We start from the raw sequence: 69949 nt of genomic DNA, 5'->3' as shown, positions 1-69949 counted from the left end.
TAAGGATATAAATGAGACTGCCATTCAGTGGACTGCTTGACAACTTTCCAAGCTTTTCTGCATTTAACTCAGTTGGATCTACTTGTTTTGTAAGTCATTGGTTCCTGTATTTCTTTCTGTATACCTCAATTAAGCAGGTATATCATGCTTAATTGAGGAGCTTCCCCTTTACAAGCCCTTCTTACAAGGCTTGTTTTGCGGCAAACAAAAGCCTGTTGGTGTTCATGAATACCGTGAGCCATTCATAACTGAATTTGGTAGCTCTCTCTGCAAGTAGTTTCATGTTTTGCTGGTCACCGTTACCAACTGAGAGTCTCCACCGTACTCTGTGATCCACCTCCATGTTAATTTTGGAAATGCGGAAAGGGTCATTCTGGTTCTTCTGGCTGTGAGAAGCGTACACAAAATGGCGTCAATATTTGTGAACAAATAATGAAGAGGAGGATGGAGATGAACACACAGGTCATGTGTAAGTGTTTCTATTCATATTGCTACATTATTTGAATATTAGCTTTGATAAATTTGATTAAAGTAGTGACTACTTTTGTTGTATGTCATGTCAGATGACTACTTAAAGGCGAGACAGAGATATCGCTTGACTGAAGCAGAAGCTCAGCAGCGTAGGGGTGAAAGAAAGTACATTTCTGTATGGCAGTAATTATCCGTTGCAGGAAAAGTATTCAAAAGATTTATTAGTGTGACTTCACTCATGCACCTTTAGGCCTAATAACAGGATTGTTGGCTACAAAGAAAAGGAGTGATTCACGGTTTCCTAGAATTTTAATTTCTTTGTGTTCCTTCAAAAACACTTGACATCAAGAAACTTGCCTCATTTAAATAAATCACGCTGAAGTTTGTGCAGATTTTTTTTAACGGAGCGCTTGTTTGTTGCAGGCGAACTCGGATCTACTTGATTCTGAGAGTGAAGGCAAGGAAAGCCACAGATTTAAATTAAAAATCTCCCAAGACCAGCACTGCTACCAACTCCTCCACCACTTTCTCCAACTACACCTGTGTGTCCAGTAGCTCCAGGCACTGACTCTCCTCCCTCACTTCCCAAATAAAAAACAACAACTTTTGTCTGTTTTTCAGAGGCCGTGCAAAAAAACCAAGGATCAGACACTGACTGATACAGAAATCCAGGCTGTGGTGGGAGGTTGGCTGAAATATTCCAAGAGTCGCGAAGACAAGTTAGCCAATACATCAGCTTAGAACATGAAAGCGCCAGTGAGGAGCAGAAGTTTTGGAATATTTTTTTTGGACCATAAACTGAGCAGGTTAGGAAGATTAAATGCTGTAGGAGGTTTTCTCTTTGTTTCCTTTTAGGTTTGGTACTTTGTGACTCCTACCCCGGATAAAAGAACAAAGAAATGAGGGGAAGAATATTGGGAGCAAACACAATGGAACCAACGAGTCGCATACACTAAACATCTCAGCAGAATTGGAGAAGGATGGGCAAAAACAAGGGGACCTGGAGCCCTGCTTGCACACACCACATTCAGATTACACACCAGTGTTTTATCGGTCTGGAGCACTAGCAGAACAAGTCAGCGTTGGGCCGGGGGGCGGGGCCAATGACCGGGGGCCCCTCACGTGTATCACCTGCGCTGCTGGAAACTGTTGAGCGGGTGCGGTTTGGGCCGCGTTTCTCGTCTCATTTTTACCCAGGAAGCACATTGGCTAAACCGTGAGTCAAACAGTCACTGGGACTGACTGCTATATATTCCATTGAGGGACAGTAACTTTAACATTACATACACCTTTCTGAACAGGCGAGGGCGCACTTCCTCCGTCTATAATCAGACATTAAAGCCACTTGAAACCATTCCTCCCTCCCTGGCACCCCCAGGCCCGGGCCCCCATGGGCACCCATCCGGGCCGGGGGGGCAGCCGCCCCCCTGCCTCCCTCATAGCTCCGCACCTGGTCTGGAGTTTATTTAACCACGAGCACTTTCAATTTCTTTAAGACAAATTACACTAGATGTCAAAGATCCAAGGGTCATATCCTCTGATCGGTTAGTTGCAAAGACAAAACCAACAAATCTTTTTTTGGTTGCAATTTATTTTTTTTATAGTTTCTGTGTCTATGTTCACTTTTATACTCCAGTTCTGTAGATCTTGAGGTGTTTTTCAATGATGTCTGAAAATGCTGTTTATTTTTTTTGTGAATGTCTTACTCCGACACCAATTGTATTAAAATTTAAGCCTGTTACCTTTTTTATTTGTTGTTGTAATGGAAGTTTTACTAATGTCTCCTATGTGCATACATGTACAGCAGGATAAAATGTTTTTGTTTCTTTCTCCCATTCTTTTTGCATTGGTTGTCTTTAATATTAATACAGGTCATTCTTGTAAAAATTAATTTGTCATTTGCCAAGGGTTAATTTTAAGTGGGTATAATCAATTTTCAAATTGAAGTCTGGATAAATCTGAAATGTCCTGGCAAAGTTCAAGCATCAGTCAAACTCAAAATCTGACGGACGCTGTTCTTTCAGCCTGACTGAGCTGGAGTTACTCGGCAAAGAATGAGCAAAAATGTATTTATCTAGATTGTCTAGATCTAGATCACGATATGTCGGTATTGGCTGACAGTTGTTTTTTTTTTATCAGTCTGACAAAATTGAGCCGATTAACAGTCAATATTTATTTCCAGCTTGTTGCCATTTGCTTCGTGGGGAGGCGATTGGTCATGTGACAGTGATGCACTGCAGGATTGTTGGGAGTTTAACTGAAGCAACGTTGAAAGCTCAAATTTTCATATTGGTGCTTTCCTTATCGAGATGTCTAAAGCTGAAGACTTGCTACAAAAGACGGCTGTAATCAATAAAAAGTAGTTTTACAGAGTTTGCATACTTCTTTGTTTTCCTTTTTTATATACTATCATTGAATTGTTTCAAAATGTGAAACAATTCAATGATAGTAAATACTTTTGCAGGACATGTTTGTAATATAAAAATACGTCATTGACGGGATTGAAAAGTACACAAAAAAACATTTAATTATTTTCAGCAGACATGAACAATGATGTCCATTGTTTTGCTAAACATTAAAATGTTGTTTTTCTGCATCAGATTGAAGCTGTAGAGGATTATTCCATATGTTGTGGTCATTAGAGGTGAAATTTGTACATCCTTTATAGTAACATAAACTGATATGTTGAAGAAAACACACTTGCATTCATTATTTTCTGTGCACTTCAGCCATGCAGGTTCCTTCAACATTATGCAAATAACTAACGAACTGCAAGAAACGACTTCCTCCCCACAGCTGTAAAATCCCAAAAAGCTCATTTATCTGTAAGAGAAACCCTTTGGTCAGCGATTCTTTCTGGCACAGTTTAAAATCTACAGCTTAAAGCCTGTTAATGTGGTTCATTTTTTAGTCCGTTGAGTTAATCTAGGTTTTTATGTACTTCATTTCTCTTTGAACGCGCTTTTCAAGAACCATCCCAGCTGCTGCCAAGCTGGAAGAAATTCCTGAACGCTGAGTTGAGGCAGAGCTCAGCTACACTGGGAATACATTTTACATTTATGGCATGAAAAGCTGGAACTGATTCCTTATGTATGGATTTGATTAAGAAAGGGTCTCACATTGCAGCTGTTTATAAAACGTCCTCATTTCTTTTCCTCAGGTGGTTCAGACAGCATGAGTTTATTGAAAAGCTAAACATGCAGGCCATCCTGAATGCTTCGGCCATGCATGATGAGTTTGTCAAGGAGCTCCTGGTGTCCTTTGGAAAGGTGACCTCCACATCTTAAGGTGCAAACATGTGAATGCAGAGCGATGTTACTGCATGATAAATCCCTCTCTGCAGATACCAGTTCTGGTCCATGAGATGATCCTTGTGGAGGTGTGGAAGCAGAAAGTGTTTCCCATCTTATGCCAGCTGCAGGACTTCAACCCTAAGAACACGTTTCATCTTTACATGGTGGTAAGTTAAAGATGTGCAACATCTACAATCAGCTTCTCATGCTAGTTTGTTTATTTCTCTTTTTGTCTTTCTTAGATCCACCATGAAGCCACAATTATTAACCTGCTTGAAACAATATTGTTTCATAAGGTGCGTAAGTTCTCAAATATTTATAATCCCTGCATTCTCTGAACTAAAACTGTATTTTATTGAGATTGTGTATGACAAACCAACACAAAAAATTGCGTAATGGTCAAAGTGGAAGAAAATGCATCTGTTTGGTTTTCATCTTTTTATTGCTAATGAAAATCTGAAAAGTTGGTCTTTGTATTCAGTCTCTCTGAATCACCTATTGTTGAAATTAATCTATTTTTTTTACTCTTAATTTACGTTCCAATAGCTGTTTTACATGAACATAAACAGAGACCCATCTTTGTCATCTTATTAGCATCTTGTTCATGCAGACCTTCATTTTAGGAAACTACATTCTTAAAATGAATGTTTCAACCAGCTTTGAACATCTGGAGGCAATAATCCGTCTCCATTGTTCTTCACGAAACAGCTCAAGATGAATATTGTTATCAGTTGTTAACATACATTTTCAGCTGTTCTCCTCCGATTCTTAATTGGATTTACGTCCTGACTTTGACTGGGCCATTCTACCTTCTGAATATATTCTAAAGCATTTCCACTGTGGCTCTTTTTAGAGCCTCCAACAGGTTTCCTTCCAGTATTGACCTATATTGTAGTCTGACCAGAGCGGCTTCTTCCCCCGTGTTTTGGTGCAGGGTGAATCCTGTAGGAAGTCAGTGTTTTGTGTGTCTGGTTGTTCAGGATTCCTGTGAGGCAGCTGATGATTCTCTCCTTGACTTGGTGGATTACTGTCATCGTAAACTGACCCTGCTGGCCAGTGAAGCAACCAAGTCCCATGCTGCTGCTGCTCATGATCATCAGAACCAGATATCCTCTCTAGAGGTAAAATTAGATGCTTCTCCCTGCATTCTGCAGCTTTTCCTCACTGCAGCACTTTTTGAAACAGGGGTAGAAGTTGCATGACTTTTATTTTGACCTAACCAAGGAGCTGCAGATGCAGAGTGCTGCACTGGAGTTTGACATCTCCCTGAAAGCGATATCTGTGCTGAGCTACATCGCAGATCATACCGACAGGTAGGAAACGATTTAAAGCTACGTGCTTGGCCTCCATTTTTAAAAGTAAAATGAAAACTTTAAACATGTGACAGATGACAAGCGGGGTGCAGAATACAAATGTCATCTTTTCCCTCCCAGCATCAGCGTCATCAACCGTATGCTTTGCACACACAACATGCCCTGTGTGCTGGTTCGGCTGGTCGAGTCCTGCCCCTGGAGTCGGAGCAACAAAGGTGGATCACAACATCTGCAACTCGGATGAGCAGAGAGATATTATCCTCTGTTGTACGAAAGATATAAAATCCTACAGCTCACCTTCAGACCTCTAAACACTTTACAGACTGATTGAACCATTTATCTATCTAATAATGAAAATTATTGAGCTCATATTCATTTACCATTCGATTTATTGCCACATTGTGAATACTTTTGAAAGCCTCTTTGTTCTCTCTGCTGCCCCCTGCAGGCCAAGTAGAAAAGTACAAGAATGGCAAATGGCAGAGGATTCCTGCAGAGGACCATGTGAAGATGACTAAAGTTGACGGCCAGGTCTGGCTGGCGCTTTACAGTTTGATCCTGAAGGAGGAGTGCCAAAGAAAATACGACTTCAACAATTTCAACAAGAACCAACTCCTAAAGGTCTGCACTCAAACAAACACTGTGGCTTTTTACCTGTTTCTTCACTCTCAGGGAGTTGTGTGTCTAATTTCACAGGTTTGGTCAAAGTTAATGGTTTGGAAGTATCACTGCTCCAGGTTGTTGTTCATTACCTCCTATCTGATCTCCTTCTCTTGTAGAGCACAGATTCGTTCTCTAAAGGTTGTTTATTACTCAGTTTCCTCCTATTATTAGCTTCTCTTCCTGCAGCAGTAATTATATAACCAGAGAGCCTTAAGCATCCTCTCGTAAGCATGTTTTTTCCTCCTGACTCCTGCTGCTGCTGTGCTGTTCACAGCTCAGGCGTTTCCTGACAGACGTGCTGATCGATCAGTTACCGAACCTGGTTGAGCTCCAGCGCTTCCTGGCCCATTTGGCTGTGACAGATCCAGCCCCACCAAAGAGAGACCTGGTTCTGGAGCAGGTAGTCACTGGCTCAGACATGCACTCGTCGTCCCTGCTGCTGCACGCTCACCCTCTGGGTTTTATTTACGTTTAGATCCCAGAGATGTGGAACCAGATTATCAGAGAGAATTCTGGGAAGTGGAAAGGAATAGCTAAATATCAGGTTAAAGAATCATTCAGCCCGTCTGACAGCGACTTGCAGCGACAGGCCCAGAGGTAACGCTGAAGACACTGTGAGGTCAAGGTGCGCACAGGAACAGCTCATGAGCCACTGCTTTCAAAATGTTTCACCAAGGTTGGCGCAGACTTACAGCCTGGATGTGATGGAGCGTTTGCTCCCGGAGAAACCAAAGTGTGGATGCTGCGGGAAGGAGGCTCCAAAAAGATGCTCTGGATGCCAGGGAGAGTGGTACTGCAGCAGGTGAGACACAGCCCACACGCAGACTGCCTGGCAAGAATATTCACACACATTTTGTGTAAAAACATCACAGAATGTTGTATTTTACTGAGCTTTTAATTTCTGCAATTAGTCATGACACAATAACAAATGTTGCTGGATGATAAATTGTTCCAGAAGTTTTTACGATAAATGATAATATTGTTGTTTTGAGACCATTTTAAAGTTGTATAATGGTAATGCCATAGTAATAATAATAATAATAATTAATTTCTAATGAACATTTAACACTAGAACTGGGAGACATTTTAAATATCCAAACTAAATTAAAACAGAAACAGCTATAAAGTCTCTGTAAACTAGATTGTCCTTCAAAATAAAGGCTAGTTGAGACCAAAGCACCAGACTGAAGACTTTTGTCATCCAATTTTTGGTAGAAAGACAGAAAATAGAAAAATGACAAATCATACCAATGGAAATTATTGAGCTTGTTTTAATTTATCATTAACTGATTTATTGCGACAGGCTTTGCAGTAATTCATAATAATTACATGTTAGGCAAATTATATGTTTCAAATGTCTTTCAGAAATAAAATCCTGAAAAATGTCAAATGTTAGGGTTAGGGTTACCCCTAATTAAAACCCAGTTGTTCAAATGGGTCCCCAATTGTGTTTCATTTAGTTTATCTCAGGGGAGTTGAATACAAATGTATGTCACTCTTTTTGTTTTTATTTGTAATTAAAAGCTTGTGTGATTTTCTGGCTGGTAAGTTTTACCCTGTGTTGTGTTTGTTTCCTACAGACAGTGTCAGGTGAAGCACTGGCCTAAACACAAGCAGGCCTGTCAGCTCATGACTGAGACCATGCAGAAGATCCAGGAAGACAAACAGCTCGGATAATTTAACCGACTAACGTTTAAAGCTAGGAAACAAACCCGCTTTTATTTGTGTGACACTGAATCCCAACATTTTAGGTAAACTCATATTTTTCTAACAGGAATCCCTCACATATCTGTAGAGATTATTATTATAGAATTTAGTATTTTGGTTTCAAACGCGATGCAATAAAGTTTTAACTTGTTCGTTTCGTTCAGTTTTTATTTCTTAACTCTCTTGCTCAAACGAGGGTGAAAGTGATGCTTTTGTGAAATATTTCAGAAAACTTTCTAAACTTCCTTGCTGGCTCACCTTAACGGCCGTTTCCAATCTGATCATCAGCAGCAGCACATCGCTGGAGGTCAGGAAAAGACAGGATGGACGGATGTTTGAAACAGTTTTTTAAGGCTCCAGGATTTTCAGACTTGAAATCAAATTCATCATTCGAGCGAAAATAAAGTTGTCCCCAATGTTTAACTTTATCTTCAAGGTTTAACATCCAGAGCTGTGCAGATCATTACCAACTTCAGCTGTGATCTCCACAGAAACAGAGACGCTCAGCCTTCAGCGAAACCACCAGTCAGATCCACTTTTCTGTCTGCATCCCGGGACGATTACAGCCAATTTATATCCGAGGAACTGAGCCCAACATTGTCTCAGTTCCTCTTTTTTGGAGAAAAAGAGAATAAAATGAGCCAGCAGGGATTAGGACGAGATGAAGCAGTAAAAGTACTTCACTAGATTTTCTGTGCTTTGCTTATTTATCTTTCTGAGAACTTTTTACCTTTACTCCCTGTATTTTAAGAGAAATATACACTTTCTACTCCTTATTGTCATGTCACATATGCCTTGTTACTTCCATGGTGAAAAGAATATCTGTGGCTTGCACAAGTGCATTATATTGTCTGAGGAAAACAGCATGCATGGAGACTTTCACCTGAGTAACATCACAAACAACAGAGGAGCACATTCAGAGACGTAACACTTTCCCCATCAGTAACCTTATTTTAAAAAATCCTTCCATTGGTTGGTTGGAAGAAAAAACGTATCGGTATCTTTTTAGATTTCTCGACCAACACAATGCCTGTCAGCAAGAAAAAAAAAGTTTTTTGTATGACTAAAACTTTTTAAGTATTTCAGACTGATCAAAAGTCATTTTATATTTTTGAAGGTAAAAATTACTTTTAGGTAAGGTAAGTTTACTTATAGATTATAGACCGACATGGCAGAAACGTAAACATGACATAACACCTGTTATGAATATGAAGGAGTCTTTATGAACGACTGTTGTCATGAAGTGTCATTCAGCAAATAATGACACTTTAATGCAAAGTTGGCACTTTTAATGAACTTTCAATGCAATTTTTTGAGCAACTTTGCATAAGAATTTCATTCACCTACATGACAACAGTCATAGACATTCATAAAGACTCCATGTTATGTCATGTTTATGTTACTGTCATGTCAGTCTTATGCAAACACAGTGTTACCAATTTTTCATACAAGTATCTGTTAGAGAACGTGAGTACTTCTGACTCCTCTCTACTCATACTAGAATAATACTCTACTCATTAGCCTTTACCCTCTTTGGTTGCTGAAATGTTTCTCTTTTCGCAGGGGGTTTCATATCTAAAAGTAGGCAAATGTGTAAGACTGTGGAACTGATCGCAGATAAACATCATTTGCATTTTTTTTTTTTGCTTGTGGTTTTCAAGCTTTTTCTGCTGCCGGTGCAAGCGAAACCTCGATCCGTCCCTCCAGAGACCGTGGGTTTGAGGGGTCGGGGGACTTTGTCCGCCCACTCAGCTGCTGTTCTCCAGACGCAGCAGCCAGCAACCCCCCCCCCTCCTACATGAAGACATTCCGGATGTCATCGCAGCTCAGTCTCATCTTTCACTCTCCGTTTTTTCACCCGCTTCCTCCTTCGGCGGCTCACACCGACTCTCAGTGATGTTCTGCCGAGGCTGAGCCCCGCTGTCCCCGTCCCTCCTCCGAGCCTCGCGGTCCCGTTAGCCGGCGATGGTCGGCTGATTTCCAGAGATGTAGCCGGGGCAGCAACACCTCCGCCACTTGGAAACAGTCCGACATTTTTCTGCGGAAAGTTTTTTTCTCTCCTCGGATGGAAGGAGTTTTGAGACAAAGCGGCAAACACGGCGTGGTTTTCTCCTCTGTTCTGGTAAGTTACCTCCTACAGTTTTAACAAGTCACATATTTAAACCTGAATAGTTACAGATTTGTTCTTGAAGAACTGCTCTTACTAAAGTCTCTCATCACAGCAGCATTCTTGTATTTTAATTTATGGAAAGCGTGTTGTTTACAGTAATGTTTAGCAGGTTATAGAAGTGACACGTAACTGTATCTGTTTTTCCTTAAGAACTTTTTTAATAGGCTACGTGAGAAATATGGATTGAAGAAACGATAACAGCGTATCCACCACACTTTTTAGAAACAGCATATAAAACCGGTATAATTTATTCATTGTTTCTTGAAGCAACTTGTTTTTCCCGTAAAAAAGAAAAAGAAAGAAAAGAAAACCCCCTTAAACTGAGTAAGTTGCATTTATTTGGGGAACTAAGATTTAAATATTTGTTTATAAGAAAATACGTCGCTTTTGTTATTGCTACCCGTACATTTAATAAATGTAACCAAACTATTTTCTTGCATTATTTTCACAATGAGTAAAATCTGACCTATGCACGACAAGACGCATCCCTCTTCAAAACTGGCAAAACGGGAGAACAGCTTGGTGTGTTGATTTTCCTTAGCTGGAAAGTTTGTAGGAACTGGGACAAGCAAGCCTCACTGAGGACGGGTTCAGTTATTTTGCCCCAATGATTTTGTAATTAGTCGATTATTCGATCAATACTACCTATTTCTGGCTCTCAACAATTAAAATGAGATAATTTATGTTAAACAAACCTTTGTTAAAGGCATTAAAACATTTTGAGTGTCTTTGTTTCTTTGAAATGTGAGTCAGTGTATTTTGTGGATTTGTAATAAATAAATATGAGTTAAACATATTTCTTTCTTTCTTCCTTTTTTCTTCCTTTCTTTTTCTTTCTTTCTCACATCTGTTTGTGTGCCAAACATTATGCAAACACTTCACTTCCTCCACATGTGCTACAGTCATGTTGTTGTGCCTTTATCAAATAAAGAACCAAAAATAAATGTAATAATTTCTTCCCTTTATGATTTGACAAAATTTCAGCAGTATTATTCAGTTAAAATGAACGTGTTATTCAGGTCCTTTGTAGAACAGCTGATCAGTTTTTCCATTAACATAATAAATAGGAAACGATTTTGGTTTGTGTTTCACGTCATCTTATTTTTGAAAGTTTCAGAACGTGAACATCACCTTTAAGAATATCATCACAGTTTCCACAGGGAGTGTTCACACTCTGGTTTTCTGTCGTGGCTTTTCTAATCTCACTGGCTGTTTAATATCAGACTGGGTGGATATTTATCATTTACTGTAAAAATTTCTGATTATGATAAGAACTTTGCTTTGTCTTGATAAATTTCTATTAATAGTGTTAAATAAGGAACAAAGCTAATAGTATAATTGTGTTATTTGTATTATTTTCTGTCTGTTGCACAGCAAAAAGTACATTTGAAATCACAATCCTGAAGAAGCCTGTTTCAAATGGGAATGTTTTTCAAGAACATTATTTATGTTGTTGATCCCATGAATGCTGTCTTAAATAGTTTTTTAATCATAAGTTTTATCGTTATCACAATATTATCCCAAAATATTGCGATATAATCCTAAATCCATGTCGCCCATCCATCCCTATATAAAACAATTGGATGTCTGATAAAAGACAGAGGTTCATTCACTGATTGTACAGGTTTAGTCATATGTATTTTTATTTTTAGTGGCTTTTAGTTTGTCATAAAATGAAAAAGTGCCACGTTAGTCAGGAATATCCATATTGTCACCTTTAGGGCTGCACCGATTGCAGCTTTCTGGCCGATTACTGATTACCGATGATCGATCTTTAACAACTTGACCTGCTGATTCTGTTTTTGGTCAGTACTATTTTTTAAATTTATTGGTGCTGTTTATTTATTTATTGGAAATTGGTGCACCTCTGGTCACCATCCTAAAATGACGGCCTTAGTCAATTTTTACCAAAAGTATTCAAATTCAAAATTACTTTATGAATCCCAAAGGGAAATAAAATGTTGTTGTTACTCAATAATTTAGATTTTTCAAAGAGTTATTGAAGATCGTGTCACTACCTCTTTATTTCTAAAATATGTCTTAGGCAAAACAAAAAAAATCACCTTTGGCAAAAAAATGACTTAATCCGTTTAAGTCATGGCTTAAATGGCCATGACTTAAAGGTGACTTCATATCGTCACCTTCCTAAAAGGTCATATCGTCATCTTTTAGGAAGGTGACAATATGACCCTTTTTTTTCATGTTTCCTCTTTTTATTTTTATTTGTATTGTGCACTTCACCAACAAATCAGATCAAAGTTGGCATTGTTTCAAAAGCAACTCTCAACAGGTGGGCTTTTACTCTAGATTTAAAGATGTTTCAGCTGTTTTGTGGTTTTCTGGAAGATTATTCCAGATTTGTGGTGGTGCGTAGAAGTTGAATGGTGCTTCTCCTTGTTTGGTTCTGGTTCTGATGTAGAGCAGACCAGAACCAGGAGGTTGTCTGGAAGGTTGATACAGTTTGCTTCATGTTCCTCGTCCCTTTTCACAGTGATGACGTTGGAAGCTCACCTCTGACAGCCACCATGTCTTGGGGGGAGTTCATCGAGCTGCGGGACCTGAACTCCAGCAGAGAGCAGATAGAACTGGCAGGCCCGCGTTCGCCGTGCTCACCCCCACGCCTGGAGCGAACCAACGCCTTGAGGATCAGCCCGGGGAAGGTGCCGGACCTGCTGAGCCGCGTGGGCATCATCCGGGTCCTGAGCAGCTCTCAGGATCCCCAGTTTGTGGAGGAGAAAGGAGAGGGACACAACTTTCAGCCCTGCAGCCACGCTCAGCCAACATGGTGCGACCTGTGCGGCGACTTCATCTGGGGCCTTTACAAGCAGAGCCTGCGGTGTGTCAGTGAGTCCGTTTAAAGTTTTGGTGCATCTGCATGGTCGGGGAGAGCAACGAGAGATTTTCAGACAGCTTGTATGAAATATGTTTTTCTGTTATGACTTTTTAGGTCTGCTAAAAATGTTGTGCTACATGTAGGGCTGGACAACATGTCTGAAAAACCTATCACGATAAAAGCATTTCATATTGATCTATTGATCATTTTTGATTCGTTTTTTGGTTTTAAATATCTGGAATACTTCCAAACTGGTGGTGTGGATTTTCCTGTTTTGTTCACAGTTTTCACTCCACACTGTTTTTTATGTTTAAGCAGTTATGAGACCTAGTAGTGAAACCTTAAACTGCTGCTACGCAACTTACTCATTAGGTTGTTGCTAGGTAACCAAAGAGTGAGTTACTAGGTAACCAAAGAATGAGCGAGTTAGTTAATGCCACCAACTCTGCTTAGCTCACAGTGAGAGGTTGAGTGGTCAAAGCCTTTTCTCTGCATACATCTCCCAGAAAGCTGTTCTGGATCAGAGTTCAGTGAAATTATTGAAAACTCTACCAAACGTATCACATGTTTATCACAATGTATATTGTTACTGATTTATTGTCCAGCCCTCGGTACACAAAACAAAAAACTCAGAACAAGAATAAAAACCTTACTCTATACTATCAGTACAATGAGGCAACTTAAACTGAGGAAAATGCCATTAATTCTGCAGATTTAGCTTTAAATGGCCCCAGACTCTCAACACTTGTTATCTTTGTTGTTTTATGTCATGTCAACAAGGCGGCATGCTTTTACATCTGTACAAAACACAATGTGTGACGGGAATACTAGCACATTCCCCTAAACCAGGGGTGCTCAAGTCCAGTCCTCGAGAGCTACCATCCCGCAACTTTTAGATGCATCCTTACTCCAACAGACCAGGATCAAATGGCTGAATTCCCTCACCAGCAGCCATTCATTTGATACAGCTGTGCAGGAGCAGAGATGCATCTGAAAGTTGCAGGATGGTGGCTCTCGAGGACTGGACTTGAGTACCCCAGCCCTAAATATACCACCCCTACTGTGAAACATGGTGGTGGCAGGATTATGCTGTGTTGCAAGGTCAGGGAGGGTTGTCAGAGTTGACAGGAAGACAGATTTAGTTTTAAGTTGTGATGCATATATTACTACCTCGTGTGTTCAATAGGGCTGATTGCATTAATCGTAATGAATCAATTATTGAAATAATTCTCAACCAATCTCTAAAGTACTAGAGTATACCAACTCTAAAAAGGCCATATGCTGAAAGGAAAACATATTCACAGCAGTATTTAACTAAGCCAAACATTTAAGGTAAAGAAAACTTTCTGTTCTATGGTGAAGTATGGTGAAGAGAGAGCTGAGTCAAAAAGCGAAGCTCTCAATTTACCGGTCGATCTACGTTCCCATCCTCATCTATGGTCATGAGCTTTGGGTCATGACCGAAAGAACGAGATCACGGGTACAAGCGGCCGAAATGRGTTTCCTCCGYAGGGTGGCTGGGYTCTCCCTTAGRGATAGGGTGAGAAGCTCGGTCATCCGGGAGGGACTCAGAGTAGAGMCGCTGCTCCTCCACGTCGAGAGGAGCCAGTTGAGGTGGCTCGGGCATCTGGTCAGGATGCCTCCTGGACGCCTTCCTAGTGAGGTGTTCCGGGCACATCCCACCCGGAGGAGGCCTTGGGGAAGACCCAGGACACGCTGGAGGGGCTATGTCTCTCGGCAGGAATGGGAACATCTGGGGGTTCCCCCAGAGGAGCTGGAAGAAGTGGCTGGGGAGAGGGAAGTCTGGGCCTCCCTTCTGAAGCTGCTGCCCCCACGACCCGACCCCGGATAAGCGGCAGAAAATGGATGGATGGATGGATGGATATGTTCTATTTCCTTAAGTGGCATAGTTTGTACTTCACCAGGGTCAAATTATGTACATAAAAAAAAATCCTATTACTTACCTTTTGCTATCCAAATATTAATCTGTTAATAAAAAAAAAAATAATCACCAGATTAGCCTTACACTGTGCTGATGTTAAGTTAAGCAGAAAGGTTGAGTTTCTTACCTGCAGATGCTTCTTTGCTGAGCTAAAGGATGCTATGTTACTGCATTTCAGTCAATAAAATATGTATTTTTTTATTTTTTTAAAAAATTATTTGTAATTTTTTTAGGTTTTATCATATCTCATAAAATTCACTTATGTGGATGAAAGAGAAATCTGTAGAATGTGACCGTTTTTATACGCTTAATTGGTTAATCATCAGAATGATTGATTAATCTACAGAATAATTGATTACTAAAATAATCGTTAGTTGAATCTCTAGAGTTCAGAAACAACAAAGAGAGCAAGGATGAGTGTTGCTTACAGAAACATGCTAGCACTAACCTATGTGCTTGTTTTGGTTTTAATAGTGGTTTAAAGTAGGCTGTTTCTAGCACACTGTAGGTGGTTTGTTGCTCTGGTCATAATCAAAACAGCAAATCTGTTTCCTTTATTGCTCACTGAGCTTCGCAGAACTTTCGTTCAGGCGTCTGAAAGCACCTGAACAGAAGAAAGCAGTTGTGGTTTGTGCTTAATCTAAAGTGCCCAACCATAATCTTTTATCTTTCGTCTAAATTTAACCTCCATTTATTTATTTCTAACAACTACAGTAACACTTCTGAGATAAGTGATTCCTATTTGTCCATTTATGAGTACTCAAGTAACAGTAGCACTACTTCAACATATTTTTACTTAAGTAAAAAAATGCTTTTTTACTCTTGCTTTTTTACTCAAGCAAGAGTAAAAAAGCATTTCATAAAAAGTTTACTCCGGTACTGAGTATCTTTTCAAATTCTCAATCATTTGAAAAGATACTAATTTTAGTGCATAATCAGATGGACCAAACAAAAAAGTTAAGTGGACATTTTGGCATTTTAAGGATGAAAATGACAATACTTCATATACAGTAGGTAAAAAAGAAAAAATGAAACTAACAAAAACTGCAGATGTGTGTCACTATCTGGTGAATTTTTGGTTAAAACATGTTTGTTATTCATTCAGTGAAATTGCTCACAGTGGGTAGAAAATTCAGAAATTTTATTCAAATAAGACTTGTGGTACTTTACAATAAAATTACTCAAGTACAGTGCAGTAAAATTACTCCTAAAACATTTTTTTTCAAAAGAGTTACTCAAGTAAATGTAAAACTCTGCTTGTAGAGCAACAACAACATTTATGGGTCACCAAATTACAAGCATAACCTGAGATTTTTCTTCTTTGTTTTTGTATTCTTAGGTGTGTGTGTCCTGAACTTATTAAACTTTCTGAATGTGCAGATTGCAGATTCACGTGCCACTATCGCTGCCGTGCGCTGATTCGGCTGGACTGCAGCTGGGAGCGAGGCTCTACGGCGGACCTCACCGCTGTCGTGGAGCACACAATCGAGACCGACACCAATGTGGTGAGCCCTCTCGTGTTTCACTGCAGTGTCTTTCCTAGCTTTGTTAGTGGAAGTGAGCACTGCCCACAGGCAGGACTCTAGTAGGCACTGTTTCTTCTTATTTATGGACGTCATATCAGGACTTCTCTATAAGCCTCTCATATGGCAGGGCTGGATTGCTTTAAATAGACCTGCTTTACAACCAAAAACAGGAACCATTTCTTTAGTGCATTAAAAAATATCCGTTATCTTATTTATCCAAAGGTCAGTAAGTTTACTTATATCAACACACCGTTTTGCTTGAAAGCTGCATCTCAAGCTGGTTTGCAATAAACAGCAGCAGCTCTGAAAAGGAAAGTCAGATGATTCAAATGAGAAGTTTGTTACCAAAAAATTACCTGGTGCAAAAATCTGGGTCAGTGGTTTTAAACGAGAACGCAAATCTGTGGGGAAAAATCTGAGCACATTAAAATTTTTATGCAGTGATCAGTTCTAATTCTTTGTTTGCTTGAAGAGAGTTTTAGAAATGACCTGCAATGTGTCGAAACAGTTTGTCTTTTCCTGCTTAATGCGATTTCCACCATTACATCACCTTCTTTTCTGTCTTATGTTTTGCCCAACAGCTTTTTTTTTTTGCTCTTAGAAAACGCAATATTAGCTGCAGATATCTTTACACAAATAAAGTCATAGGTTTTAACCCATTTGGTTCCAGGTACAGAACCACATAAACTAGTAAAAGAAAGGTAAGAAAAGTAGTTGGATGAAAAGTATCGTTTATATGCTCTTTCACAGTACTAAATAATCTGTAAATAAACTAAAAATAAAAACACTGACAGGCCACGCTTACTGACTTATGTAATCTATAAGTTGCATAGGTGAGGTCTGCTTTGTGTCAAGGAAGATGGTGGAAGATTTCTGGGTGTAACATACCTCTAGTTTATACTAGGACGTCAGATAATGTGTTTCTAAAAAATACTTCTTTCTACATTTCCTTTTTCTCGCTTCAGTTTTAAGCAGAAATACACAACCAGCTTCTCAGCTGCTGAAAAAAATGATACAGATAAATGCAAGAAAAACCTTCCAACCTGGAATACCTTTAGTGCTTTTGGTTCTGCTCAGTTCTGACACAAACTGGTGTGGAGGGGACATTATCAATTGATCAGTCAATCAAGTTTATTTGTATGGCACATTTCAGCAACAAGGCAGTTCAAAGTGCTTCAGATCATAAAAAGAGAACCATGTTGAAGAATACAAACCAGAAACTGTAATAAAAAAAAATCTTCATGCTTCAAAATATTAAAAATAATAATAGTAAAATTATTAATACTATTGATAGTAGTAGTATTAGTACTTCAGATTACATGGACTTTTTGGTAAGACCAAGATCACTTATGTTAAGAGGAAATTAAATACGTTTGTACTTCTGTTTGTATGTTGGTTTTATTCAGTTTTGTCAATCATTCACATATCCGCATGCTAACACATTTTTTATTATTCCTGCTGCTATCAAAGTAACATTGATTATTCAGGAAAGCAAAATGTAGTAACACCTCTTCAGTGAGCTGAGCAGCAGAGCTCAGAAACAGGTGGGGGAGGGATAGCACTGCTCTACTTTATATTTAATGAAAAGGACTGAAACCAAAAGGACAAAATGAGGTGGAGAAGATTGATCTCTTTACAGATCATCTGTCTCATGTTATACTGTCACAGCATACTGACAGTTTCAACAAATAAAAACACATTTTTTATAAAAGTTAAATACTGTTGTTGGTTGAAAGTAAAGTGAGTTTTAGTTTAAAGGAAGGGTACTTTCAGATGACCTTTTCTGTTGTTCTATTAATTTCATGAGGATGTGAGATTTGAAGTAGGTACTGGAAATGAACTTCTTCTGAGAGTCCATCTGGTGATATTACATTTTAAACAGTTTTCCGTAAAGACGGAACGACACATGTTTAATTTAGGCTGTTTCACTCGTTTTACATTGTAGACATTGAGGCAAAAGATCAGAAAAACTGTTTGGAGTTGGCTTTCTGGCCAGTTGTGTATTTAATGTTAGAGGTTATTAGATACCATCCATCCATCCATTTTCTTGCACCCTTGTCCCTTAATGGGGTCAGGAGGGTTGCTGGTGCCTATCTCCAGCTAACGTTTCGGGCGAGAGGTGGGGTCACCCTGGACAGGTCGCCAGTCTGTCGTAGGGCAACACAGAGACACACAGGACACACAACCACGCACACACACACTCATACCTAGGGGAAATTTGGAGAGGCCAATTAACTTCAACAGTCATGTTTTTGGACTGTGGGAGGAAACCGGAGTACCCGGAGAAAACCCACAGGGAGAACATGCAAACTCCATGCAGAAAGACCCCAGGCCGGGAATCAAACCCAGAACCTTCTTGCTGCAAGGCAACAGCTCTACCAACTGCGCCACTGTGCAGCCCCGTTATTAGATACCAATAGTAACATTTAGTGATAACCGTATATAAAAAGTTAGATCCTGACCAAAGTTGCACTCATTTAAAATAAAAACCTAAATTAGGTTTCCCTGATTTCTTGAGCAGGAACTGCAACTTGACCAGGCTTACAGCTGAAACTTAAACGGGAACTTTGTTGTTCTTACTTCCCTCTTCAAACAGTCCTAACTTGGTACTTGTTTTCTTGACAACACTTCTCCACTAATAGATGCAAAGCTCTAAATTTGCAGCTTCGGCTCTCGCAACAAGAGCTTTTTAAAAATCACGTTTTAAATCAAAAATTCGTTGACTCCCACTGTTTCTTTTCAAACAGATTTGTTTTTTCATTCTTTTTGAATTTGCATTGAAGATAATAACCATGTGACAACAGGCTGGGTGTGAATTAATGGCAGAGTGCATTTTTTAAAAGTTTGGTCTAGAAAGCTCACATGCTGGCCAGGCTGTCGCCACGGAAACCCCCATCATCACATGACATTCAGGAGGCGGGAGAGGAGGAGGAGGGGAATCCTTCCTCCATGTGGGATGTTCAACCTCTGGCTTTAGATCAAACTCTCATTAGTACAGAGGGAAAATCATGATAAATTAAACTAAATCTGAAGTAGTTGGCTAATTTGTAAAATAGACAACTACTTCTTACATAGGAGGAAAATTAGTATTTGTAATATGAACTTTCAGTTATTTGGATGTGATTTTGTCTATAAAATTTGGTCAAAATAAGTTATTTAATATAAAAGGCTAAGTATTAGTCAATCATTTTTGCTTTTAACTGCATATATGAAATACACTTATAATCAAACAGTTGATTTATTGATTTCTTTTTAAAATGATTGCACAAAGAGTGATATTTAGGGTGTTTCTTTTTTTTGATTACCATGTTTTATAGCTGATTAAAAAAACATTTTTGTTAGCTGACGGCTAATTTGAATACTGCCTAATTAGGTAAGGAAGTAAAGTCTTTACCATCCTTGTACATTTCCATAAAGCTTACACAAGCACAGTCCTGTCCTCAGTTATATTAACACAAGAAATGCAACAGCTGTAGCAAAACTCATGAATGGGCTTTCCTTCACAATCTTTTTGAAGCTTCATTTATCTGTTTGCTTGTATGCAGTTTTTCCTTCCACTAAGCCTTACCCTAGAATATTCTAGCAGTCCTTATGGAGGGTGTTAGTCATTGACATCTGGACCGCCTTCAAGGCCGTAACATTATATTTCTATTATATATTTTAAATTGGCCTTATGCAAAATCATTTTTTCTGAGTAATTCTACATTTGGTTTTCAATACCTGTGCCTAATGTCACTCAATGACTCAGTAAAATATGTCATCCTCACTTTTTGATCTTAATTACTTTAAACAAATGAGTTTTAGATTATAAGAAGGGACAGAGCTTCTTGAGGAGGTTTAGATCCTTTAAGGTTTCATCAAAATATTTCATGTATTCTATAAGTTTGAAGTGGAGAGTGCACTGCACCATGAGAACCAGGGACTTAAAAAGGATTAACGATCTAATAAAGCAGCCTGGTTGTGTTCTGGGGATTGCTCTAGAACCTAAGGAGATTATTGTGTAATGTTATGGACAACCCTGAGCATCCCCTATATAAGACTATTATTCAACCGTGTCTTTCAGTCAGTGGCTTCAATAGAACCCATGTAATACAGTCCGCTACAGGAAACCTTTCTCGTCCACAGCCATCAGCATCTTTGAAGAAAATTGTGTAATATGAGTTACCATATTGTGAAATATGAGTCCATATGCCATCTGATCATAAAGTATTAATCTGACTAAATGATCACATCAATCATTTAAATCTTATAAATTACACAATCAGACGGACCAAAATATACAGATATGTAGAAATTTAGGTGTTTTAAAGATCAGAAAGAAAAATATTTATATAAATACCAGAATTACAAAAAAAATCATGCAAAAGAAACACTTTTCCAAATAATTTTTTGAAACTTCAACAAAAACTGCAGATTAACTGGTGATTTTCATAAAGATTAATACTTTATGATCAGAGATAATGTATTTCTAATTATGAAATATTTTATTTAAATTACAACCCAACTCTGTTAAGACCAGAGTTGAGTTGTAATTACTCAGTTACATTTACTTAACCATTTGGAAAAAAACAACAACCTTTTAGGAGTATTGTCACTATGCTGCACTTTGTATTTTTCCTTGAGTAATTTTTATTATGATATATCACTACTCTTACTTGAGTAAAATTTCTGGGTACTCTACCCAAGGTGAGTAACTTCACTGATTGAAGAACAAGCTTGTTTTTAACAAAAATAAAAATCACCAGTTAATCTGCAGTTTTTGTTGAAGTTTCAAAAAATTATTTGGAAAAGTGTTTCTTTTGCATGATTTTTTTTTTTGTAATTCTGGTATTTATATAAATAATTTTCTTTCTGATCTTTAAAACACCTAAATTTCTACATATCTGTATATTTTGGTCCGTCTGATTGTGTAATTTATAAGATTTAAATGATTGATGTGATCATTTAGTCAGTACTTAAAGCCTTTTTACCAGATACTTTTTCTTCTTCTTGGAAGCCTACTTTTTTCTCTTACTTGAATAAAAATGTGCAGAAGTAGGCTACTCTACCCACCTCTGCTTCAAATCAAACCAGTTTCATTATTTGCGGATGGGGGGGGGACGCATGGTGGGCTCTCCGGCATTTCCGTCCAATCCGGACCCTCTCCGGCGTTTTGTGTATTTCTAAACTGGAAACCAACGGCCTGGGTGGGGCCTCGGCGGGGGGACGGAAGCGCGGCAGGCGGGGCCGAGAGCTCCACACATCCTGTTTCACACACACTGGAAACGTGGCCGGTAGTTGAGAGCTACAGAGAGGAAGAGGGAGGAGAAAAACTGGGTGAGTCTGCGCGGTTTGTTGTTGGGCGTTCATAGAGACGTTTTATCGTGCGCGAGATAACCGTTGGAAGTCTTTAACAGTGACCGTTACTTAGCATCGGCTAACAACCACTTTCGCCAATTTTGTGTCGGTAAATCACTCAGAAGGTCGTTTAAAGTTTAGTTTTGAAAAGTGAGTTGATTATTATTATCATTAGCGATAAGAACCATGGCAAGCGAGGCGAGCAGCTCGGACAAGACTCCCTCCTTCGAGATGACCTGGGGCAGCTCCACCAGCAGCGGCTACTGCAGCGAGGAGGACTCGGACTCAGAGTTCGAGCAGTACTTCACCGCCCGGACGTCCTTCTTCCCCAAACCCCGAAAACCTACTGTTACTAATGACGTTAAGAAGGTGAGACGGAGAAAAAAGTCAAACAGAATAATTCTTCATGAAAGTTTTTGGAAAGGAGAAGTGAGAGCAGACCGGGTTGGGTGGTCAACTCTCGCGTTGTTTCATTTATATATGTCTTCTGTTTTCATCAAATAGAGGCGAGTTCGTAGTTTAAAAAGTTGTTGACATGGGGAGAATTTGCACAGCCTGTTCTGTTTCTACCTTTAATTATCATATGTTAGCTCCAGGGAACCCCAGCAGGCCTGATTGTTGCCAAGCAAGTTTCCTGGTTCTGGGTGGAGTTCTGCTTCCTCTATTTTCTGGTTTCAGCACTCAGAAACTTTATTCTTTTATCTAATTTTTAGTAATTAAAAAAAGTTTGTAGAGCACAAAACACTAAAATTCCAGTAGGGGTTGCTTTCTTTTTCGTTATTACAATTCCAGGCCCACTGGTGCATTCTTCTTGAAATCAGCCCACATGTTATGTTCTTGTGACGCAGATTTGCTTCTCAAGTTTCCAGCCCAACACCCACCATTCATTGTCATCTGGACTCTGGTTTTTGGCAAATTTCACAATTCTAAGTGACTCATAAAATCTGATGGTTTTAATCAGTATCTCTATCTTTTAGTCACACGCCCACACTGGGGTGTCCGATTCTGTCTTGATGAGAAACAGATTAAGTTTACAGTAAATATATTGCCTTGCGGAAGCCCTTGTTTATGTTGTTGGCGCTCCTTATGCAGGCATGTGGAGGCACAGCTTTATTGCATGTTCCTTAGCACAGGTACATTGCAAAATGCCAGTTTCCGCTGACTCACTAAATTACTGACTCATTAGGAACAATTGTTAACTCTCCATCTAGGAGTATTACTATTGATCTCCCACTTGATATTGATTTATGTGTTGCAAATTTCTTTTTAAATAAATAAATTAAGAGGTTAAATTTTGAGCTGAAATGACAATTTAGGGCTGGATTTCTAATTTTCAATTCATTGGCAAGTCAAACACTGAAACATCTGTGGGTTTTTAGTTCTAAAAAGGTACCAGCATTTGCTACCTGCATGCACTTAAGATCAGATTAAAGCTATGCATAAAGAGGTATAATCTTGTAATTTTCTGCAGAACATTTCTTCCTCTTTTTTTTTATGTTATCTTCCATTTCAAAAATCAGCTGAAGCCATTTTTGGTGCTTCCCTAAGTACAGATACATGGATTTAACACTTCTGAAGTCTCAGCTGTAACGACTGCTTAGTAAATGTTGCATAGTGTGACTAGCAGGAATTTGTGCCTCAACACCAGGCCAAATTAGGCTGCTGGTCGTCTACTTGCCAGAGGCCAAATGTGCGTGACTGCAACATGACTGTAGGTGTGTGGTTTGTCGGGCAGCTGACCTAATAGGATGTGGCTTGAAACAAGGGCTAGCTTTGTCTCGTGAGAGTCTGAAGTTGAGGGGGGGGCAGAGGCTATTTTTACATGAACACCAGGCTGAGGAATGCAATGCTGTTGGTCGCAGTCGTTGCACAGCTGCAAGTTATTCCCCCTCCCTTCTTCCTCATCCTCCCTGCCAGCCTCCCTTCCTCCTCCCTTCAGCCCTCCTACGCAGAGGGATCAGAGGAGTTAAGCAGGACTAGTGAGGGCTGACATCATCATGTTTCCCTTTGCTGCGTTGTCAGGAAGTTGAGTCTGATGCAACTTGTGTGAACCCATAGGGGGAAATTCATAACATGTTAGGAAAACGACAATGATGGAGTTGTTTTAGGTCTAGTAAGTTCCCCTGTCTGTAAAATCCCGTGTGAAATTAATTTACAGTCTTTTGTGTATAGATTAGAAGAATTACATTTTTGTGTCATATTTTGTACTATTTGGAAGAAAACGCATATATCTATCTATCTATATATATATATATATATACACACACACACACCGGTATATAAATCTCTCATGATAGTATTTCTGACTGCTGTAATTTTTTTTCTCACTTTGAAATTTTAAATACTACATAAATAAAAACAATAAAATATCCTCAACAATATATCATTTCATTTTTAGGTGGCAAAATTTTAGACATCTGATTTATTTATTTTTGCTTTCATCATGTATACATTTCTACTTAAAGATATTGTGCTGTTTTAGAGAAACAGCGCCACCTGGTGCATCATCACTGTAACTCCTCTCTGTCCTTTGTAGGATGAACAAATCCAATGTGAGAAACAGGAGCTAACAACTGCTGAAATTCTGCAGAAAGTGAAGGAATACAACTCCCAGATCAATAGCAATCTGTTCATAAACATGGTGAGTAGTTATCTAAAACTAATTTTTAGCAGAAAGGCTTTTTTTGTTGGGGTGTAATGTTATTTTAAAATATTTATATATATCTTTTAACAGAACAAGGATGGGTCCTACACTGGTTTTGTGAAGGTTCAATTCAAGCTAGCACGCCCCGTGTCGGTCCCAGCGTCAAAAAAAGGAGGTGCTGATGCTGGAGGGAAGCGAGCCAGCGGAGTGAAGCGTCGCACCTCCTTCTACCTGCCAAAGGACGCCTCCAAGCATTTGCACATAAGCTCCCGTACTTCTGCTCGCGAGGTCATCGAGGCTCTGCTGAAAAAGTTTACTGTGGTAGACAATCCTGGCAAGTTTGCACTGTTTGAGCGCAGCGAGCGCCATGACCAAGGTAGTGTTTCTTTTTTTTTTTTTTTTTTTTTTTTTTAAAGAAAAATCTGGTCCTATTTTGCTCTTTCAGAAAATAATCATTTCCATTTTGCCTCCTCCAGTTTATGTTCGCAAGCTCTCTGACGACGAGCGTCCTCTCCGTTTACGCCTGAATGCTGGACCCAATGAGAAGCTCCTCAGTTTTGTTCTCAAAGAAAATGAAACTGGTGAAGTGAATGTAAGCGAAGCATCCGCTTAAAAGAACCAAATCCAAACTTCTAATGAATCTTCCAGGCATTCACATGTCCTTCCCCCCTCTGTTGCAGTGGCATGCTTTCTCCATGCCCGAGCTGAAGAACTTCCTGCTCATCCTGCAACGTGAGGAAGAGGAGCACGTCAAGCAGATCGTACAGCGATACACTTTGGCTCGCACCAAGATGCTGGAGGCGCTGTCCGGCTCGACCCCCGGCTGAAACCTCTCTGCGCACGGAGTTTGATGTGCAGCAGCCTGGCTGGCCAGCTGTGACCGGACGCTGCTGCATTCAAAGACTCCGGAGAAAACAGCGGAAGAAAAAAACACCTCTTGGTTGAACGAGAGTGTGAGATAGGGCGCAAGACTATGAGAGAGTAAGAGCTAGCGCGTATGTTGGTGTGAAATGATGCGAGAGATGAGAAGTGCCTTACACCTGGAGAGTCTGATGTGCCTGAGAGAATGAGTTGAGCGGACTGAGACTGGCAGACGGGACAGTGACGTTCTGCAACGGGTGCCGTCTGATTATTCTGGACTTCAGCTGACAGACTTCATCTTAAAAAGCAATGCAGCTTTTTTTTTAAAATCCTTTGAAAACTTAACAGCTTTATTTTACTGTAATGGAGCCATTTCTAAAAACAAACAACTAAATTGACATGTTCGGAAAGGATAAAATTCCTTTATTTTTTGCCCTCTGTTTTTATTTCAAATGCCCCAAAAATCTTAGATTGGATCAACATTTCTGGATTGTAATTCTTCATTAAAAAAAAAATCCCTTGTCTGTAGCTGAAAGGTATTTGAATTTTCATTGCATCCAAGTCTGAAGAGCTGCCATGTCCACTCCACACCCCTGATGGGTGCAACTCTTTACTTAGCGGTCACTTTGTGAGTATGACTGACGTATGGACATTTGTATGAGATTATGAATGTCAGAGAGCTGTGTCACAGGTCACGCTGCGTGACTGGATTTATGAATGACTGTTGCCATACTTGTGTTTAACTGGACGCTGCTTATCATTCCTTTTATATTTGTGTTTTTCTCTGTTAATCACTAAAATGTTTGTCTTCTGTTTTCTTCAACTTTTCCTGCACTTTTCCTGTTTTAAATGTAGCATTCTTATGGATGTGTGACAGATGTGCACAGCATTTAATAAAGATAACAAACTAAGCGGTGGTTTTCTTTGAGAGACAAGAATGGGTAAGACAACTCCTGAAGGGAAATGCTAATCAACAAACTAAGTAGGAATTACTTCCCTTTTTTAAAAAGATTTTTGTCACAAGCAAATATTCACTGACAGTAACAGAAGGGTAATAAAGTGTAGAAAGTTTTTTTTAAGATGTACTGATGGGGGTGGATGGTAATGGTTTTTTTTGTGTGTATTTTAATGTCAAGAATCAGAGGAACATTCTATATGAATATAGTCATCACTAGCTACAATAACTGAAGAATTTGAATTAATGTAACATGGGCTTTTGACATATTTCTACATGTATCCCAGTTACACGGGATTAAGTTTGAGTAGTGATCCTTTTTTTCTTGAATAAAGAAAAAGGATCACTAGTATACAAGGTGATCATTTTTGTGGATCACTATGTATACACACAATGTGTTTGTCACCACACATTATATGTGTTCATCGTTCATTAATTTTACCGAAATATAAATCATAACTCCATATTCCAATATCAGTAATAACATTTGATTTAGAATCGTGTTTGAGCTATTTTACATCACTACCTTGTAGTTTATGGCATTCCGTAAATAGTGGACGACTAAGAAGCCTGAGCGTTGTCAAGGAGACGAATGTTCCACCTGATTGGTTAAAGGTCAGTGAGTCTGACTGCAGCCTATCGCCGAGATCAGCTGATTGCTTCGTCCTCTCTGCTGCTAGCGGAACAGCTGGCAGTTATGAGCCCACTTGTCGATTTAACATTATATAATAAGGTAAGTCTATTCATCTTAAGAGTTGTTGTGTGAGAAAGAAGGATTTTGGTGTGTCAATGGTGAAGCTTCGGTGCAAGTAATTATTTTAGCCGTCGAAGCTAATATGCGTCAGTGGTTGAAGCTAACAGTTAAGACTGTATGGACGTTTCCGTTTGTTTACTTCTTAATCGTCTTTTTTGTTGAATATATTAAGCCTAGGAAAATATGTGTTTTCATTAGTTGATATAGTGAGGTATCGAGCGTAATAAATTAAATGTCTGGTGTTGTTTTTGTGTGCGGCCCACTTGGTTAGCTTACAGTGAAGCTAGCATAACGATAATGTGCTGCGTTTTATTAGCTTTTATATGGTGCAGTTTACTCCAGCGACATGTCGACAGCGGTAATACTCTAAAATTTGTGCTTTCACTGTCCATTTAATTCTGAACGTTTTTCTTTTTACTTCATTAAAATATACAATTACCAAGGGTCACAGAATAACGGCAAGAGCAATTACAAAATATACATTTTGAAATAAAATGGCTATCCAATTTGAGTAAAGAGAGCCTAACTTAATAATCATAGGAATCTGCTGTTCATATTCTGTTCTTTGCGAATAGGTGAAGCTTTGGAAAAATTGTAAAACCTGTTATACTCATTCATTCATTTATGTATGTTGTGAGTTTTCACTAGCTGTAAGTCATAGTCATTAAGATATTAAACATTTACAGGGGTATTTAACTTTTGGTTAAGCTTCTGAATTGAATTACTGAAATAAAATAACTTTGGTTATATTCAAATGTGTTACAAAATATATATCTTGAAATAAAATGGCGTAAATAAAGAGTCTAGTTTTTCTCTTTTTTTCTGTTTTATAGAGGTTTCTATTTCAGAAGATTCATAATGAGCAAATGAAAGTCACTACATGATGAGACAATATCAACAAAGACAATTTGGATATCATTAAAACACAATAAATTTACTTTAGCTCAAATACTCATCTGTTTTAGATTATCTCATACACACAAAGCTGTGATCACCTATTTAACATATAATTTAAAGATCTGGGTTAAACTCTCACAGTTGGAGGATATTTTCGGGGTAGTATTATTAATTAGGTTAATTAAGAAAATCCAATTTTTTTTTTAATAAGGTAAAACCGTTTTGGTGTAACTGTAAGTCTGAAAGTGGATAAAACTTATTCATACGTCATCAAAATTATCTTTTGAATTAATTGATAACACTATTAAACCGCAATTAAAGAGCAAACAAGATCTCTTTCTGTAGACCATCTTGCTATTATTCCAAAAAAATTTGTTTTCACAGGAGAAATGGTTTGTATAGTTTGCCGTTTGTGAAAGTTATAATTGATGAGAACGTCACTTTGTGATCTTGTAATGAAAAGCTTGAGCACAGTCTTTAGGAAATGTGTGAGCTGGAATCTGGTTCCATGTGTTATCCTGCAGCTTGTCAGCAGCCACTAAGCAAACAGCTGCTGCTTTACACTAACCAGGCGGCCGTCGTCTGATTAGGAACGCTCTTTTTCTTTGTGCTTTCTTTCACTTTCCAGCTCCTGGCCTTGCTGAGAAACTGAGAGCATCTGGCCAACCGAGCGGAGCGGAAGCGTTGACTGGAGATAAATAATGTCTTATCTCTGAGAATGGGAGGAAGTGGATCCAAAGTCAAAGGTTCTTGGCCTTTCTCAGGCAGCGGAGGGGATTCAGGGGCCGATGGAAACGAGCAATCTGTGGCCCGACTGAAAGGCTCCAGGAATGCAACACCATTTGTGTTCACAAGAAGGAGGTACAGAAAGGTTTTTGTTTTAAATGAACAATTTTTAATCCATTAAATCATTTAAAAACCCAATATTAAAGAAAATTTGACACTTTTTTTTTAATCATATCTAAAGAAATGCTTGTAAATGTCAGCATAAACCTTTTAACCAGAGGATCTCCTTGGAAAAGGTCTAAAGGGGATTTTTAATCATCACAGTAACACTGTTTGATGTACCATTTAAACTTTGCATACAATTAAACATTAAGGTCTCTAAAAGTTCATTATATGTCTGGGTTACACCCCTCTGTATGGGTGTTTTTATGAAGTCATCATTGTTGGCAACTGCAACTTCTCTATATTAGACTGTTATAAGCTGACTGTGTTGTTCTGTCCTGTCTTTGAATTTTCTCTTTATTTTAATGGTTGACACATCAGAGGTGGTGAAACCACTATGACCCAGTAATTAAGTGGATTATTGAGCAAATCCAACAGAACCAATCTGGAGTAATAATCCTAAATCTAAATGAAAATGCCTCATTTTGATTTCGGTGTTAAAACTCTTTGTTTTTTCAGCTCCTTGTACTTCGATGAGGATGGGGATCTAGCCCACGAATTCTACGAAGAGACGGTGGTGACAAAAAACGGCAGGAAAAGGTCGAAGTTGAAAAGGATCCAGAAGAACCTGATTCCACAGGTGAGCGTGGACACACAGCAGCAATTGCCCAGCATGTTTCCTCAGAAACTGCTCCGTTTGTTAATTGGGAAATTGTTAATCTTCCAGGGAATCGTGAAGCTCGATCACCCGTGCATTCATGTAGATTTCCCCATCGTCCTCTGTGAGGGGTGAGGAGTTTCTCAGCTCTGATCTTCTCAAAACTTTACAGCAAAACTTCTACAGACAGACAGAATCGTGGTTAAGTCTGGGAAAATTGTTCTGCTTGGGAAAACATCGAACACTCAGCCTGTATTGTTAAATTGCTCCATTTAAACTGTGGTTACAGATAGTTCTGTTCTCTACTCTCCTTGCTATCACTTTGCAGAAGTGGTGCCGGAAATGGTTTACAAAACATCATCTGACATGTAAGCCATCTTGGAGAAGTATCCACATCGTATTTCCCCTGTGAAGTTTTTTCTTCTTCTTTTGTGCTGGGAGAAACTAAAATGATGTGAAAAGGCTGTAATTGTTTCTGCCTTCGGTGAAACGCTAAACTGTGTGTGTGTGTTAAACTGTACGGTTCTTTTTACATATTGGTTAGACCTGTGGAAGACGGATGGCAGAATGAAGGGTAGCAATAAAAGTGGATTTTTTTTTTTAAAGTTCTTATGCATATGCTCATGTTCTGTATCGTCATGTCTGAGTTTGTCTTAGCTTCTGGAGCTCAGACCTGCACTAGTGAACATAATGTACTGTAAATACTTTCTTAGTTGGAAATACTTGAATAAATGTTTTAATGAACTGAGTTGGGACTCAAATCTTTGCATTAATGCCATTTTTTTAAATTTTGTAATCTACGTCTTGACAGGTTTTTATTTTAGTTTTTTTTTTCCCTTTAAGCTTGGTTCACACTGCAATTATTGCTAAAATCTTTTACCGTGAGAGAATTGTAGGGAAATATTTGGCTGAAAGTTTGAGTCAGCATCTTCGGTCGATCTTTTGGTCTTTGGTCAATTACTAGCTGTGTTTCCCTACAATGCACATTGTGCATTTTGCGCACAAATGTGCCCAAAATGTTGATATTCCACTAATGGAGAAAAAAATTATGGCGTTTCCATTAAATAAGAAATGCAATTTAAATCAAGCGTGAACAAGTTTGTTCACATAATGAGTCGTTAAAACCAGTCTTCATTCTCCATTGTCCACTTCTGATAACATTTGGTTAACAGTTTCATTGTGTTTCCAGTGGGCAAATTTATTTTTGTAATTCCAATTTGCACGATTTTATGGTCAATGGAAACGCAGCTAGTGGGACAAGCTTACTAGCAGTCAGTTTAGCATTCAAATGACCAAACATGACCTGAAAAAAATTACCTGAAATTTCTTGGGAATCTTCTCGCTCTTTTTCAAACTCTGAATCTCATAAAATTATTACTAACGCTCACTTTTGAATTCATCGTTTGGACTCATGAACTAATTTGACACGCAAAACTGCTGTGATGAATTTTGACATCCATTATCTTCTTGGATACGCTTTGTCAAGAGTTACTATTAAGATTTTTAGAATATCAGTCTTGTACAGTTTGGCGAGTTCCAAGTCCGGTACAATTTCTAGACAGATGGGTACACTGGGCTTGTGTACCCAGTGTACCCATCTGGGCCTGGTTCACAACATTGTTGTGAACCAGGACATGGTTCACAACACTGTAGGGTTTATGCAATGCTCTGTTGGCGCTAACGGGACTCAAAATGGGTCAAGTTGAATCCATGCATTTATATTGTTTTGACCAAATTGTGACCCTACAATATGAATGTTTGGGCTGAAATCGAGACACGTCATACTAGACATTTTTTCCCAAACTATTGTCCAGTTTAGTAAAGCTTGATGTTGTTATCAAGGTTTGACATTTTCTCCATTCGTACCTGAGTTATAGCAAGTTATTTGAGCTACTATTGTCTGTCGTCCTCACCCAGTCCATCCATTCTCATCTGACCTCAACAAAAGGACAAAAAGCTGGACTTGTTTTATAACAGGTCATTTTATGTAATATTAGAGATCATTGTGTAGGAAAATCCTCATAAATGAATAGTTTGAGAAATCCTCACATCACCCTGTCTGGCGCCAACAACTGTTGCGTTCAAAGTCACTTCAATCCCCTTTCCATCCTGTTAAAGTTCTCAGTCTGAACGTTGTCTCGTCTAGATGCCTAAGTGGCCACTGAGTGTGTGATGTCAATTAGTTTTGCCTGTGAGAAATACACAAAACACATAAATAATGGAAGCTAGTTTTGCTTGGCTGTCTTTATTTGATCGGCTTGTTTTAAGTCAGAGTTTTGGGGATTCAGAGACGCATTAAGATGTTTTTAAATGACTCCACAAACATTAAAGTAATTTTCTAGGTATTTTTTTGTAATTTCCTTTAAAGCTTTTTTAAATGCTAGCAACTTATCCCACACTCAGGGCCATTTATTTCTTAAAAACCTTTAATTCCAGCAGAACTGATTGAGAATGATGGTGTCTGGTTTGGGAGCCGACTGACCTTTCCCAGAGGCTCCTGCTTCCTTGAAACTGAAAGCCTTGCTTGGATCAAAGCTTGTGCACAACCGCATCGTAGGTTCAATAAGAACAAAGGATTGTGTGCTGGTGTAAGTATTATTGCTTTGCTTTCTTTATGTTTAGTGAATGAAAAAAATAATAAAGTCAATAATAAACACATCTATTATGAAAACATTTTAGCCAAGTACAGCATAATGGCAGTACCGATACAACTTCTACATCCTGAAGCCTGTCTGTTACACAGTCTTACGTTAGCTAAACAGATCAATATGCAATGTGTACCGTATCTGACATACATTAAAGATTTTATTTGACCTGAAAAGGCTTTTTACTAAACTGTAATCGTGTTAGCCACGCTAGCATCAGGCCTAGGGACACTCAAACATTTGCCAACAACAGAAATCATTGGTTTCAAAAATAACCCTCAAAACCACAAATGCCCGACTTACCCAGACTTGCAAGAACAATAGGCATCAGTGATCTTGTCCACGGCTATATTTATGCTGAGGGTGGGAGGATCTACTGTTTTCCTCATCGACCAGTAGCATTTAGCTGTGACGCGCACAATGTTGGAGGCATCGCGTGGCTCAAACACCTTGATGTCGTCCAAAAAAGATGACATGAACTTGTTGGTTCCCCTGTCCATTGTCGTGGCTGATATTTTGTGAAAATCCGGCAGAAATGCTAAACTAATCAACTCAGAAATACTCTGCAGAGAGTCAGTCGAAATGAAAGACGCCATGTTTACATAGAAACTAAGCACCGCGAGGCTTTCCTTGTGAGACCTGCAGCCACGTGGAATTTTAGAGGGCGTTTCTAGGCGGAGCTTGGTAAGGTCCATTGAATGACTGGCAGAGTTGTTATTTACATTTACTTAACTTTTTTGAAAAAGAAAAAAATATATATACTTTTTACTTGAATAATTTTATTATGAAGTATCGCTATTTTTACTTTATTTCAGGATATTCTACCCACTGTGAGCAACTTCACTGAATGAGGAACAAACATGTTCTAACTAACCAAAAATTAAAACATGTTTAATGTTTTAATTAAAACATGTTTAATTAAACATTAAACCTACAGTTTAACCTGCAGTTTTTAAAGTTTCATTCGTTTTTTATTGAAAGAAACTGATTTGGGAAAAATGCTCTTTTGCCTGATTTTGTTATTTTTTGTTGCTTTTATGAATTATCATTTTTGTCCTTAAAATGCCGACATTGGCACTTAACCTTGTATTTTGGTCCATATGAAAATTTAATTTTTAAACATTAAATGATTAATAATTTGATCAGTTACTCAGAACTTGAGTATACCAAATACTTTTTTTTACTCTTGCTTGCGTAATTTCTTGGATGACTACTTTTTACTTTTTTTTAAATTATTTTTAGGTTGATCCGGAGTGAAGTGAAGGCTGCAAACTTTGTGTTGTGCAGCGTTAGCTTTAACTGGTAGTGACAAATATTTACAAGCCACCATCTTCTTAATTCAGGATCGCTTGGAAATTAATGAAATCTTAAAAGCCCATTATATTAGGAAGACAACAATGTTCATAGTATTGCTTTTTTTGCATCTAAAATACGACTTAGTCTTTTCTAGCAGTCATGGTAACTCAAAGCGGAAACAAGTGAGCCGCATTAGCTCCTGGAGATGTGACGTCAACACCGTAGGTGCAAAAAACCCACTGTAGTCCAAACAGCAACAGGAAAAAAAAAACAGATACGAGATGTCAGTTACTGGTTGCTATGGTAACCTTCAACAATCAAGAGCAGCGAAACCTAACTTGAATGTCAGGAGAAAATAACTTTTTTGGACGAAAAAAGTCTGCACTTCGGCTGCACAGTGGCGCAGTTGGTAGAGCTGTTCCCTTGCAGCAAGAAGGTTCTGGGTTCGATTCCCGGCCCCGGTCTTTCTGCATGGAGTTTGCATGTTCTCCCTGTGCATGCGTGGGTTTTCTCCGGGTACTCCGGTTTCCTCCCACAGTCCAAAAACATGACTGTCAGGTTAATTGGTCTGTCTAAATTGCCCCTAAGTGTGTGTGTGTGTGTCCTGTGTGTCTCTGTGTTGCCCTGCGACAGACTGGCGACCTATCGAGGGTGACCCCATCTCTCGCCCGAAACGTTAGCTGGAGATGGGCACCAGCAACTCTCCCGACCCCACTAAGGGACAAGGGTACAAGAAAATGGATGGTTGGACGAAAAAAGTACGGTTTGTCCCCTTAGCCACACTTTGGACACTCCTGGTTTAAACAATCACGTCATAAAACAATCACGTCATAAAATCTAGTTAACGCTTTCCTACCACTAGATGGCAGCAAAAAGCTACTCCTCCTGAGACATGAACCGTGTGGTTTTGTGTTCACTCACATGAACACCACCGTTATCACGTTTTCTCTTTATCTAGTGATAACTTTGTTAAAGCAAGATATCCAGAATACAAAGGTTGGATTTATGTGATCTGAGTGCAAAGAGATATGACGTGTTTCAGGTGGTTACCAGTTGGCTGAGGATCAAACTTTAATGGTAATGTAAATATATATTTCTGTGTGCGTGCTGAGTTTCCACAATAAAAGGGTAGGGCTTCCTCTGCAGCCCTACCCTGGTGTCTGTAATTGAGTGGAATGTGGTTGGGTGCGTTCTTGGGTCAGAGGTCAGTCACTTTGATGTGTTTCCTCTCCGCTCCTGTTTTGAAGTTTTGCTGCAAGTTCCCCCTCCACCATAAGGATGAGGCATAGAAGTTATGAACCTCGTGAAAGTGACAACGTGAAGCACTGTTCTGACCTGTGGAATGTGTTCCCTGATGTATACAATGTGAGCGTAAAGTGGGGAAGGGGGAATCGTCCATGTGAATGTGGAGATGAGAGTCAGAGAGTCGGTCGTCATGAATTATCTGCAGTCCTCGAAAAAGTACGGAAATGTGCTTCGAATTATAAAGAGTGAAAAAGGAGACACCGCTTTCCTAGAAGTATGTAGGCTGAAGCGGTTTAAAGTGAAACATCTGTGAGTGCTGTTGCTGATGAATTATGTTGCAATATATATATCTTACACAGCACATTTGAATGAGAGGGAGCTGAAAAAACTATTTCTCAGAAACAGTTCTGCTTATTAGAGTAACTTAATAAAGGAATAGTTCATCATTTTATACTGGAGGTTCTGTTGAAAAACTATTTACAAGTTTCTTATTAATGCTTTATAGCGCTTAAATGTTTCAAGTAATTGAACAATATCCATCCATCCATTTTCTATACACCCTTGTCCCTTAGTCCGGTCGGGAGGTACAGGTGCCTATCTCCAGCGAACGTTTTGGGCGAGAGGTGGGGTCACCCTGGACAGGTCGCCAGTCTATGCTAATTTTTAGTATGGGTTCCAACCGACGGGCACACTTTGGCAGGTCCCGTTTATATTACTTCAGAAATTTTCTAGTTTATTGTAATGCTCTGCTCCTTGTGCCTTTGGATTCGTTCCCTTCTTGATTTATTGTTTCCCTGTGTCTCAGTTCGTCTCCTGTGTTTATCGTTCACCTTCCTCAGCTGGCCAGTTTGCTCCTCTTCACAGCTGTTCTTTTCCACCTGATTTTCCTCTGTCTGTCTCAGCTGTTCCCCATTTTCCTTTGATTAGTCCTCCTTCCATGTTTTGTCTGCAGGTACTTTTATATTTTCAGTTTTTTATGCTAATTCAGATTTCTTTTCTGCATTTTATTCCAGCTTCAAAGTCACATTACATTATACCATTGGAAAAGAAATTGAGTTTTACTCAAGTCTGGTTATTGCCATGTTTATTAGATCAAGAAACCGCTTAAATAGAACCTGTCTGGTGAGATGAAGTAGGCTACTAAAGCCTTAAATCCAACACATCGAGCCCTAAGTTAAAGAAATTCAAGAACGAGAAAAAGAGAAAAATAGTCTTTGAGACTCCAGTGAACTACAGTGAGAACCGATATTCACAAATAGGGAAAAGATAAAACAATTGTCAACCTTTCCAGCAGTTGGCATAAAACTACGGAGCCCCTAAGCCTAAGGGGACATGGAGAAAAAAAGAAAAGAAGAGAAATCCCGACTTACTTTCTTGACATCCCGACTTAGTTTCTCGAGGTCCCACGAAATGTTTGAAAAATTATGAGTTACTTTTTTTTGGCGGGAAAGGCATTTTTTATGTGGTAAAGTGTGTCTACATAGTTCATGGAGGACGACTTATATCATTTTCTGCGGTCCAGAGATGTACCAGAGGAGAATATCATGCAAGTGCAAAGAGACAAAAGTAATTTCTCCGTCTGAGACTTCTTGCCTGCCTCAGTTGCCACCCCTTGGGGATCCAATTCCTTCAACTCCATGCGCACATCTTCTTTTCTCACACAAAGTCCATGCTCTCTGCATTTAGCGTGCATCCATCGGTAACCATGAAGCTGTCCATAGGACTGCAGCTGGTTATTAATGAATTCAACCAAATCTCTGCCAGTCGGAATAGGACTTGCGCCGAATGAGTCCCTGCTCACTGAAAACTCTCTTCAGATGTCCCTCACTTATACAAAAACCATGTCTGCTGTCAAGCACTGATTTGATGTGTTTATACTCAAGCCCAAGCTCGAAATAAAAATCTGTATATCTACCCCATGGGTGTGTGTCCTCCATTACTGTGATTATGTCATTATGTTCTGATTCTGATTCGGATAAAGTTTCTCGGGATCTCGAGAAAAAAAAAAGTCGGGATCTCGAGAAAGTAAGTTGGGATTTCTATTTTTTTTTCTCTATATATATATACATCTATATATATGCTCCGTATATACTGTATATAGGGCTCAGTATAAAACCTCTGAAGCCTCTTGCCTAAAATAAAAAAATAGATAAATAGGAAACTATAATCCCTTTCACAAAGAGAAAACAAATCTGGCAATTTAAGACATTTATTTACCTTTTTAGCACTCAATATTGTAACAGCTCAATTATCTTCTTTCCATTCTGAATGTAGTTATAATATGAAACAGTTGTTGTTATTGTCGTTTATTTATTTAAATGGACAATACGCATCATAAAATATGTCAGAGTTAGCCATAAAGGCTAGTTTATATCTGTTGTACCTCAAGGTAAAATCAATATAAATACAATATGACATTGTAAAAAATCTACAAGCTTTTACCCGTTAATAATAATAATAATAATAATAATAATAATAATAATAATAATAATAATAACAATAATAATAATAATACCTTATGGCCCAAAAGTTCACCACAATACAAACAATACATAAAAAAACCCAAAAATATAAATAAGAATCAAGAACATGAGCCACACTTTTAAGTTAGTAGAAAATGATTGAAAACACTAAGACGTTCACTAAAATGAGTTCTGACCAAATGTACTGTTCAAACGCCTTTAGTACCACTTTATAATACAACTCCTCTTATAGTTATGTTATTCATTAATCTTAGACACTTTGTAAATCATTAATAGCTGGTTATTATGCATTAATTAAGAGTGAAGACACAAAATCTACCAGTTTCTTGCCAAGTAGAAATTGGCAAGAAACTGCCCATAAACCCATATGATAGGTTTATGGGTTATAAAAACATGTTCTTTACATTTTTTCCATGAAATCACCCATATTTTATCTGGAGTTGTTATAGTAAACATTTCAGACTACCTTGAAGCACAATAAGCATTTGTAGACTTAGTTTTTAGCATACAGTTTCCTTCTTATCCTGAATAAAGCCATAATAAACAGTTATTAATTGTATTTATAGATTAATGGATAACATATTGTAAAGTGGTACTGTGCCTTTTCATAAAGCATTATCTATCTGAGCAATGTTTTAACTAACTTTTCCAAAACAGCAAGGTTCCAGTAAATAAAACAGATGTTTTAATGTTAAAATCTATTTGCCGCTGTGGGAGTGACAAAGATTTGGGTCCAGGTTTACCCAAAAGGCAATGAGATTTACAGTGTTTAGGAAACACAGTAACAGTGGCACTGTGCACTTCCATTTTCCCTCCCATTGTTTTCGCTTCCTGACATTCACTTGTTCCTGCTGATGTAAAGTCAGGAGCTTGAAGTCAAAGGGAAGCTGACACCAGAGGAAAACGGAGGCGAATCTCTGTTCCTTTCCTCCCTCTTTGTCCTCAATCATGCGGTCGCCCGCGTTCTAGATTTCCCTTAACCTCTCTGCAGAGAAAAAGAGCATGAGGGACAAACTGATGACATGGTGAGGTGAGTCAGCAGAGCTCGGAGGATAAGCAGAGGAACTCACCCTGACAGGGAAAACAGCATCTTCCTGCGTCAAAGCTACCCTGGTCATGTGTTCAGACATCACAAGTAACACTCCTTTGACACAAGCTGAGCCTTGACCTCTGACCAGAAACGTTGAAACAGCAGCACTTTAAATAATCTTTTACCATCTACGCCAGAGGTGTCAAAGTCATTTTCATTTTGACAATATCAAGATCAGAAATTTTCTCTTGGATCGGTTGTGCCAGAATGTATTAATAAAACTCATTAAAGGGGGCCGATTATATTTCCTTAAAGACATTAAAATAGGTTTATGGGTTATAAAAACATGTTAATTAATTTTTTAAAATAAAATCATTCTTAGATAATGAGATTTTAGTCTGTTCTGCCTTTTCTGAGCTCCATTCAGAATGAGCTGTTGTTGAGCATCTTGTCACTTTAAATTCAAATGAGCTGCTGATGGCCACAACTCAAAACTCAAAGTTTAACTCGGATGTGAAAATGACTGCAAACTGATGCGCAGCTATACATGTATCTTTGCTAGGCAGGAGTGGAGCCTCCTGCACAACCAACAAGAATGCAGCAAGTGGTTTCTGGATGGTAAGTCAACAACAAAAGACTTATCTTTTCCAGCAGCCATTGTACAGCGCATACAGTGGTAAGACCAGCCAAGCAAATGGGCTGGAGCTTCGCTTTCACTGGGGTTGCTAGGTAACAGGCTGGACTTCGCTGAGGTTCGTAGGTGAGGGGCAGTGCCTGCTTATTTGTGACGTTACATTATTGAGATTTTGAAATGGCTTTAAAAAAAAAAAGATAAAAAACATTAACTTATTGCCAAAACCAGTTCTGTTTTTTTAAAGGGTTTTCGCTGTTTTCAGAAGCAATAGAAACCCAAATTGAAGTACAAAAAGTGCACTTCAATTGCACTTTTTGGCAGTGATACGCCACCTTTAACAAGCCATTAAAAATATTAATAAATAGCTGTCTTTGCATTCTATAAGTACTAAAACTATTTACATTTTTTTTAACATTAACCATTCTCTGTGAAATTTGGTGATTGTTTTTGTAATTTTTTGCAATCAAAAAGATTTTGCGGTGCTAGTTTAAAGATTTTGCAACATTTGCGCTTTGTATGTCATTAAGTGTAACTTTTTGTTACTCAATGAGGACTACAACTTTACACCCAGAAAAGCTGAAGTAAGCTATACTGCCACCTGCAGGCGGGAGTTAGAAGTCACCTAAACTTGATGTTTTTGATCATTTCTGCAGAGAATGTTCATTAAACTCACAAATAAAAACAAAAAACAGAGGGACTAATCAATGTAATTTAGGGTCTGGAGTCCAGAGGGCCACATAAAAATATGTGGTGGGCCAGATTAAAAATCTAAAAGGCAAACAAGCTCTAGCTGCTCATTTAATTCAGTGGTTTCAGACGTCCTCTGTCCCCATCCATATCTGCTGTACTTGGCAGCAAGACAGCATGTGGTACTTGGGTACTTCAGTGAGTCATTGCCTCTGGCTGTCATCACATGCCGGCAGGCAGCAGTGACATCTGCATACCAGATGCCTTGTGTACCCACTGTCTGAAGTGTGCTCAAAGCGCTTGTGGAAAAACACAGCCACGAACACAGCTTGAATAAAAGCAAAAGGCCTGCATACAATTTTTCACTCGACTGAACAGAATGACTGCTTGCGCATTCGTCTATGTTTTAAATACACAGCCAACACTGATGTTTCACCACTGGTTTTAGGGTTAGGCATTACTTTTAGTGCTGCTGCCAGATGTCTCTCAATATCTTTAAGTGCAATTTCCTTCCTTGAAGTTTTATCTAAGGGTTTTTTTTCAGTTTGTGCTCGAAAGGAAACTGCTGCACTTTAACTCCTTCATGAGGACAGATGTGAGTTTTTCACACTCTTTGATTTTTACAAGTAAAACCTAGTTTAAATTCAAATTATCTACTTTACCGAAGAGGAAATAAACATGGGGACACTCTTGGATTTTAGTGCACTTGAAGTATTAAAAGGTATTTGTGAAACCATGCACTTTAAAGAGGTTCCAAGGACATTTGGAAAAGAAAGAGGCCCTCAGCAACACAGGTTCTCCACTATACATTAAAGCTGCAGTACCCTTTTTTCATATTTGTTGAAAATGTCTTTATGTTGTGAAGGTACACTGCAAAAACACAACATCTTACTAAGCAATTTTGGTCTAGTTTCTGGTGCAAATATCTTAGTAAACTTGAAATAAGTTAAACTAACTTAAAAGTAACTTTTCAGTGAGATACAGAGGCTTGTTTTAAGTGAATAATTTCTTAATATTAATGAAAAAACACTAGTTCTATTGGCAGATAAATTAGCTTAAAACATGGGAAAAATGTCTTGTTATATATTTTTGCTAAAAAAGTTACTTGTAAGTTAGTTTCATTTTATTTCAAGAATAGTAAGATATTTTCACTAGAAACTAAATCAGAAATACACAAGCAGATTCTGCAGAGTTAAATCAACTCAATGCCGAGTTTATTTGGTCCTTATCTGAATTGGTGTTAATTTAACTCTTTCAGAGTTATTTTAACAAGAAATGTAGTAATTGTAACACTTGTAATAGTTCTAACTACTCAAACTGTTGTTGAAATAACTCTGTAAGAGTTAAATTAATGTCAATTCTGAAAAGGACCAATTCTGAAACTCTGCAGGATTTGCTGTGTACTTCATAGGTTTTGTGTACCTAGCGGTAGGTTGTTTCTACACCTTTAGTACATTTAGCAGCACGTTCACAAAATTGATTGACAGTGCTAAAACCTTCCTCCTGGCTCTGATAGGTTGATTTTTGTTGGGAGGAGTGCATATCTTCAGACAGTAACAGCAGCTAGTAGAAGGAGGAGGTGGCCGACCTTTTCACAGATTATCTGCCTCATAATATACAGTCCCCCCATGGTGATATTTTAACAAATAAATAAAAAACATGTATTTTTATAAACGTTTTGCACTGCAGCTTTAGCAGTGGATATGAGGTACTTTTCCATGTGTTTAGCTGGTCACACCCAGCTGAAGGTCAATATTAGTCTAATCTGATCAAAAGACATTGTCTCTGTAGCGTTAAGCAAACGTCTTGTGTTTATTTTGTGATGGTGGAACAGAAAAGACTTTTCATGTTGTATCTTCAATGTGGACCATGTAAAACGTTGCTATGGAGAACTGCAACCCAAGATGCCTCCTTTGACTTCTCAACAGTGGACTTTGGATTTGATATTGCTGACTGGAGCCATGGGCCAGTCTGACTTCAGGACATTGTGAAAACATTTATAGATTACAATTAATGTGCATCTAATACATCCACTGGTATGTAGAATTTGCATGCATCAGACTTGAAATATGATAGCAAACCAAATATTCATCACGCCCATATTTCTTTACTATTGTATTGCACACATTGATAGATGGGATTCTGCTGATTATTCAACTTTCTTGTAACCAAATCTCCAGATTTATGAAGATTAATGCATGTCTGCATTATTGAATGGCCTGTTCAAACTTCCCATCTTGAGAAGTTTCTAAGAGAAATGAAGTGTAGAATCAGGAGGTCTTTTATTTCAAAATAAATATTTCTCAGAACTCTGGTCAACTTGTCGCCTGAGCCAGTCTCTATTTCTGTGCCACACTTCGACACATTTCACCAGAGAAGCGCTGCGGTGGCAGCTGCCCTGCTCCTTTTTTACTCAAATATGTGACAGAAAAATCTTTCTGTGTTTTAAAATTGTTTCTCTGACTGCTTGTGACACCCTCAGGTTGTGAAGCCCTGGGCAGGGAGCCACATCGCTTATATCAAACTAAAGGAAAAAAACATGAATGCAAGACTCATAATATGCATGTAATAATTAATTTGAAAGGTATTTATGGAGGATTTAGATAAATATATTAACATTTTTACTTACAGAAAGACATAGGGGTGACAGGCTAATAAAAACACAAATATTTAAGATTATAATATTACATTAGGCCAATAAAAATCATTACAGAAATATAGGCTTCATAAACATTTGTTTAAAACCTGCTTAATGGTTGTTATTTTCCAGTAGTAATTTTAACAAACGGGCCTCATAGGAATGAATATTATACTTCTTGGATGTGACTGTAGATGGGTTTGAAGTTGTCATGCAAAATGATTAACTGCTGTAATTACAGAAAGGGATTAAAGCAACAGAAAACCAACCATTATTTATTTAGAACAATATTTATGAGACGCTGTTAAGCCTCTTATTAGTTTCTAAACTTTCATTGTTTGTGGTGAGAATAAAGGCTTTAATTATCTATTTCAAGCAGAGGGAAGCAATTTGGGCCTTATTGATGTTTCCATGCATGAAGTGATTATGTTTTCACAATGCACCAATCTGAATAGTGTACTGTAATATTCTACATGATTATGACTAAGCATCTATGTATCTGATGTTCTGGATAAATTAAGTGTTTTTAATTGAGCTGGAATTAACTTTTAACCTTTCATGTACAGTCATGGCCAAAAGTTTTGAGAATGACACAAATATTATATTTTCACATGATCTGCTGCCCTCTGGTTTTCATGTGTGTATGTCAGATGTTTTCATCACATACAGAAATACAATTGCAATCATATTATGAGTAACAAAAGCTTTTATTGACAGAATGAGTTAATGCAGCAAGTCAATATGTACAGTGTTGACCCCTCTTCTTCAGGACCTCTGCAATTCTCCCTGGCATGCTCTCAATCAACTTCTGGACCAAATCCTGATAGCAGTCCATTCTTGCACAATCAATGATCGCATTTTGTCAGAATTCCTAGGTTTTTGTTTGTCCACCCGTCTCTCGATGATTGACCACAAGTTTTCAATGGGATTAAGATCTGGGGTGTTTCCAGGCCATGGACCCAAAATCTCTATGTTTTGTTCCCTGAGCCAGTTAGTTATCACCTTTGCTTTATGGCAAGGTGCTCCATCATGCTGGAAAAGGCATTGTTCATCACCAAACTGCTCTGGGACGGTTGGGAGAAGTTGCTCTCGGAGGACATTCTGGTACCATTCTTTATTCATGGCTGTGTTTTTAGGCAGGACTGTAAGAGAGCCGACTCCCTTGGCTGAGAAGCAACCCCACACATGAATGGTTTCAGGATGCTTTACAGTTGGCATGAGACAAGACTGGTGGTAGCGCTCACCTCGTCTTCTCCCAACAAGCTGTTTTCCAGATGTCCCAAACAATCGAAAAGGGGATTCATCAGAGAAAATGACTTTACCCCAGTCCTCAGCAGTCCACTCCCTGTACCTTTTGCAGAATATCAGTCTGTCCCTGATGTTCTTCCTGGAGAGAAGTGGCTTCTTTGCTGCCCTCCTTGAGACCAGGCCTTGCTCCAAGAGTCTCCACCTCACATTGCTTGCAGATGCACTCACACCTGCCTGCTGCCATTCCTGAGCAAGCTYTGCACTGCTGGTAGCCCGATCCCACAGCTAAAACACTTTTAAGAGACGGTCCTGGYGCTTGCTGGTCTTTCTTGGGCACCCTGTAGCCTTTTTGGCAACAATGGAACCTCTCTCCTTGAAGTTCTTGATGATGCGATAGATTGTTGACTGAGGTGCAATCTTTCTAGCTGCGATACTTTTCCCTGTTAGGCCATTTTTGTGCAGTGCAATGATGACTGCATGTGTTTCTTTAGAGATAACCATGGTTCACAGAAGAGAAACAATGATGCCAAGCACCGGCCTCTTTTTAAAGTGTCCACTGGTGTCATTCTTACTTAATTATGACAGACTGATCTCCAGCCCTGTCCTCATCAACACCCACACCTGTGTTAATGGTGCAATCACTGAAACGATGTTAGCTGGTCCTTTTAAGGCAGGGCTGCAATGAAGTTGAAATGTGTTTTGGGGGATAAAGTTCATTTTCTAGGCAAATATTGACTTTGCAATTAATTGCTGTTAAACTGACCACTCTTTATAACATTCTGGAGTACATGCAAATTGCCATTATAAAAAGTGAAGCAGTAGACTTTGTAAATATTAACATTTGAATCATTCTCAAAACTTTTGGCCATGACTGTAGTTATGGATGGTGTATCTCTTGTCTCTGTTTTGGGACCTTAGTTGTTTTGTTGTAAATGTTCGCTCTTCAGGTCATTTTCACTACTTTTAAAGAAGCAGCAGAAGTGGAGCCTCCTGCACAGCCAGGATGCAGCAAGCGGTAAGTCAACAACAGCAGCTATTATGCAGTGCATAAAATGGCTAAACCTGCTGACCAAACTGCTGATCCTCGAACAATGAAATGGGCGGAGCTCTGCCTGGGTTGCTAGGTAACAGGACAGTGCCTATTGTGACTTAATCTCTTACTTTGGATCACATTATTAGATTTTTCTTCTTTTGCTCTTTGCTTTGGTTTGTTATTTTGTTTGTATTCCTGTAAAGCACTTTAAAAGGTAATAAATAAAATTACCTTTACCTCTAAATATAGAGAAGCTTTTGAAATGGCTTGTTTTCTAGACACCAAAGCACATTAATTTATTGCTAGAAAATGTCTGGATGTTTTTTTTATTTTATTTTATATATTTTTTGGTGCTTAGATTGTTTCTAGAAGCACAAATAAAAATGTGTAAAAAGTGAATTTTCCATAAACAGGTCCTCTTTAAAGTCCATGCATGTAGATTTTAATTGGGGGACTTCTAATGGCGGCTGATTTGAATGGATTTTATTCAGTAGTATCTGAATAAAATCCATTTTACATCAAGTTATAGCAACGTAAACTGCAAACTCACACATTTATGTCTGCATTTTGATAATTAAAAAAAAAACAACTATCAAAATCTTTGAGTTTCGGGGTTCAAATTCAGCAGTCAACTGCTCCCATGTGTACTGCGGGATATAACGTATCTGAAATGTCGTTAGTGAATTTATTTTTGGGACATTGCAAGCTGTCCTGGCGTGGATCTTGGTATAGTTAGGGTGTCTGTTTCACTGTTCCTGCTGGTCAGCTTCTTGGACTGAAACATTATGGGCTGAGCCCAATAAATTAACTCCTACAAAGTGAATAAAATTCCACCAAGTTAAGGTCGATTAGATCACTCATCCGATACGTGAGGAGTTACGCAAAGGAAACGCGTTTTATCCAAGAAATTAAACGCGCTGACGGAGTTTTTAGGATGTCCGGAGAGTCCCCCTCTCTTCCCGGCCTGAATGGAACATCCTGAAAATGGTTTGAGCTTTTCTGACTGAAGGAGTTTGAACTGACAACATCGCGGGGGGTAAGTTCACTCTTTCCCCGCTGTAGTGGCCGTGGGAAGACCGGGAGCCGAGCTGACACGGTCCAGCACGCTTTCTTATGCCTTTCTAAAGTTTTTCCACCATTGCTTCCTCACCCGGAGGAAATGATTGTTTTGGAGAGACGCGCCTGAAGTTTTGGGATTTTTTTTTTTTTTTTTTTTTATGGGAATGCTTCCCCAGTCTGCTGTTAAAGGTAGGTCCATCCACTTGGATCTCAAAACTGCTTTACTGGCTGTTATTAAACTCTAAACTGTAAGAAAGAAAAAGAAAAATATGGAGCGGAGTAATAAAATGTCTAGTGGATACGACTGCAGGACTTTTTGAATCTTTGTTTTGTTAATTTGCTTACATATAAATTAGAAATGCATGACAAAGTCTATATGTTCTCAGTAAGTAAAAACTGTTAATCTGACAAGTTTGACAATAATTAAAAGCGGTTGTACAAAATTTTGTTAACTTCCTTTTAAATTGTTAATTGTATTTTTAAATATAATGGCGATTATATAGTGTTTTTTATTAATATTTTGTAACTTTGTAATACTTTAAATTGAGTACAAGTAATGCAGTTTCTTTTATACACAAAGTTGAAAAAGTATTTTATCCCCACAAAACCTAATAACTGGCTGTTCCAACCTTAGCAGCAAGTGTTTACAATATCTGGCATTGAGTATTGAGAAATTTTAATTCATCTATTTAAATTTATTCTGATTGGAGAGTTTTGTGGTTAGGGTTATTCCACTGCAGACTTGAACTAGGTCAGTCTAAATTCTTGTTTTTGTTTTTTTTCATGTTTAACCGAGTTTGACTTGTTGCTGCGTTATGGATCGTTGACCTGCCTCAGTGCCGCTGTCCTGCCAGTTTTAGATGAGTGTCTGCTCCAACACAGATGATTGAAATGGTCCAACTACCTCCTCATAGTTTGAGCTTAAGGTTATGAGCGAATGGTCCAACATTCTCCTTCTACTGGAGAATCTGGGTTGGCATTTATGTTGTCATTTATCACAAAAACTTCCTTAAAATGATAAGAATTTTGATTTATTGTTGTCTTGATCAATTTTGGTTAATTAAAGAAAAACAAAACTTAAAGTATTAGAAATGTTATTTTCACTATTTTCTTCACTGTTTCATGAATGCATCAATTGATGTCAGTAAGTTAAAAAAATACAGTTAAATCTGGTTACTGTTGTCGGTTTACTGATGTTGATCAGTCTTCCTGAAGTAAGTGGCATCCTGACGAAGCTTGTTTCAAATGGGAATTCAAGAGCAGTATTTATGTTTGTGGCGCCATGAAGTCAAAGCCATATAGTTACCTAAAAAAAGAAGAAGTAAATAGTTTTTAATCATAACTTTTATGATTAAAAACTATCATAAAAGTTTTTAATCATAAAAACTTTATGATCTGTGGGGGTTCTACCTGTTCCCAGACTGCTATTATAATAGAATAGAACCACAAAATATCTTGATAAAACTCCATATGGAGAGAAAACTTCGTAGTACTAAAAATCATTGATAATCACACAACCACCATGTTTGTTTGTTATTCCCTTAAGAGTTTGTATTTGGGTTATTTAACCCTTTCCATGCTGATATACGTCAACGATTTTGTCTTTTGTCCTTGAATTTTTTTTAGATCAGGTCAGGTCATGATGTGTTGCTGTTTGACAACTTTTAGCCTCTTGTTGTCAAATAGGTTCTATTTAAAGCACTTTGTATTGCCTTGTTGCTGAAAATGTGCAATATAAATAAAATAAAATTACCTTTACCTTTTAAGTGGTAGAGGGTAGTTACTTTTACCAGATAGGGTCAGGTTGGCTTAAACGGATTTTTTGCCTCTCATTAAATTAAATTGTCATCTGAAAACATTTTTTTTTCATCTATTCTGGTTAGTTCTGTTTGATATTGAAGCTTTGTTTGATTATTTGAAACCAGCATTCGGGGAAATGTAGACAGAAGAAACACTTTAACCGCTCAACCTCTCACAGCAAAGTTAGTGGCTTCAACTAACTAAAACATGCAGGGCAGGGGGGCGGTGAGGACCAGGGTTGAGAAACACTGTTGTAGAACATGGTCAAGCAGTTCAGGTTTTGTCCTAATTGAAACAAACAGCGAAAGAATTTCTAAACCTAAATTTTCCTGTCTACATTGTAGGGCCGAGAAGGACACTCGAGATACATCTGAAGACATGCTGTATCGGACTCTTTGTGACTGGAGATTACCGCTCCTGATTGTTCTGCTCGGGGACGGCGTCTGCGCTTTGGAAGTGAAACCTACAAGATGGCCCCTGTTCTCCCAGAAGCCCCTTCTCCTCGCCTGGAATGTCCCGACTCAGGAATGTGGCCCCTGGCACAGCATTTCTTTCCAGCTGGACCAGTTCCAGATTGTGGCCACACCAAATGAGGGCTTCGTCAGGCAGAACTTGACCATGTTCTACAAGGACCGTTTGGGCTTGTACCCCTACTTTGAGGAGGATGAGACGCCGGTGCGCGGGGGGCTGCCACAGATCGCCAGTCTCTCGCAGCACCTCAGCGAAATGCAGAAAGGTGTTGATAAGTACATACCAAACCGGGACGCTGTAGGTTTAGCGGTTATTGACTGGGAAGAGTGGCGGCCTCTTTGGATACGAAACTGGGGACCCAAAGACATCTACCGCAAACATTCCCGTGAACTGGTGCGCCAGAAGAACCCAACTTGGGCCGAAGAACAGGTGGGGAAAGTGGCCCAGCTGGAGTTTGAGATGTCTGCCAAGAAGTTCATGCTGGACACGATACGCCACGCCAAACACCTGCGACCCAACAATCTGTGGGGGTTCTACCTGTTCCCAGATTGCTACAACCACGACTACCTACGCTCCCTGGAGGGTTACACGGGCCGCTGCCCTGACGTGGAGGTGGCCCGCAACGAGCAGCTGAAGTGGCTGTGGACAGAGAGCACGGCGCTCTTCCCCTCCGTCTACATGGGCAAAGTGCTGCGCTCCTCTTCCCCAGGACGGCAGTTTGTGCGGAACCGTGTGAAGGAAGGGATGCGTTTGGCTTCATCCGGCGACGAGGTGGCACGTCCTGTCTTTGTGTACACCCAGCCCACCTACGCCAACTCCCTGGAACAGCTGACAGAGGTGACACGCCGCCTTCTTTAGCCTCTCCTGCTGATACGTTTAAATTATCATTCAGAAACACTCATATCCTGTTTTACACTTGCCTTTAAGTGACTGTGTGGAAAGTTAATATAATGCACTTGTGTCCTCCCTCAAGCAAACAAATCTCAATCACAGAGGAGCGCTAGCTCACAACCCCCCTCCCATGCTGAGTGAAGCTACAGCTCTTCAGTTTTCCTTATCGGCAGGCGCAGTCCTTTCCTGTTTTGGTAGCAGTCAGACGTCCCTAATACCTTTTAATTTGTGTGGAGCTAGCAGGAAGGGTGTTGGTTACATTGAAGATCTGTCTAATCACCCATAAAAATAGAAAGGGGGAAAAAATAAAAGCTTGTTTCTTTTTTTTTTCTTCCTTGTTTCCTTTTTTTTTCTTTAAGTTTCAATTTCTGTTGACCTGTGAATTTCAAGAGCTGAATCCTCTTTTCTAGTTTGACCTGGTGTCCACCATCGGGGAGAGTGTCGCTCTGGGAGCTGCAGGAATCATCCTGTGGGGAGATGCAACACATGGAAAAAACAAAGTAAGCACAAACTGACTCACGCTTCACAGGTTGTCTGGTCCACTTTTTTCACCTCCTATACCGATCCAATACAGAAAAACAGAGCTTTAAAGGTTTCTTTTTTAAGACATAAACATACTGAATTACAGATTCATTTGGTAACTCTGCACTACTACAGCCAGGGGTGGAAATTAGCACCCGCCACTGGCCAAATGCGGGTAAAAGCGGGTTGACAATTTGAACAGACAAAAAAAAAAAAAAAGTAGCTTTCAGTTTGAACTTCTGTCCAGGGGAGAGCTGACCGTCTGGCGGGCCTACGCTGTCATGATTTAACAAAAAAAAGTATATTAAAATTTTTGTCGACCGCGGCAGCACATTGGTTGATTTTATTGACGAACATGGGGCTTATCCAATGAAATCTCTCGGTTCTCCTTGCCCCTCCCCTCTAAAGTTATAAATTGTCATTAGCTTCTAACCGGAGTCCGAGAAAAGTGAGAGGATATGAGATGGGGCGGGTCAGAAAAACTACGACAAAAGCTAAAAAAGCACACAAGCCAATTCAGAAAAATGATATGTTTGAAATATATGAAATATATGATATGTTTACCACACAAACTTTGACGGCAGATTCAGTAGCGGAGATGGAGAGAGAATTAGCGATCCAGGGGCTTTATTGTCGTCGGAGGATGATGATTATGAGAGACCAGGGACAGATTGAGGAAGAGTTCAGATTAGCTGCTGCTGCCCGGTAAAAATGACCACGTTCTGAGATATTTTAGTAATAATTGTGAATTTCAATAGAAACGTTATAAGTAAGGGAAAACAAATAAAACAGTTATTGATACCATTTAACAATATTTTATAAATGACGAGCCACATCTTTAATAAAAACTATCAGGGGGAGGTTTATCCAAAATGTGGAAATGTTCAATATATGATTACAAGAATGTTAGGATTATGTAGTTAAAGTTTGCTGTAGTAATTACTTCAAATGAACTTATTGCTCTACAACCCTGTTAAGGTGTCGGTGCTTTATGTTAAATTATTATGTATGTGTATGGTAAACTTATTGTCAGTAAATCAGTAAGAATAAATCATATATTTTGTATAATTTGCTTGTACTGGTGGGGTTTGTAATCAGAAGAGAAAAAAAAAACAGTGGCTGGTGAAATGTCTGAGTGGCTGGTGGAGAAAATGTTTAATTTCCACCCCTGACTACAGCACACTTAAATACACTAATGTCTTCACAAGATTTGTCAAACGTAAAAGCACAATTTTAATTTATTCAGTCAGCGCAATTAAGAGTACAACAGCCAATGCAAATGATTTAATAAAGAAACTGAAACTGATAAAAACAGTAGTTTCAGCAAACCTTTCAAATGGTTCAGAAAGAACAATTAAGGATTATAAATATAATGTAAAATAAACAATAAAGCATAGAATTAGACTGAATAGATCTGCCTTTATGGATTAGGCACATTGTCACTGATGCCTAATCTAGAAATTTTTTTTTTCAACATGGAGGCCGGTACATTTTAATGGGATTTTATATGATAGGCCAACATAAAGCAGGTGGACCAGAAGGGAAATGGATACATAATTTTCTTTGTTTATTTTAAATGTGCAGTATTTTATTCAGTTCTCCTAGTTAACACTTTGTTGAACCACTTTATGCTGTGATCTCAGCTGCAAGCCTTTTGGGGTAAATCTCTATTATCTTTGGACATCTAGAGACCGAGTCTTTTTAAGAGGAGGAAGTGAGTGAGCACAAGCATAATGTAAAAAGGAGAAGAGTAAATGACTGTCTGGTTCTGAAGAACTACATAAAAATAGTCTTAGGTTTTAAATAAGGGCAAAAATTGGACGCGTTTCGGGTGCATGCCGTCATCAGCTTCTCAAACAATGTGTCTATTTAGAGATGAAAGGGAATCTAAGCCAATCAGAGACAGGATGGGCAATCAGTCCATATAAAAGATATCTGTGACTGTGAGAAATGTATAATCAGTCACAAACGGCAGTAATATACTACATTATATAAGATATAAACTTAAAAAATCAAAAGTCAGAGAAAGCAGATCAACACCAGTTCCTCATTAAAGTGGTTTGGGATCCAAAATGCTTAATATTTTTGGCCCATTTTCCTTAGCAGATTAGCTCAATTTTCACCATAATTTTAAGTAGATTTAGTTCTAACCCATTCTAAAAGATAAATATTTATTTACAATTTCATTGTAGCTCCAGCTGCATGTTTAGGTTGTTGTTCTGCTCCAACTCAACGTCAAGTCTTTTGCAGCATCAAACTAGTTTTCTTTAAAAATCTACCTGTTTTTCTACTACATTCCCATAAAATCTGACCAACTCTCCTGTCCTTCTGAAGCATGCCTGCAGCATAATGCTGCCACCACCGTGTTTCACAGAGGGGATGGGGAAATTTGGTGTTTCACATTATGGATTGAAGCACTCTTTGAGATGTCCGAAGCTTTAGATTACAGCCTAAACTTTGCGCTGTAGCCTACTTTTAATTTATGGGAAATTAACTAGAAGAGGCAGATGCATGCCGCACTTTTCAGATTTGTATTTTGTAATTATTTTAAAATGTTGTACCACTTGCCGTTCTTGTTATGATGATGGTTGTTCTGTCATTTAAATCAGTGTTTCCCAACCCTGGTCCTCACGGCACACCGTCCTACATGTTTTAGAGGTTTCCCTGCTTTAATGTGCCTAATTCAACTGATTGCAGTTCAGCAAACGCCTGTTAATCAGTCATTTATTGAAATCAGCTGGACTGAAGCAAGGACCTAAAACATGCAGGGCAGTGAGCCTTAAGGACCAGGGTTGGGAAACACTGACTTAAATCCCCTGAAATATCAAAGTTTTTGGCTGTAATATGAGAAAAAGTGTTGAACAGGTATGATTACTTTTGGCAGGCAGTTTTCATCTGGAGTTGTGATCCTCTGCTGTTCTGTCACATGTGAAGTCATTTGACACTCAGGACCCTGAGTCAGTCACTAATTATACTGTAAGCCACTTGTTCTGCAGATACACAGAAGATGCTTGTCTGAAGGAAAATTAAAGTCTGCTAAAGGTGGAAGGAGGAAACTGTTTAAAATGAAGAAAAACACATGCTGTATAGACTCAAACAAAAGTGTGATTATTTAACGTTTGCATAAGTTTTTCTTCTTATTTTGCTGAGTTGATGGGCTGCTTTTAGCTTCAGAGTGTGTAGACGTCAGTGTGGGACAGTTTGCATGAAAGTGGGATATAAAAACCTTGTGCAAAGTTCAAATCTTTATCTCCTCCCTCCTGTCTGCTTTCTCCCTGTTTGCACATCTGTGCTCACTTGGCAGAACAGAGGTTTGTATGTAAAATCCATCAATCCAGGAGCTTCTTCCATTATTGTGCAAGGCTGTAATTTGGTGCGAGCATGTCTTTGTGCCTTAGAACACATTATTCATAGACACATTATTTACCGATTTGTTCTTGGAGAGAAATGTTGGTACAGGTTGTAAGCAAAATGTCTCTCTACTTTTATGAGAAAACTGAAACAATCATTGGATGTAGCCTAAAATATAATTAAAAGGGAAAGCTTTATTGCTCCCCATACATTTTTGAGTTGTGGGTATGTGTAAAGTAAACCTCTTATTCATGTTTAATAACCTCAAGATAGTAACTCTTCACAGATAACACCAAAAATACTCCAGAAAGCATGTTTTTTTAAAATTAAATATCAGTTTTTCTCACCATAAACTTGTATGAAGGTAGGAGGAACAAACAGCAGAAAATCTGTTTTGTAAAGCATGGACAGGGCCTAAATCAACTCAGACCTCAAAGATTTCTTTGTGAGACTATAACTGATACCTTTAAACAATATCTTTAAAAACCAGCAGTGGCTCATGCTGCCTTCAATTTATCTTCAAAGGTTAAACTGGGATGTAAATTAATCCCAGTTTAACATAGTTTAGTTAAAAAAAAACAGTAGTGAGATTTAATTTTTGTGCTTAGTATTCAAAGACATGGATAAACGGTGACCATGTATTTCTCAGTATTCAATTCAAACCTATCCACAATCCAGTTACCACAACATACAGCTGTGGAAAAAACATCAGCAAGGAGCTTAAAATTACTTTCAAACCAGTTTGGCATTTCTTTTTTTTGTTGTTCTTCCCCATTTTCAACAGTTAAACTTACTTCCGCTAAAGATACTACCAAAATAAGAGCCCAGATTTAGAAAATAAAACACAAGGTACAAATTTTACAGTTAAATAAGCAATTATGAAACAATTATTTAAATGCATTTGGCCATATTATATTTACTCTTACAAGAAGTGGCTTGCAGTTGTGATGTAAAATGTTAACATTTGCTGTAAATATAAATTTTCTTCCTGCCTTTAGACCACCTGCTCTGACCTGAACACGTATCTTCAAGACACACTGAGCCGATACCTCCTCAACGTCTCCACGGCAGCAGAGCTCTGCAGCCAGACCCTGTGCGGTTTCCACGGCCGCTGCCTTCGCAAACATCCGGACAGTGATGTTTACCTTCACCTTAACCCCCTCACACACCGCATCGAGAGGCGAAACGGCAAACTGACGGTCGCCAGCGAGCTGGGAGACCCAGACAAGATGCTTTTTGACATGGACTTTCAGTGCCAGTGCTACAGCGGCTTTCAGGGGAAAGGCTGTGATCACAAAGACCCGCTGCACCAAAGAGGGGCGGCGACTCGAACCAGAACCTCAGCGCTCCAGTGTGTCATCTTCCTGATAACCGTTGTGCTCCTCCTGTGTTAATGTCCAGGACATGCAGTGCTGCTTGAAAGTTTGTGAACCACCCAAATGTGGTCATTGTTTTCTAAAGAAAAATTATAATAATCATGTGAAACGAACATCCAAACCTCAAATTATAAAGCAGACCTTGTAAATAAGGGACACAAAGAAAAAGAGATGCATGTTTTCATTATTTATTCAACAAAAGTTATTTTATCCGTCAAAAACAGAATATCTGCCAAGTGCAAAAGTATGTGAACTTTTTCAGTTAGCATCTTGTGGCATCTCCTTTTGCAGCCATTACTTCTTCTGTAACCACAAACGAGTGTTTCACATCTGCTTTTTGGGATTTTTGTCCACTCCTCCTTGCAGAACTCTGCCAGTTGAGAGAGGTTGGAGGGACATCTGGCATGTACTGCCCGTTTCAGATCTTGCCACAGCATTTCTATGGGATTGAGATCCGGACTTTGACTGGGCCAATCCAGAGTGCGAATCTTCTTTCTCTTATGCCATTCTTTGGTACTTTTGTTGGAATGCTTTGGGTCTTTGTCTTGTTGCATAATCCATTTCTGTCCCAGCTACAACTCATTGACTGATGGCAGGAGATTCTGGTCAAGAATTTGTTGATAGTCCTGGTTGATAGTCAAGGACGTCTCATTTGATTGGTCTGCTTAATTGATTACTCGAGCACTCGCATGTGTTTCACCGGAGTCTTTTACCTAGTTGACTTTACCAGTGCAACTGTGGTTCATTTACGTTTGCAGATACTCTGACTCCATGTGTCGTTTAGTCTGCTTGCAATTCACACATTTCCCTCAAGAGAAGCAAATGGAATCGATGAACATAAACCTGACATTTCATATACAAAAACTGGTAATGAGAAAATAAGAAAATCATGGTAAAAAGAAAAATCTAAGCTACTCAACTAGTTCACAAACTTTCAAGCTGCACTGTATCTGCAAATACACTGCCTTGCAGAAGTATTTATTTTCATTGATTTTCACATTTTTATTGTCCCAGAAACTTGAGTGTGTTTGGTTAATATTTTATATGATAGACCAGCACAAAATGGTGCATAAGATCTGAGAAGGTTCACAGTGGACACGCATCGTGGACACTTCTGGCCTGGGTTTTGGTGCAAATATCTTGAAATACAACAAAACTCTCATGCAAGAGCTTCTTTTAAATTAATAATTCATTGATATTGATGAAAAAGTTTTAATTAATTAATTGTTTAATATTGCCAGAGTAGTACTAGTTCCACTGGTGGACAATTTTTCCATTTTATAAGTGAAATTATTTGCCGCTGGTGATACAACTTTATTGTCGACATCAAGGACTTTTTGTCTTAAAACAAGCTCCTATATCTTGCTGAAAAGATACTTGTACATTAGTTTTGTTTTATTTTAAGCGTACTAAGAAACTACACCAAAAAAAAACAACAGTAAGATTTTGTGTTTTTGCAGTGCATTCATCTTTCAGGAAGGGGAACTCAAGTCTCAATCCTTTTGCAGCATCTAACAGGGTTTCTTTCACCATTTTTTCTAATTTATCTGTCTCTTCCTCTTCTGCCACAAAAGCCAGATTTATGATGTGCATGAGAAGTGAATTAAAAAGTAATGTAACACTTTGTGTTGGTCCATATCGTAAATCCCTGATAAATGCTTTAAAGTTTGCGGTTGTGACAAAATGTGAAACAGAAGATATCAAGGCTTTTGCAAAGCACAGCACACAAAGCACAAAGAGGGATTAGTGAGTAATTTTCTACTGCAAAACTTTCATGACAGAAAGTCAAACTGTATTATAAACAAACGGGATGGAAAAGTGATGTTTGTTTATAAATGATAAGCGTTTTTTTAAACAGCAGAGGGCTCGCTGGAAATGACACTGTTTACATTTTGCTCTCCGTTTCCCCCTGGGTCAGTTTCCCAAGGTGTCAGATTCTTCGTCTCTGTGCAGGATCTGAAGCTTCTGTTGTAAATGTGTTGAATAAAGTGAAGGAACATGTTTCTTGCTGGGTGGTCAGAGTGGGAATAAAGCACTTAAATCAGCTTGGAGCAGTGCATACACACCAGAAAATTCAACCTCCCAAAATGACCACTCTCTGGCGTCGTGTGTTTTTCCACGCATTTCTATTTATTTGAATGTATTGGGTTTTTATTTGTATGTCTGAGTCATGACTACTAATGCCTTTATACAGCTCACAGTGCGTGTGTATTTTTACCTCAGAATCACAAAGCAAGAACTTCATTTGAGGGTAAGTTTGGAAACTGCTATAACTATGCATGCAGAAATACATGCTGTTTTCTTCTGATTTGTCACTACAAATAAAGTGTTTTTTTTTGTGAGCCTGTGCAGTTTCTTGTATAAATCACTGGAAGGATTAATGGCAAGATCTGACTTTGTTATTACAAAGGTACATATTTGTTATCTTTTGCAAATGAAAGCAAAGTTTCAATAGGAAGTCTTTGTGACTTATTCATCAGGACAGTCCGAGCGGAGCGCGCTGCTCCCGGGAGGCAAGCGGCAGCCTCTTACTCCTTCCCTCTGTAATTACAGGGTGTTCTTGGCCAAAAGTTATTTATACTATTTTAATAAGCTGAGCAGAGCTTACATGTGAATTTGGATGTGTAGGAGTTCATTATGGCTTTCTTGATTGTCTCTCAGTACTCTGTGACCTCTCCCGTTATTTCCAGCTCTGTTTATGTGTTTATATTGAACGCAGCAGGAGGGAGAGAACTGCTGGATTCGGTTTGATCTTGCCTGTGACTTTAAGGCTGCTTTTGCAGGATTTGCATGTCTCTTCTCATTTGCTGGTAGAAACGTTGAGCTTGCGTCGGATTGGTTCCAGTTCTGGTGTTTCACTTCCCCTTTCCCTGCTTGGTTTCCCTCCCTGTTTCAGTCAGATCATGAGACTTCTGGTGTCTTTGGCAAACCACAAATTAGAACCTCTTGAAGGTTTTACAGTAGGTAAGAGGGTTGTTTTTGTTACAGATTCACACCAGTTTGACGTTTTCTGTTAATCATGCTTGCTTATTTCATTTTGTGTGAAAGGATTAGCTGTTGTTTCAGTGCTGAGAATCTGATGCATTTGAATTCATGACTGGATCATTCTTTGTAGCTGTTTGTCTTCCCTAAATTCAGACTACTTGACAATACTTAAGATCGGTTGTTGAAGAGTTAAGAATCTCTCCAACAAAGCATTAGTATTTCCACAACTTTTCAATTGGGATTAGGTCTTTACTTTGACTGGGACATTTTGACACATCAATGTGCATTGTTCCAAACCATTCTATTGGAGAGAGAGTTGTTGTCCTGCTGGAAATAAAGCTCAAATCTCTTTCAGTTTAGATTTGGTTTCCATTCAGGTTTATAGATTAAGATGATTTATCTTAATCTATTTATTAACTGAGCAACTGTTCTGTTGAAAAAAAAAAGATTCTCAGCAACCATAATTCTGCCACCAACATGTTTCAACATGGCTAGCTCGGCCTCTTATCTGATTCTCTGATTAGTACTCCGGTTTTTTTGTTTTTGTTTTTTTTTTACCTCTTACGTCTTGTTTTATTTTGTTTATTCTGTGTTTATTTTCTTGTAATTTACTTCTTGCTGTTTCTTTTATGTTCCTTTTGGCCCTATAAAACACTTCAGTCTTACAAACATTGGTTGTGTAAAGCTCTATATAAATAAATATATGACTGATTGATTGCTTAGCATCATTTTATTTGACACGTTAAAACGTGACGTCATTCGCGCGAGACCCCGCCCCCAGCTTCCTGTTGGAGGGGAAAAAAAATCTCCTCTCTGGCGATGCCGTTGGTTTTAGCTGTCAACATAATGCGCTAAATCTTAAATGTATGCATAATAATATTTTGCTACTAATTGTCAACACTATGACAACTAGAAATAAAGAAATAAAGATTATTGGTCAGTAAAAGGTTTTAATAAAAAAAAAAAAAGCGAAGGAGAGGGAGTTAAGTCAGTTATGTTAGCTTGACTGTCACAACCTTAGCATGAAAACAGTAAAACTCGAAAGAGACTTAAAGATTTTGGTGTTGAGTCTCTGTCAGCTAGCCGAGCTGTTGGTCAGCTATACAAAAGAAGAAGAGGAGCGGTTTTAACTTGCTCTTCAGCGGTTTCTCTGCGATGTTTTACCTTTACTGTGGCGCGTTGCACTAAATTAATTATACATATCCAGGTTTCAATTTGTTAACATAACTACTCAATGGCCGAAGAGCAGTGGTTATGGCAAGTTGAAGAATCATCTTTTTTGCCCCCCAGCATTGTGCGCATGCGCGATATTTCCGGATGTAAACAATAGCATTCAACATGTCTATGAAATTATTGCCAGTTTTTCTGCGAGTTGTTTCTACAGAAATCCACAAGTCTTATTGCACATTCACAACTTGCTGTAGGTCTGGACTTTTTAACCATTCTGACGCTTTTTACATTCTTACACAATTTAGCATTTTGCATTTGAGGATTTTATTCCTTCAAGGCAAAAAAAAAAAAGTGGCATAAATTAATGAAATGACTGATATTTTGAGTTACCAACACAAAAACGGAACACTGTTTTGCAACTACCTGAAATTTCATAACAGGTTTTAGTGACAGCTCTTTGTTCCTCTTTTCAGCCATGCGGTTCCGTGAGGTGCTGGTCCTCTTTGGTCTGCTCAGACTAACTTCAGGGCTGCCTGTTGCCTCGCGTTTCAGCCAGGCGCCGTTTCTCACTGTGTGGAATGCCCCCACAGAGAACTGCCTCTCCCAGTATGGCGTGGATCTTGACCTGGGGATGTTTAGCATTGTCCAGAACCAAAATGAAACCTTCATAGGTGAAAACATCACCATTTTCTATGCTGACAAGCTGGGTCTGTACCCGCGGTACTCAGCCCAGGGTGAGGCCATCAACGGCGGGGTTCCTCAGAACAGCAGCCTAGACGGACACCTCCGACTTGCCAGCGAAAATATCCGCTACTACATTCCTGACAGAGACTTCCAGGGCCTGGCGGTGGTGGACTGGGAGAGCTGGCGGCCGGTGTGGGAGAGAAACTGGGACAGTAAACAAGTGTACAAGGAGGGGTCAAAAGCCCTGGTGAGGGCCAGGCATCCAGACTGGAGTCCTGCTCAGGTGGAGGCAGCGGCTCGGCTGGAGTTTGAGCAATCTGGGAGGAAATTCATGGAGGAAACACAGAAACTGGGGCAGAAAATGAGGCCAAGTGGCTTGTGGGGGTTTTATGGATTTCCCAATTGCTACAACTATTACAACGACAGGAGCGTAAACTACACAGGTAAGTGTCCAGATGTGGAGCTGAAGAGGAACGATGAGTTGTTCTGGCTGTGGAACGCCTCCTCCGCGCTGTACCCTGACATATACCTGAGCCTGGACCTGCGAGGCCTCGGCAAAGAGGTGCTGCTCTACGCTCATCACCGCATCCTGGAGGCCATGAGGGCAGCGGACCAGGTGACCCCGTGGCAGCTGCCCATCTTCCCCTACGCCCGCATCGTCTACACCTACACATTAGAGTTCCTCTCCAAGGTGAGTGGCGGGTTCATATAATCTTCGGCATGGTCCGATGTAAATGATATTCTGTTTTCACAACACAGGAGCATCTGGTCTATACTGTAGGAGAGAGCGCTGCTTTAGGATCTGCTGGGGTCGTGTTGTGGGGGGACCATGCATTCGATAAATCTAAGGTATGAAACATGCAATGGCTGATTTCCCTCTGTATAACACTGACATAATCCTGCAGATATCTGTTAAAATACTTGTTATTAGGAAAGCTGTTGTGAAAGTGATACTTGTAACAAATAATTTTCCTATATTCTCAAGTGGTAGTACAACTGTTTGATGACCTTTAGCATCTCAGGCACCTATTGGCTTCGACTGTAGTCAAACTCCTTCCAAAAGGAGGAATTTGTAAAATTTGCAGTTTATGGTGACATGCAAAAGTATTCACTCCTCCTGAAAGTGTTTCATGTTCTGTTACTTTTATGTATATAAAGTAGAAGTTGTGATTTGGAAGAAAAATTTGTCACTGCTTTTAAAAAACATATATATATATTTTTTTAAATTAAAAATCTAAATTTGAGGGATGGATCAAATTAGTTTTTAGCCCCTTTACTCTGCTATTCCTAAGTGAAATCTAGTGCAAACAATTGGTTTCAGAAGTTGTCTTATTCAAGTCCTCCTGTGTGTGTTATAATCTCAGTGTAAATCAAGCTATTCGGTGACAACCTCAAGGTTGTTTTTGAAGTAAAGATATTTACTAAATATACTAAATATTTAGCCAACTATTTAGCACAAAGCTAAATACTTAGATTGCTAAGCAAAAATATTTAACTTCAAGCTAAATATTTAGCTTCAAGCTAACTATTTAGCACTGAGCTTAATATTAAGCTAAATATTTAGCACAAAGCTAAATACTTAGCTTGCTAAGCAAAAATATTTAACTTCAACTATTTAGCACTGAGCTAAATAGTTAGTTAAATATTTTAAGCTAAATATTTAGCACAAAGCTAAATATTTAGCTTAATAACTAAATATTGAGTTTGGCACTAAATGTTTTGTTCGCAACCTATATATTTAGTTTGAAGCTAAATATTTAATTTGGTGCTAAATATTTTGTTTTCTAAATATTTAGTTAAAAACCATGCATCATTTTGCTTCCACTTCCCCATCATCCACTCTTTTATGTTGGTCTGTTTCACAAAATCCTTGTAAAATACACTTTAGCTTTGGGTTGTAATGTTATAAGATGAGAAAAAGTTGAAGCCTTTGCAAAGTAGCGGCAGTAGACAACAAATAATACATAGAAAACATTATATATGTGTAAATTAAATCTGTTAATCATAAAAACGAAAAGAATCAAAAACATTTTAGACCCTAGATGTGCAATATGACTTTATTTACTCTAAAACAAACACTATAGGAACAACGAAGAGCAGATTTATTGTTGCTGTGCTCCAACACAGAGAGTTGTTTATTCTATGCTATTTGCTGTGTCTGTCCAGGCTACATGTGAAGCAGTCAAGTCCTACATCGATGAGACTTTAGGTCCCTACGTGGTCAACGTGACCTCAGCTGCCATGCTCTGCAGCCAGACTTTGTGCTCCTCTCAGGGACGGTGTCAGAGGTCGGACCTGAAGTCGGGTGCCTACCTCCACCTCGACCCCGCAGCCTGGAAGATCCTGTCTGAGAAGAAACCGGCAGGAGGGACCAACTACAGGGTTTTAGGGCAGATGGATGCACAAAGTGTGCTGCAGATGAAGTCTGACTTCTACTGCAGGTGTTATCCTGGGTGGGGAGGGAGGAACTGCTCCACGCCAGTTTAGAGATTACAACAGTTTTAAATAATAAAGAGGGGAAGTCGGAGTCTTGCTGAGTGGAGTTTACTTGTTGCTTGTTGGGTCGTCAGCTTCTTCTCAGAACCCAAAGATGTGCCTTTTAGCAGTACTGGAAACTCTAATTGTGCTTTTAGGTATCGGTGTCTCTGTCTTTGTTCTGTGATGGGTTTGCATTTCCTAGTCAGGATCATATGGGTTTTGAAGATAGATGAATGGACTGAGTTGATTGATTCTTTGCTCATTTCAAAACAGCTACATTTTTTAAAAATCATGACCTATTTTTTGCATCTGTTTTTTTTTTATTTTATTGTCTGTATGGACTGATATGGATGTGTGTATTTTTTTTGTTTGTTTTTTTACATAAACCACTAATTTGTTTTGGTGTCTTCCTACTTACCTACTTAATCAAATCCTTCTGCAAACTGCACAGATCCTGTTAGTTTCCCAGGCAGACTTGTGCTGTTGTGTTGTACTTAAAACACAACAGCACAAGTCATAAAATGAATTCCCAAGTGGAAGATTTGCTGTTTTGATTTAACTTTCAGCTTCTAAAAAGCATCATGCAAGAATGTTTACTCTTTATTTAATAGCTGTTCCCATTGCTGTTGGCTTTAAATGAGCACTAGTTTATTCTTTCTCATTACTGAAACACCAGACTAAATGTATGTAATATCTTGTGAGGATAATATATTTACATGCTTGTAGTATATTGTACTCAGAAGAAAAAAGGGGATATTTTATTGTTTTTCCCATTTTGAAGAGTAATTATCAGAAAATTGTTGTTTAGTGACGTATTTTACCCCTGTGGGAAACAGAAACCTCTGATCACTTAAGAACTGATCAATATGCTTACTTTAACTCCTTTTAGGCCTTTTTTTCCCTTTTTTTTTTACCAGCGCTAAAAATGTTTTGAGAAATGACATTAATTAATTAAATTAGTGTTTTATTGTTGCTTTAAGTTAATGAAAACCAGAACTTTCAAAGAGTCTGAACAGCATTAGTTAAAGACATGCATGGAAATAACAATTAGTTACTCTTTTATACTGTTTTTTTAAATAGAAGTTGCCATTTATTGAAGTTACTGGAGCTTTCATAATCACTTGCTTGTTGGTTCGTGACCAGCAGGTGGCGCTGTTGGACTACTAACAAAGACAAACATCAAGGTCACGGCTACGGGAGCTTTAAATCACAGCAGCAGTCAGATCATGTTAGGTAAAAACACATTTTACTCATTACGTGATTCAGATTATCGTCTATTTCTGCAGCAGTTTAAGATTTATAATAAATTCAAGTGACTGAACCTCAGAGGGCGTGAGGAGACCTTGATTGGGATGGGAATGCCATGTACAATGTCTCCTTATCTGAGATCCACCACTACTGCAAACTGATGTCACTGACGGTGATTTTACCTCCTGTGTCCCTCGAGGATTAGACGACTGGAAGATCAGACTCCCTTGTCCCCAGCCTCCAGCTTTATTGCCCTGAATTGTTACAAAATGAGGACAAAGTGGGCACTTGGTTTTGCAAGCAGAAGCAACACATTTGCAGTTTTGCTTTCTGTTTTTTTTTCATATATATTTATAGAGAGAAAAAGAACATTTACTGCAGCAACTGTCTGAACAAGACAAATTGCTGAACTTGTTTCTTTCAGTCCAAGGGCAAATGTTTACCTGTAGCTGTTTGATGAATTTGGGAACATACAAAATGGCTCCCACTGATAGACGTTCAGGGCTGATTGTCAGTCACTTTGTGGTTGCAGAAATTTTCTCTCACCCTGGCAACCTAAAATCCACTTCCTCTACCCAAATTAGAACAGGACACAGCCAAATAATTCGACACTTGTTGCAAAGCTTGGTTTCATAATTTGAAAAATATATTTCATTGTTGCAGGATTATAAATCAAGACATGAAACTTTACAGTTGGAGTAAGATTTACCTGTTGCGAGCCGAGTTTCGATGCATTATCACACATTTCAGAATTGCCTTCACACTTCCACAAAGGCCATTTGTGATCTGTTTATCTGCTCTCAGTGGTTCCCTCGTCTTTCTCCAGCCTCTGCCAGGTCTGGCAGGCCTCTTTTATTTTCCTATCCCTTCCATCTCTGCGTTTCTTCATTTTGGCGTCTCGCTCTGTCACCCACCTCCATGGTCACGTCCTCCCTTTTCTTCGCCGCTCGGGCTGCAGATCGTCTCACTTGCTCTGGGTTTAATCACGGTTTTGTCACGCTCCGTCTCAGTGTCCTTCAGAGGACTCCCACTCTCTGATCGGGGCTCTTAAAGATCCTGTGCTCACACTTGTTTACATAATTTATGTTTGTGTAAGTCATCAAAGCCCTCAGTGTTATGCACTGATCAGGCTATTAAAAGCAAAGAGTTTGCCTTGAAATGGTCAATGTGCCTGTTAAGCGGTCAGATTTCAGGTCTGTGTAAAGAAAGAGGTCATTCATGCTAATGCTTGTTGTTTTCCATCAGTACAATGGAGTCAGAATAAAGATGTAATTTTACTTGAAAAAATATCTTAAATTTGATGTCACACCTCACTCTGTGTGGTTCTTTCTTGGAAACGGACACAAATAGTTTCAAAGTCCTGCTACTGATAACAGAAATACTTGATCTTTTAACACATCAGCATCAAACTATTAAGTGCCATGTGTAAAACTAGTACCAGAGTATAACTTCACAAGATGTTCAACATTTATCATTCAATTTTCTGTTACTTTTGGTGTAGGAGTTATTATACAATTACAATTTTATTCACCTAATGCTACAACTTTATTCTGGTTATATTGTGACTTTATTTTCATAATAAAATAAAATCTAAGATTGGTCATTTTTATTTAAATGTGGCCAAGTAGGCTTCCTTGAAAAAGTTAGCTTAGGTCTAAAGGCTTTATAAAACATTTTTAAATTTTTTGCTCAAAATCATTCTTAGATAATACGATTCTAGTCTGGTCAGTTCTGCATATTTTCATCTGTTGTCACTTTAAATTCAAATAAGATCTTGTTGGCCACGCCCCATAACTCAAAGCTTAAACTCACACGTGAAAACACATGTAAACAAATGCACGTTATACCATTGTATGTCTTTGAAAAGCAGATGTGGAGCCTCCTGCGCAATCAATAAGAATGCATCAAGAGGTTTCTGCATGGTAAGTCAACAGCAAAACACTTTTCTTTTCCAGCAGCCATTGTACAGCACATGCCGCAATAAAGCCAGTTGCTTGGGTTGCTAGGTAACGGCACAAATCCTGTCAAATGTGACTTAAGAGTCATGAGGTTTTTGAAACGACTAATTTTCCAGACACCAAATACATTCATTTATTGCCAGAAAATGGCTGTGTTTGTTTTCTTTCAAGCTTTTAGGCTATTTTTATAAGCATTTTATACCTAAATGGAAGTAAAAAAATATGCAAAATGTGAATTTTTGCATAATAGGTCCCCTTTAAACATAAGATAAAATATGTTGGTATAAATATATTCAGGCTTGTGCTACTCAGTTTTTCAATTAACGTTCTAAATTTGACCTTTGATTTTAAGCTGCTGATGAGAACGCCTTTTTATTCCCATAAAAAGTGCTGATGGATTTTTGCATTTAATCTTGTAAAATCTTATTTTGTGAAAGAAATGCAATTAAATTGAAGGAAAGCAGCCTTGGAACTACCTTTTAATAACATCCCACCTCATGTAAATCAAATCAGAGTAGTGGATCAGTGACATTAAATGTAAAGGCTGAAAGACGTATTTGCACAGAGGTCACAGCATCCTGCTTGTTACGGTACACAACCCTGTAATTTTCCTTTTTTTCCCTTCTTCTTCTTTCCCCACAGTTGCAATCACAGCTACACCACATCCTCTAAGCAAGGGTGGATGCTGATGGACTCATGGTGATCTGGGCATTCAACCTTCAATTAAAGGAAAGTACAAGATGATAGGGATAAACAGCGCTTGTGGGGTCTAATCCATGGTTTTTATTTCTGTTGTACATTTGACTCCTTGTCTGAAAACCTCCTGATGAGAGGCGACCTGACAGACTGTCACATGCGGCTTATCATGAGATGACTGCGCTCAACCACAGTCCTGCAAAACTGTCAGACCTGAAAAGTGTCTCCATTTAGGACCAAAAAGAAACATTACTTCTAAACCTCCTTGTGGCAGAATCACACAATGAAGTTCACATCTAGATGGAAAATAATTTCCCCTAAAAGTCATTAAAAGAAGAGGCAAATCAAACCTTAAAAAAGTATAATATGTTTCCAAGCAGGTGCTCAAAATGCATGCCGATATCAAATTTATCCTGATGAATCTTAAATATGGTCTGCTTCCATGAATACACATTGATGACATTGAGCACAGTTGGCTGATGACAATAAATAAAAGTATTATAATGAGAAAATGACTTTTTTAAAAAAATCCACGATCCTCCTTTAGTTTGTAATTATTTCCGATGTATTTTTCTCCTCAAGCGTAATTCATTTGAGCCTTTTTCTCGTTCATTTTACCGGATTTGATCTGAGCTCATTTGAATAAACATTTTGCTTCATATTAGTGTGGGTAATGAAGTGGATCTCAGAAGAAAAATGCTTTTGTTAGAGAGCAGAGACTGCTGCTGCTCAAAGATTGTCAAACTGGTCAAGTCAGCGGGGGAACTGCTAATTGGATATCAGATTTAATCTATTGTTGAGGACCAACGATGATTTGTAATTTTTTCTGGACAAAGTCTGAATGCCAAAAGTTCAGAACTTCAAAATTAGCAAGAACGAAGGAGATGAGTAGAAATATCTTTGAAATATTAATATTTTAAGGGAGGATTTGTTAATACAAATTTTATCATAATAAAAAATTTGCTTTTTCTTTGAGGTAATGATGATGTTTCACAAACTTAAATGGAAACCCGTAGATTTATGATTTATTAATTAACAATAAATTTATTATTGTTGATTATTAGTCATTTTCTGCTAAATTTATGTTCCCAAAAGGTAAACTTTCTCTGAAAAGCTCATGGTTCGGGCATTTCAATGGACAAGTGCAATTATAATTTCTTCACTTCAAACAATCAGTGAAACAGAAGATGACAACATGGTGGGTTTACCACCTGTTTTTATTTTGGATATGAAAACTTGATATTTAGAGATATTTTTCATTATATTATAACATTGAATGGCAGAATCCACCATAGGTTATTGATAGTCATTGTGAGAAAAACATGGAATAATGTTTAACTTCATTGATTGGCTGCTTTGATCAGCCATCTCACCGGTCACAGTTTTTTGAATGGCACTCTTTTTAAGATGGGGAAACATCTTCCTGGTTTATGTAATTGGTGTGATAATATAGAAACAATGGAGCATGTTTTTATTAACTGTAGGAATATGTGAATCAAAAGAGATTACTGAATATGGAAATGGGCTTGGGAATTGAAATTTGAGAATGTCGTTGCTCATTTAAATAGCGAAGAGAAGAAGAAAAGAGAAGATATTTTGTTTTGTTTTTTAAATAATTCCGGGCTCATTAGGAGAATTTGAGGAAAAAGTATTAGGATCCAACAGATGGCAGTAGTGCAACAGCAATGGATGCAAGCTGCCGTTAAAATCAAAAAAAAAAAAAAAAAAAAAAAGAAGAAGAAGAAGAACGTCGCTCCTCCTACATCCGGGTGCTCTGCCGTCATCTTGACAGTACGGCTGCTTTCCACTGCATTGATCGGACTGAAGAAAACGGTTGGATACTGTTGGATTCAAGGATGTAAACACAAAGGCGACAAAACAGTAAAGAGAAGTTTTAATTGACCTCTGTGAAGGTGAGCAAACTTTGCTACGAAGCATAGACGACTGTGGCTAGCGAATCAACGACGGAGCTCTCACTTCATTAGCGGTAAGAGTATTTTCAAATGTTTCTAAAAATAACCAAAACCGTGACGCTGGTAGTCAATAGTGTATCGAATAGGTTGCTGTAAAAATTTTACCTTGTTGGCACACTTATAGTGAAATTGCTAGACACTGAACTGGCTTTCTTAAAGCGCAGAAAAAACCTTTAAACCAGGGGTGTGAAACTCAATTTCACCGAGGGCCACTTCAGCATATTGGCCTCCCTCAACGGGCCACATTGACGGTACAAATCAGGAGCTCCCAGGTCCAGTCCTCCAGGCTGCAACCTTTAGATGCATCCCTGCTAAAACACACCCCAGACAAAAGGTTGACTTCCCTCATTAGCGGCAACTCAGTTCTGTAGAGGCTTATAATGAGTCAATGATTCAGGTGTGTTAGAGAAGGAACGCATCTAAAGTTGCAGATGTAGCTCTGGAAAACTAGACTTAGGCAGCCCTAGCATAAATGTATGAAAATACATTGTTAAAAATAAATTAAACAACACCTCATATTATTGAATAACGCTTTGGAGCGTCTGGTTAGGAAGCGCATTCAAAACCTTTGGTTGAAATGGCGCGTTAAATTCAAGTCTCCATTACAGACCAGAGAAAACTAAAGAGAATGCAACTTTGTGTTAATCCATTTGAGGAGCCGGAAGTTTATCTTGAGGAAATAAATGACGACGCAGAAGTTAATTAGACTGTAACATGCGCAGTCCGCTGCTCAACCACTGCGGACGCGGCTCCGCCGCTACGAAGAATTAAAACCCGCTGGAAATAACTCGTCCAGAAGATTTAACAAATGGAGCCTTCTTGGTGCACGTTACCCAGGAGAGCGGCGTTCTGGAGGAGCGCTGCAGACGTGACATCTGTCCGTTTCGGAGAAGCAAAAAAAAAAAAAAAWTCTGGAAAAAGCGCACACCGGACCGCGCACAGGGTAAAACACTCACAGAGTTCAGTTGATCTGTTTGGATCAGACAGATCCAACTGACTGATGAATTAGCGCAGATTTTTCTGCAGATGAGGACCAGGAGGAAGTGCGTTCAGACCCCAGCGGGTGAAGTGATGCTAATTTAAGTGAAGCCGCTTAATTTATTAAAAGTTATTGAGGCCACAGTCAGTGGTTTTTGTCACTACGGAGAAAAATGTAGATGCATTTATCTGCTCACACACATCTTCATTCACAGTCTTACTTGTAAATCGACTTTTTTTTTCTTGGAGATTTTGATGTTAGCTTGTCGAGGTCTGTTTTATTCGCTGGTAAAATCAATAAGCAGCTTGAGGTGACTCTGCTGCTCTCTAGTGGCGAGAAGCCGTAATGTTGGCTGGTAACAATCGGAATGCATTAAGGGAGATGTAGTTTGTAGTCAATTCATGCTCAAAACCTATTTTAAGTCGATCATGGGCCTATAAAACGCCGGGAGGGCCACATAAAATGACATGGCGGGCCACATGTGGCCCGCGGGCCTTGGGTTTGACACATGTGCTTTAAACTTTGGTAATGCTAAATGAACCTTTAGCATAATTATTTTAGGACAATTGGCCACAGACACAAAGAGATGCATTTAAAGCACAAATGGACGTTTTATTGGTAATAATCATTTAAAGTTAACAGTAAAAAGTGGTAAGGAAGTTTGTTTTCCCCCCAGGATCCACTCTACTCTCAAAGATCAATAAACTTCTAATATTACCTGCAGAGCTGGGTGGTAACTAGTTTCATTTACTTGAGTAACTTTATTTATTTTTGGCAAAAAATGTGCTTTTAGGAGTATTTTTACTATACTGTACTTTTTATTTTTATTTGAATAATTTTATTATGAAGTATCGCTACTCTTACTATAGTAAAATGTCTTGATTTTTTTTGTACCAACTGAATGAAATGTTTTACCCAAAAATGCTCCAGACACAGACTTGCAGTTTTTTGTTAAAGTTTCATACGTTTATCATTGAAAGAAACTGATTTGGAAAAATTTTCTTTTGCCTGATTTTGATATTTTCTGTTACTTAAATGAATTATTGTCATTTTCATCCTCAAAATGCCAAAATTTCCACTTAACTTTATATTTTGGTCTGTCTGATGGGGTCATTTTTAAATATTCAATGATTGATCATTTTACTTTTTGCCAAATACTATTTTTACTCGAGTTTTTACTTCTTTTTTTTTTTTTTTACTTTTACTTGAGTAAAAATATGTTGAAGTAGTGCTACTCTTGCGTAAGTACAATTTTAGGGTACTTTACCCACCTCAGATTAGGCGTAAGCTATCAGTAGTCATTGTTCCTCTGAGAATCCCAGACAAATTGTCTCTTCTAGTTTTTATTTCCCAACTGTATCTGCTCATTTAGTTAACTTTTATTGTAAAGAAAAATAAATGAGGTGTCTTTATGTCGCTGCACAGGAGGTACAAATTCAAACAAATGCGCTCTTGCATGAATTAAGATTAGTCCTCAGCAATCAGGGTTTTCTTGGGCTCAAGAGAAATGTCATAGTGAGTCGTAACCTTTAGTGGAGCACGTTATCTGCTCTGATGGCGCGGCCGGGCCGGGATGGGGACCAACACCACGCGATTGGTTTTGAAAGGTCCCCATCCGAGTCGTGCCCACCGGCTATCTTGCCTCCACAGTTCAGCAACACCAGCACAAAGACATGCCACAGAGTTTCAAGGATCTGATCTGTCTCTCTGGATCCACGTCTCCCTGGCCCTAATTAATCAGCTGAGGGTGGAGAAGTGGAGCTGGGTCACCCTGTGCTCAAGAGGAGCTGACACTTGATGCAAAGAAACATGACACAGAGAGGATCCTCATAAAAAAATCTGTCTGACATGTTTGAGCTGCTCTCTTCTTTTTTTTCCTGCTTAAATGCTGCGATAGAAGAATGTAGAAGAGGCTGCAGGGAGGAAAGACAGATGTAGCTGCTGTAAATAAATGCAGATCTGTTTGCAGAACTGCTGACATGTATATATGTCATCGCAGCTCATGAGTTATGAAGCTGACAATGCCAGCTACTTGCCTAAACTACAGAGATCAGAGGATGTCCTTGATGTCAACTTTGATAGACAAATGGAAATCTGAATTACACAAAGCATGTTAAATTTAAGAAAGCAGCTGCAGGGATGTGATTCTCCGTCTTAGAATCGCTAAATGTTTCCTCAGCATCAAACGTGCGAAATCGCTCTCCATCATTTATTTTTTAACCTCAAAACTAATTGGCACCCCTGGAAAACGGGCATAAAAACCCCAGAATGAATTAATCATTTGTTGCAGTTGCATGCTCTCACTCAAAATGGAGGAAAATGCAACTTTTAGTTTGACTTGGAACATAAAATACCATCTTTAAAAATATTTACATAATCTCCATTGCCACAAATTTCTACACCTCTAGCAACTTTATTAAAAATAAATTCAACTGCAGCATATTTTAACCTGAATGC

At 38.7% G+C, this 69949-nt stretch overlaps 6 protein-coding genes across 12 annotated transcripts in view; all 6 read left to right on the top strand.

Moving 5' to 3' along the window:
- zmynd10 (zinc finger, MYND-type containing 10) overlaps positions 1–8135 on the top strand; it is a 9695-nt gene extending 1560 nt beyond the window's left edge. The window contains exons 2-14 of one of the 5 annotated variants that reach the window (XM_008408652.2): positions 895–1013; positions 1093–1277; positions 3632–3740; positions 3815–3931; positions 4007–4060; positions 4745–4885; positions 4989–5077; positions 5198–5292; positions 5526–5698; positions 6015–6140; positions 6216–6337; positions 6417–6542; positions 7321–7600. In XM_008408652.2, the coding sequence (XP_008406874.1) occupies positions 1216–1277; positions 3632–3740; positions 3815–3931; positions 4007–4060; positions 4745–4885; positions 4989–5077; positions 5198–5292; positions 5526–5698; positions 6015–6140; positions 6216–6337; positions 6417–6542; positions 7321–7417 (1311 nt within the window). In that variant the 5' untranslated portion in view covers positions 895–1013; positions 1093–1215 and the 3' untranslated portion in view covers positions 7418–7600. Of the gene's footprint in view, positions 1–894; positions 1014–1092; positions 1278–3631; positions 3741–3814; positions 3932–4006; positions 4061–4744; positions 4886–4988; positions 5078–5197; positions 5293–5525; positions 5699–6014; positions 6141–6215; positions 6338–6416; positions 6543–7320; positions 7601–7675 lie in introns of those variants that run through there. The other 4 variants (XR_533673.2, XR_533672.2, XR_533675.2 and 1 more) reach the window with 4 other exon arrangements.
- Positions 8136–9250: 1115 nt separating this feature from the next.
- Positions 9251–25671, top strand: LOC103464507 (ras association domain-containing protein 1). 2 transcript variants are annotated; one of them, XM_008408653.2, is made up of 7 exons: positions 9251–9569; positions 12109–12461; positions 15773–15897; positions 23792–23896; positions 23990–24275; positions 24376–24491; positions 24580–25671. In XM_008408653.2, exons 2-7 carry the CDS (start codon positions 12143–12145, stop codon positions 24724–24726), a joined length of 1098 nt encoding a protein of 365 aa, XP_008406875.1. In that variant the 5' UTR covers positions 9251–9569; positions 12109–12142; the 3' UTR covers positions 24727–25671. The 2 variants fall into 2 exon arrangements, with proteins under 2 accessions (XP_008406875.1, XP_008406876.1); XM_008408654.2 differs by lacking the exons at positions 9251–9569; positions 12109–12461; positions 15773–15897 and adding exons at positions 21078–21234; positions 21431–21624.
- A 652-nt stretch (positions 25672–26323) lies between these two features.
- tusc2a (tumor suppressor 2, mitochondrial calcium regulator a) lies at positions 26324–29660 on the top strand. Its single transcript, XM_008408656.2, has 4 exons — positions 26324–26448; positions 27995–28227; positions 28774–28894; positions 28982–29660. Exons 2-4 carry the CDS (start codon positions 28085–28087, stop codon positions 29045–29047), a joined length of 330 nt encoding a protein of 109 aa, XP_008406878.1. The 5' UTR covers positions 26324–26448; positions 27995–28084; the 3' UTR covers positions 29048–29660.
- Positions 29661–44426: 14766 nt separating this feature from the next.
- Positions 44427–54522, top strand: hyal2a (hyaluronidase 2a). Of its 2 annotated transcripts, XM_008408657.2 has the most exons (4): positions 44427–45099; positions 47055–48018; positions 48483–48572; positions 52944–54522. In XM_008408657.2, the coding sequence occupies exons 2-4, from the start codon at positions 47089–47091 to the stop codon at positions 53337–53339; spliced, it is 1416 nt and encodes a 471-aa protein (XP_008406879.1). In that variant the 5' UTR covers positions 44427–45099; positions 47055–47088; the 3' UTR covers positions 53340–54522. The 2 variants fall into 2 exon arrangements, with proteins under 2 accessions (XP_008406879.1, XP_017160069.1); XM_017304580.1 differs by lacking the exon at positions 44427–45099 and having other exon boundaries at positions 46025–48018.
- Positions 54523–56169: 1647 nt separating this feature from the next.
- On the top strand, positions 56170–61964 carry hyal1 (hyaluronidase 1). The gene is made up of 4 exons (XM_008408658.2): positions 56170–56285; positions 57950–58851; positions 58920–59009; positions 60327–61964. Exons 1-4 carry the CDS (start codon positions 56225–56227, stop codon positions 60645–60647), a joined length of 1374 nt encoding a protein of 457 aa, XP_008406880.1. The 5' UTR covers positions 56170–56224; the 3' UTR covers positions 60648–61964.
- A 4371-nt stretch (positions 61965–66335) lies between these two features.
- The window catches only part of cacna2d2a (calcium channel, voltage-dependent, alpha 2/delta subunit 2a), a 290040-nt gene continuing 286426 nt past the window's right edge, over positions 66336–69949 (top strand). The window contains exon 1 of the mRNA XM_008408670.2: positions 66336–66527. The gene's annotated coding sequence lies outside the window, so the exon portion shown is untranslated. The remainder of the gene's footprint in view (positions 66528–69949) is intronic.

The sequence above is a fragment of the Poecilia reticulata genome, linkage group LG5 (genome assembly GCF_000633615.1).
Source record: "Poecilia reticulata strain Guanapo linkage group LG5, Guppy_female_1.0+MT, whole genome shotgun sequence".
Taxonomy (NCBI): domain Eukaryota; kingdom Metazoa; phylum Chordata; class Actinopteri; order Cyprinodontiformes; family Poeciliidae; genus Poecilia; species Poecilia reticulata.
The sequence above is the reverse complement of the archived record's forward strand: the minus strand, read 5'-3'. Positions and strand labels throughout refer to the sequence as shown.

What these genes read in the sequence shown, in the direction of transcription:
- hyal2a (XM_017304580.1), top strand. Translation starts at nt 46,918, where the DNA reads ATGCAGGGCAGGGGGGCGGTGAGGACCAGGGTTGAGAAACACTGTTGT. An exon ending in CCCTGGAACAGCTGACAGAG is followed by an intron (nt 48,019 to 48,482) that starts GTGACACGCCGC and finishes CCTCTTTTCTAG; the next exon opens with TTTGACCTGGTGTCCACCAT. An exon ending in CAACACATGGAAAAAACAAA is followed by an intron (nt 48,573 to 52,943) that starts GTAAGCACAAAC and finishes TCCTGCCTTTAG; the next exon opens with ACCACCTGCTCTGACCTGAA.
- LOC103464507 (XM_008408653.2), top strand. Translation starts at nt 12,143, where the DNA reads ATGTCTTGGGGGGAGTTCATCGAGCTGCGGGACCTGAACTCCAGCAGA. An exon ending in GCAATCTGTTCATAAACATG is followed by an intron (nt 23,897 to 23,989) that starts GTGAGTAGTTAT and finishes ATCTTTTAACAG; the next exon opens with AACAAGGATGGGTCCTACAC. An exon ending in ATGAAACTGGTGAAGTGAAT is followed by an intron (nt 24,492 to 24,579) that starts GTAAGCGAAGCA and finishes CCTCTGTTGCAG; the next exon opens with TGGCATGCTTTCTCCATGCC.
- tusc2a (XM_008408656.2), top strand. Translation starts at nt 28,085, where the DNA reads ATGGGAGGAAGTGGATCCAAAGTCAAAGGTTCTTGGCCTTTCTCAGGC. An exon ending in TTTGTGTTCACAAGAAGGAG is followed by an intron (nt 28,228 to 28,773) that starts GTACAGAAAGGT and finishes TTGTTTTTTCAG; the next exon opens with CTCCTTGTACTTCGATGAGG. An exon ending in AGAAGAACCTGATTCCACAG is followed by an intron (nt 28,895 to 28,981) that starts GTGAGCGTGGAC and finishes TTAATCTTCCAG; the next exon opens with GGAATCGTGAAGCTCGATCA.
- hyal1 (XM_008408658.2), top strand. Translation starts at nt 56,225, where the DNA reads ATGAGACTTCTGGTGTCTTTGGCAAACCACAAATTAGAACCTCTTGAA. An exon ending in TCTTGAAGGTTTTACAGTAG is followed by an intron (nt 56,286 to 57,949) that starts GTAAGAGGGTTG and finishes TCCTCTTTTCAG; the next exon opens with CCATGCGGTTCCGTGAGGTG. An exon ending in CATTAGAGTTCCTCTCCAAG is followed by an intron (nt 58,852 to 58,919) that starts GTGAGTGGCGGG and finishes TTCACAACACAG; the next exon opens with GAGCATCTGGTCTATACTGT.